Source organism: Cimex lectularius, unplaced genomic scaffold, assembly GCF_000648675.2.
Source record: "Cimex lectularius strain Harlan isolate CLEC.00 unplaced genomic scaffold, Clec_2.1 scaffold404, whole genome shotgun sequence".
Classification (NCBI taxonomy): Eukaryota; Metazoa; Arthropoda; class Insecta; order Hemiptera; family Cimicidae; genus Cimex; species Cimex lectularius.
In genome coordinates this window covers 312,621-384,709 of record NW_019392941.1, presented here as the reverse complement: position 1 = coordinate 384,709, position 72,089 = coordinate 312,621, and the positions used below count along the sequence as shown (strand labels likewise).

The 72,089-nt window shown below is 34.2% G+C and overlaps 1 protein-coding gene across 2 annotated transcripts; it reads right to left on the bottom strand.

Annotated features, from left to right (window-relative positions):
- Window positions 1-25,525: 25,525 nt before the first annotated feature.
- LOC106666833 (extensin-like) lies at window positions 25,526-41,651 on the bottom strand. Of its 2 annotated transcripts, none has more exons than XM_014394313.1 (4): window positions 41,580-41,651; window positions 27,621-27,896; window positions 27,097-27,390; window positions 25,526-26,303 (listed from the first exon to the last, which is right to left on the bottom strand). In XM_014394313.1, exons 1-4 carry the CDS (start codon window positions 41,592-41,594, stop codon window positions 25,971-25,973), a joined length of 918 nt encoding a protein of 305 aa, XP_014249799.1. In that variant the 5' UTR covers window positions 41,595-41,651; the 3' UTR covers window positions 25,526-25,970. The 2 variants fall into 2 exon arrangements, with proteins under 2 accessions (XP_014249799.1, XP_014249800.1); XM_014394314.1 differs by having other exon boundaries at window positions 25,526-26,300.
- Between the last annotated feature and the right edge of the window lie 30,438 nt (window positions 41,652-72,089).

Sequence of the window (72,089 nt, the reverse complement as noted above, 5' to 3'; positions counted from 1 at the left end):
AAGGATGAGTTATGGAGAGTATTATTGCCCTACCCATTTTGTTTTTCAATTTACCGGTCGAAATATTAATTACCACGATTGTTTTTAGATGATATACTTCAGATGTGTACCCTTAAATTTAGATTTCGAAGGACCCTTAACTGATCTTCATTATTTCTGCCCGGCAATTTAAAGGGAGGAAAGTCCCTTCGAAGGTAAAATTAAGCTACGGTGTTGTATGTACGTAAAGTATTCCTAGCAATTAGCTAAAACAAGCTCATAAACTCAAACTTAAATGTTGAGTCGTCAACATCTTTTATAACTATACCTCCTTTATGTTTGCAGGGTAGGGTACACAATTATCATTCGTATTGTAGGGAAATTGACATTCATCAATGCTCAATTCTCATTTATTTTTATCATTAAGGAATAAGCAAAGTGGTTAGGGCGTCCGACTGGTATCTGTAATACAAGCGTATCTCGTATATTTATTTCAGATACATTTGGAAAAAGTATTGTGGTTGTGACCCCCTTATCCGCAACATCTAGCTATCTGGTATGGTAGGAATTACTATACTTTATTTATTATGTTGAAACGGCACACGGGCACTACTGGGTCTCTTCACTCGCGGGTTTTTTTGTTTTAGTGATTGAAACGCGTTTCGGCATTACGCCATCTTCAGTGAAAAACTGTCTGTCATTTAGTCTGAGAGGGGTTTATATAGTATTGCATCCGTCGCTTGTCGCTGGGAGCGTTGCCTTAGGGGGCGTGGTCTCCGTGCTCGTTGGTCGGTCTTGGTGGCGGTTATTTCCATTGCCAGTTATTATTTGTGCGTTTTGGTTTTTTGTTTTTTCCTGGTGTTGGTTGCGATGTTTTGTTCTTCTGAACGTTTTCGTTTTTTGTTATGGAGTGTTTTTAATGGTGTGAAGGTGGTGTGTGATTGTGAGCTTGTTTGTGTGTTTATAAGTTTTCCGTCTTTAAGTGTTATTTGTTTGTATATCTCGAGGTTCTCCAGTATGTTTAGTTTTCGTGTATCCGCATTGACATGTGATGCTATAAACACCGTTGCTGTCTAGCGGGTTAGTTGTGTCTGTGTTTCTTTTTAGTAGTTTACCTGTGTTATTGTGTGGTAGTGCTGTTTTCAGTCCGAGTTTGTTGAACAGATTTGTTAGTTTGTAGGTTTCTTTTCCTGTGTATGTGAATGTTATCCATTTGTTGTTGATTTGTGTTTCGTTGTTTTGTTTTGGTTTTTAGAAGTTTCTGTATGGTGTTTGGTTTGTAACCGTTTTTTATTGCAATGTTTGTTATTGTTTGCAGTTCTTTGTTGTAGTTTTCGGTGTTGAGTGGGATTGTTTTTAGTCAAATAATAACTGGCAATGGAAATAACCGCCACCAAGACCGACCAACGAGCACGGAGACCACGTCCCCGAAGGCAACGCCCCCAGCGACAAGCGACGGACGCAATATTATATAAACCCCACTCAGACTAAAAGACAAACAGTTTTTCACTGAAGATGGCGTAATGCCGAAACGCGTTTGAATAACTCAAACAAAAAAACCCGCGAGTGAAGACAGACCCAGTAGTGCCCGTGTGCCGGTTCAACATGAGTTCGCCAACTCGCAGACCAAACCCCATCATCTACTTTATTTATTATGTTACATCATTAAGTCAAAAACTGGTTAAAAAATAATAACAAAATAAAAATAAAAGTAAACTCATAAATTGTTTTCGTCATGAATGTTTGAAGAAAGATTTTTGGTTTCTTGCGCTGTTGATTTTGAAATCCACATTCAAAACTTGGGGTTGAAATTAGACTATGTCCTAGAAAGGATTTTTTGTTTTTACAAATGCAGTATGTTTTTTTGCCTTATCCTCTGATATCCAGCCACAGTGATTTTACAGGGGTGACGGACGCCCCGGCCACCAGAAACCTAGACCCTGGCAGCGAAGGCCCGCAGCCGGAGGGGTCACCCTCAATGATCATTCCTACCTTAGTTTTTGTGATCCCTTCTAGATGTGGATAAAAATCTTACATCAAGATAGCATGGAAAAGTCCACAGCCCCAAAGTCACAGGAGCTAACATGCCCATGTCCCTCACCCGTCCGACGCGAACCACCCCCCAACGGGACCCAGGACCCAACGACGACGGCTACCCGTCCCCACCTGCAAACTGACTCACACCTCCAGTTGAACATGAGCAGATATGCTGATAAACAATTGAGTTAAAATTGAAAGGTTTGACTATCTCGTGACATTTCATAAAATATTAGAAAAGCCTTTGGTCGTCATGTTCCATACATAGAAAGAATATATGTTCCATGCTTTCGCACGTGTCGCATGTGCTGTAGTTAGGGGTTGGTCTCCAGCCGATTCTATTCAAATATTCCCCGCAAATGCCATGCCCAGTTCTCAAACGGTGAAAAATGCTTTACTGTGTCCTCCTGCTACCGCAAACCATGGCCTATTCAACAATTTAGGAAATATCAATTTGTAATACTTCCCCGCCACCGCCGAATCATAAGCTTCTTGCCATTATAATTTTAATCGTCCTGTACTTTCAGATCGGAAGTCGCCTCACGTGATTGCCGTTTCTAAGTTTGCACCGGTCCGTGTGGCCTCCTTAGCCAATCTATAAACTTCCTCATTAAAATTAACTCCTGAGTGTCCCTTGACCCAGCAGAGTGATATTATATTGTCTTTCTGAGTGAGGCTATATATTTTTTGCACAATGTCCAACAGGTTTTGTTCGTCATTACCGCACTCTATTCTGAAGTTCTGCAGCTGACAGAAAGTGCTTCTACTGTCTTCTTCTAAGGATGCAGATCTTCGAGCAGTTCAAACCTGCGACATATTCTAAAGCCTTTGATATTACTAACGCTTCAGCAGTGTATACACTGTAAAGACTTGGAAGTCAGTATTGTTGACTGAACTTTCTTTGTGGGTCATAAAAAGCAAATGCAGTAAGTTCGTGCGCAGTATAATACGGTCTTTTGTATCTTATCACGTTCCTCAATTTAAAAAAACATCTGAAATACAAATTCTATTTTGGTCTTTCCAGTAGGTATGTGTATGTCGTAAGTTTTGGTTTTAATGGTGATTTTGATTGTCGGTTAAGTAGGTAATAAAGCATTTCAAATCGTTTGTTGAGTGTCTGTTTTTGTGGGTATGGATTCCAAGTAAGTCTTCTATCAAATTTAAGTCTTAATAGTTAACTTTGTAGTATTGAGGAACAGGTTCATTGTATCAGTGTATGCCAGGACAAGTCTCACGACGGAGGGCAAAGGTGATATATTGTGACTTTGAGAGGTTAAATTTTACTTTCCAAAGATTGCTCCATTTTTCATTGCTTGATATGTGGTTTTGTAACATAAGTGAAGCTTGGGCAGTCAATTTTTTAAAACATTTCTTTGGTTTCAATCAAAAGGGGGTAAACTTGAAAATCATCAGTTGGGAAATCGCGTTTAAAGCTGTATATATTTTTCTTATTAGTTATGTGTAATTATATGATATATGCCCATTTAATTGTTGATATTCAATGGACTGCAAGATCTTTTTGAATACTGAATTCACCATATTCATTACTAGATTTATACTACGTTTGGCTTCTATGTTTTAAAGGTTTGCTAAGTCCTTCTTTATGACGATGGACGAACAGCTTTGTGCTTTGGGCTAAACTGTGGGACGAGGAGGGTTAATGTATGTTTTGCTTCTAATTGTTTAGTTTATAATATTGACATAGAAGATGAAACAAAATCAGTAAAGTCTTTTCATTCCTTTCTAAACTTATTCCTCAGTTTATCATTTCTCACAGATTTCCGGGGGCTGCTACATTTTTTCTTTCAGTCTGTTTTTCGTTTGTTCGTGTTCTTCTGTTATGACAGTGCATTCTTTTGCCCTAAGGGGTCAAATAAATCCTAAATGTTAATTATCTGCCGTATACTTTGTTTTAATATGTATATATTGTATTGAATGGCGGCAATTCCTGAATTTTAATAAAAGCTAAATGCTAAATAAATGCGAAAAAATAACCATACGAATTAGAAAAAGTATGCTAGCTCCACAGGAAATTTTGATTAAAAAAAGAAATATGCAACTATCACCTTTCACAACCTTTCCGTCGTAATTTAATGTGTATGTAAATGAGACATTGATTCCGGTAATAACCAAAAACAAAATCCTGTGAGTGTATGTGTATGTGTGGGCGCGTGTGCGTTTGCGTGAGCTGGTATATGTTAAAAACTCCATGACCATTGAGTTTAATAACCATTGAATAATATGAGTTTGTAAGCTTTTTTTAAAATGTATTATTTATCTAATGTCTATTTTAGTAATTCAATAAAGACTTTTAATACAGACTGTGTAAAATATCCGTACTCATGACATAATCCAATTAGTCTAAAAGGCCAAATTTAATATATTTTGCTGCTTTTAAATTTTTTAAACATTTTTTTTGGGTGGAAATCCCAGAAAATTGTACTCGATTCTCAAATGGATCCTCCAGATGTCAAGGTCAGGGAAAACGATAGTATTCTAGTTTCAAGAACTATTCCGTCACCTCGCCCAAATCTTCACCTTGAACCGAAACCGGCAATCAGTGGGAACGGATCATATCCGTAACCGAAGACGAAATATGTCACGGCGTTCCGTGAAATCATAACTGTGCAATATCTATATTTAGTCCTAGGTGATAAAAAATCAGCCTTGCTGATCAGTATATTTAGACATCAACTTGATCTAATGCCATGTAGACGACTTGTTTAACCAATTATGTGTACCAACTGTTAGCTTGTATGTATGTTTACTATACATGAAGTTTATGAAGTTAAGTTAGAAACTTCATGTATGTTATTCGGAGATCGCGACCTTTATACAATACTTGCTGCAGGAATATTGTAGATTAAAAAAATATATATATAATGCTAGAAAATTTTAGATTAAAAAAATTGTGTTTATTCAATGGGAGAAAATTTTAGATATAAAAAAATTAATTTATACAACGATAGAAAATTTTAGATGAAAAAATGGATTTATACAATGCTAGAAAATTTTTTTCATCTAAAATTTTCTAGAATTGTATAAATTCATTTTTTTAATCTAAAATTTTCTCGCATTGTATAAATTTATTTTTTTTTATCAAAAATTTTCTATCATTGTATAAATTCACTTTTTCACATCCTTTGTGGATCACATCCTTTCATATCATTTGTAAGATTTAAACGATGTTTATAAATTCCAGGCACTGAAGATGATCTCAATAAAGATCGAAACGTTGGCACGATAAAGGAAATGTTTTTCTAAAACCTACGTCACACCGGATCGCATCTCACGATGTCCAAATAATCATTAACTAACGGGCACTAAACTCCACACAATTTTATTACATTTTTTCACACAGGCTTGAAGTAGGACCATTAAGCTAGTAAACCTGAACCACCGCGATATCTCAACACTATATTAATTAATTTTCATTAATTTTTTTTAGTAAAGACCATATTTTCTATTGATAACTTCCATCTAAAAAAAGTTTCTCATAACGTCAGAAGTGACACAGAGTTCATAGGAAAGGATACTGTTGCACTCGTTATGCAAATTGGGCGTTCACTCTTAAATTACAGTTCGCATGCATGAGATCGACTGCAAAGCTGCCGATTACCGACTGTACTGGAATAAACAGTTTTAAGCCGATTATGTCAGACGGAACATGTCAGTTACTAATGAGAGGATCGTGCCATGAGACGGGCGCATCTCTGGCTAGTTACTCAATTTCAGACCCAATTGCGATTTGACCTGAAATGAGTTTAGCTGTACCGAATTTTGCCCACATGTCCGCCTCGATTTCAAGAGGATTGGCATAAATCATTGGCGGAAACTCAAGCAAAACTTGTCCAATGAGGAATTCTTAGAATTTAATACCCTTTTCCTTTTTGAAGAAAAACTTATTCAATTCATATTTTCTGCTTGTTAAATATAACAAAAACATAACATAAAGGCATCTATATGTAAATGAAAAAAATACTTGATATCATGCCGTTAATTAAAGGTATAATGTATAATAAAAAAATAAACACATACATATTTGAAAAAAATCTCGAAAATTCTAATGGCGAATTTATAAATGGTCTAACACAGAGGAGGCTATTAAAAAAAATAATGTTTTGCGTCCTGTCATTTCGCGTGTCTTTGTGATATAGCAGAATAAAATAACGCCCAAATTAAAAGTTCATTAACCCTACTACATGGAACAACTCACGATATAACGCTGGTTTTAGTTTTAGAAAAAATTAAATAAGGGCGGCCAGCTCCTCACCATAGTTCCATTATGCGAATCCACTAGCCATTATAAAGCAACGTCGGGCTGACTATTCCCAAAAGACCAACGTGTATTCCAATAACAAGTCTAAAAAGCAGGAACTGAGAATACGATAAAAAATTCTGTCAGGACTTATAGACAAACGATCAAAACTGACGCTTTACAACAATCTACTGATATACAAGAATTCTTCATACAACATCGAACTGTGGTGTTCGACCAAATATTCCAATTATAATCTATATAGCTCGATCCGAACCCACGACCTGGCCGAGAATTGAATCCTGATTACTCGACATTTGAAAAATGGCAAAAAGGAGGGAAAATTAGAAAGATTGCTGGTTGAGATGGGGAGTTGGTGTCCGAGTGGATCGAAGTCAGGATATCTCAAGTGGTAGAGCAGCGGCGTATTTAGCCGAAGGTCGTGGGTTCGAATCCCGCACGTGGCACTAGCTTTTCATTTCTACCAAAACCTCACATAAAAAGATTAAGTAATTGAAAGAAGTAATTTGGTCAATAGGCCACTAAATATAATGGATTATGCACAATTGCTGGGATTCGAACCTAGAACCGCTTGCGTGGCAAATAAGAGTCAGACGATACTAATCATACGGCCAGCGCGGTCCTTATTATTTTAACAATGTACGTACACCTATGTATTAGGCTACTTAATGTTCAACTTCTTCCTTTATATTCATTAAGTACTATAAAAATTCTATTTCTTTTAAGTTGTAAAAAGTGCATGCTTACGATATCTTTGAATGAATTGGGGTTTCTTCGTTAGATGGAAAATGGGTTTATGTTTTGTTTCTTTGACTTTTGTTTACTTATTTAAAATTAAAAATACGGCGTAAAACCAAAATTTTAAAGCGGCACGGTTATAGGACTAGCCCATACAGCATTCTAAGTGATGACCCATTTTATACAGCCTTCGGATGGGGGAATTACCAATTAATCGCTCTTCAGTATGTATATTCTTTCGGATGCCAATGACATTCGGTCCGAGGTGAACGTTCGTCATTGTCAATACCTCAAAAAAGTAGATTATGCCGACGATGAGCCGGCCTTGATCCTTCCGTTTCGTAATCGGCGAGAAAGGCGTGGGACGAAATAACACTCATGACGGCGAATGATGATCGCATTGTTATATTTATTAACACGTCCCAGCCCACTTCAACTAATCATTTCGGGAGCCACTCAAATCTCTCATTTACGTTATAGAAATCGGTTGACGTTAAAAACCTTTCCCGTGTTAGGAAACTGAACCATTTTTCACAATTAGTCCTATAACGCGGATTGTTTTTTAAACGACAACCTTGTAAATTGGAGGACTATTACGGAAATTATACGGATTATTTTCACTCCCACGCGACCTGTGCACTTGGAATAAGATTATTCGGAGATCGTGAGATGTTGTCTGGTGTGACGTAGGTGTTAGAAAAACATTTTCTTTATCGTGCCAACGTTTCGATCTTTATTGACATCATCTCCAGTGCTCAAAGTATTTGTTTTCCGTGTAGATGTGTCATTCTTGTCTGCCGAGTTGAGAGCTAGCTTAAGATGATACAAGAATGACACATCTACACGGAACACAAACACTTTGAGCCCTGGAGATGATGTCAATAAAGATCGAAACGTTGGCACGATAAAGAAAATGTTTTTCTAAAACCTAAGTCACACCAGACAACATCTCACGATCTCCAAATAATCGTTAAGTAACGGTCACTAAACACCACACATTTGGAATAAGCTTTTATGGTTTTGGAAAAAAATTAATGAACTCTTGGTAATCTATGCGAGTAAAATCCAAATCGCCCCATCCCGCCTTCACTGTAACCATATACCCCGTGGATTTCATAACATATTATTTATGTCGATACTTTCATAAAAAAAATCATATAAAATTTATTTCCATAAAACTAACATTTATGCATAAATTCTATTTACAATATGTATTTCGTTTTTATTGTCGTTCAAGTCATTGAGAATTGATGAATTGATGTTTATAACATCCACATAATATTTGTACTGAAAACTTAATTAATACAAAAATCATCTTCGTCTGATAATTGTAGACGATGAGTCGATTGTTGCAGACGATAGGTTAGTAAATGGTTTGATTAAAATAACTAATGTAATGAAGTTAGTTCTTCTCCTTTTTAGACGGGATTTGTACACTATTCTGATGAAATTTATCCCAGATATTTTTCTTTCATGCTTGTAAGATCTCCATGCTTGGTTTTTTACTTCGTTGGCTAACCAATTTGCAGGTTCTTGTCAAAAAACATGGACAAATATCAAATAGTTTTTGTATAAAATGGAATATAAAAAATCAATCATGACCAAATTGTTCAATCAATCTATCTCTCAAACATTATTTATCTTTTACTTCGTTATTTTCTTACTCCTACCAACTATTACCTTTTCCTTTCATCTGGCGATCTATTTCGGTATATATAGAAATGAAAAAACCCACCCTTAATACTTTTAGTTATCCCTTAGACATCCTCCCTTCATTATCTTACCACAATATTTGGCCCTTTTTAAAGGATTGAACAAAAAACAGATAAAATCTCCCATTCGTGTTTACAAGTAGATTTTGTAAATAAATCTTTGAATAGTCGATCTCTTCTTTGTTGGTATTTCTGTACAACTTCTTTCTAATCTTCTGGAGTTTTGGATTTTTAAGTTTAAAATTTGTTTGAGATTTGGCTAGAATCAGCTTTGTTGGATGATACTAAGAAATCAAGCGTATGATGCTAAGGCTGCTTAACATTCCCTGAACCACTGTCACAAGGATCCCGTCCACAGCTCTTTAGATTCTGGAGGAAACTCAAGAAAGCATAGGACCGGTCTTCAACGTATCACATCTCACAGATGTGATCGTTTTATTTTTTATATATTTTTTTAAACGAGGGTTTGCAACAGCAGAGGTCATATAGATCTTCAGGGTGCTGGTGTGTTTGAAAAAAACGCATTTGTAGGTATGTCGGGTTTGAATGCAGGGCCTCTGGATTCGAACCCAGGACCTTTACCTTACAGTGATGAGCGCCGTGTCAATGCTTAAATCGTTGCCGCCACCGACGCCCCGTTCCTTTTATTGTTTCGAATGTAGTACGTAACCGACATACTACTGCTGTTACGATCAAGCAACGAGTTCATCAATTTAGAAAATGTCAGTTTTAGCACGGTAAGATTTTCAGAAGCTGGCTTACGTGCGAGACGGCGTATCACTGGTCCAGAATGGTTAATTTTCGCATGAAATCATATCAATTGGTCTGAGCAAGAGTGTACTAAAATCTTATTTTCGGATGAGTCAAGATTTTATTACACCTCTTCTAACGGCCGAGAGAGGGTTTGGAGAAGGACAGTAGAGCGATATATCCCCGCAACATTTTCACTCCCGAGATGCTATTTGGTGTTATTGGTTTGGTTTGCCATTTCTGTGGAAGGTTGCAGAAACCTGATCTTCATCGGGGGTTCCCTCACAGCTGCGAGATAGATTGAAGAAGTGTTATCAGAAGTTGTTCTTATATGCCACTAATTGGCGACCGTTTTACTTTTATACGACAATGCAAGGCTCCAGCTAGCATCGTTGGTACTACTTGGAACGCTTTAATTCCATGTTTGTAGTGGGGAGCATGTAGTCGTATATTGTATTTTTCGAAAAAAAAATCCAATAAACAAAAAAATAAGGATTGCTAATATTTACTTAAAAAACGAGGATGGCCACTTTTTTTGCTTCTCAGTGTATATTTATTTATTAATATAATCATAGTGGTGCATGTAACATGTATTTATTTTCATACTCAAGAGTGAAACATAGATAATGAAAAACTCTTTATTCTAAATAATTTTCACTTTTTATAAATTACGATGACGGATGTGATTCCGTAGATACTTTTGTAAATGTGATTCATTTTCAAAATTTTGTAATTAAAGTATTCTCTACCTATCTATTTTATCTTTAAATATTTATTATTTATCAAAATTATTTTATTCAACGTCAATTAATTGTTCGATAACACTTTTTCTTTATTTCGCATTTTATTTTTGATACACTCCATCAATAATAATGTATCTCATGCTCTCTCCATATTATTATCTAACTCATTTTTCTTTTTCACCCTCGCAATCTCTCCCTATCCTTTTTTATCTATCTGTTCTATTCGGGTTTATTCTGTTTATATATGTTTACCTGTATCTTTTGGTCTGCATTTTTTTTAAGTTTCCTATTAGCTATTTTTAAAATATACTCTCTCTCTCTCTCTCGCTTTCTCTTTCTACCTCGCTCTCGCCTCCTCTCGGTTTGTTTTATTTTATCTGTCCGTTGTGTGTGTGTGTGTGTGTGTGTGTGTGTGTGTGTGTGTGTGACATGAATGCATTTATGAACGTGAATAGGGAATATATTGTGATGGCGAAATATTGTACACCTCATCTAACCTCAATTAGATAATAGGTGTAAAGGCACCCTAAATGAATGAATAGGATATAAATAGGAGAGAATGTATAAATGAATGAGTGAAAGCATGAATGGGTTTGGTTCTAGGAAGTGATTGGTGTTGGCCGCTGAAATGACCTAGCTGTTGATAGCCCTGGGCAACCCTGGGTCCCTGGGGACAGATAAGGCAGATATTTAATCATTGATTGGTAATTTTTAACGAAAAATATTCATTCATTTTTATATAAAAATGTAAATCTTTCAATTTTATTACAAGTCAAATTGTTTTACCAACGATTTGATTACACAAACGGTTCAATGGGATGACAAGGTTTTATTGAATTGACTGTTAATCGGGTCATTAAACCAATGTTTTATCATGCTTGTATGGCTTTCTCTTAGCCATCTCATTGTGAGACGGAGTTTTACAATCCGACGTTTACCGAGGCAGTCACGACGTCTGAAAGAATGCAGGGGAAATTTTAAAGAGCTTCTTCGGATGTAAGACTGCGTTATGCAAAAATGTGGCTGAGGTACATTTATTCTAAAAACAGTGATGACCTTGCCTAACATCATTGATACGTATTGTGTCTGTGAGGTGGATATACAGGGTGAATTGCTACTCGTGCTACAAACTTCTCCAGTAGATTCTTCACCCTAAAATGAACAAAAAAGTTCATATTGTCCATGGTCCGATTCTCAACCATTTCAGAGTAATTTCGCTTTTTATCGATTTTGAAAGATATCACGTCCTGGCGTCGGAAAATCGTGATATCTTTTAATCTAAACATTTCTCTTAAAATCTATAAGCACCGTTGAAATCCCCGTTAATTTTTAGAGAGAATCAAAATCATAATTCCATTGAAATTTTTTAATTTAATTTAATGCCCATTTAGTATGTAATGCTTAAGAAGTTTACAAACAGCTAGAAGGTCAAGGAAGAAAGACCCAAACGTTTTGCCACCTTCATCTTCTTATTGAAAAATTAACGGGGATTTCAACGGTGCTTATAGATTTTAAGAGAAATGTTTAGATTAAAAGATATCACGATTTTCCGACGCCAGGACGTGATATCTTTCAAAATCGATAAAAAGCGAAATTACTCTGAAATGGTTGAGAATCGGACCATGGTCAATATGAACTTTTTTGTTCATTTTAGGGTCAAGAATCTACTGGTGAAGTTTGTAGCACGAGTAGCAAGTCACTCTCAAACATTAGCAATCCTTGAACCACCATTTTTTCTCTTTTTGTCATCAACATCTTGGTCTCACAACCACTAAATAAGAAAATGACGAGTGCGTTGGAAGCGTTATTAAATCAGGTAGTTTTCCTCAAATTTGCTGCCTTCTGAGACTAAAATTAGAAACTCTGGATTACTTTATACACTTTCCGATTTACACAATTTTCCACTCTTTTTGTAGTTCTGGCTGAAATAAAACACAAAAAATTAGCCCAAACATTTTGCCACCGTCATCTTCTTATTGAAAAATTAACGGGAATTTCAACGGTGCTATTAGATTTTCAGAGAAATGTTTAGATTAAAAGATATCACGATTTTCCGACGCCAGGACGTGATATCTTTCAAAATCGATAAAAAGCGAAATTACTCTGAAATGGTTGAGAATCGGACCATGGACAATATGAACTTTTTTGTTCATTTTAGGGTGAAGAATCTACTGGAGAAGTTTGTAGCACGAGTAGCAATTCACCCTGTATAGTTAGGGAGTTAGCGAAATAAAGAGAGAAAGAAAGAAAAGAGAGAGAGAGAGAGAGAGAGAGAGAGAGAGAGAGAGAGAGAGAGAGAGAAATAAATAAAAGCAATTTAACGACGTATTAGATTAGCGATTAGATATTAGTCGAGGTGTATTGAATATTGCGCTCTTTAAGAGCTACTGTACTCCCCGTTTTGTGCTCGGTCGGTTGAATTCTTTCTATGGTTAAATTGTACATCCCAAAACACTTCCGGACAAGTCTAGCACCACTGTTTGTTGTGTTCGTGTTTCCTCTGCTTCTTTGCAGAATCTGCACGTGCCATGTTGGATTATACCAATCTTTTTTAAGAATCCTGTTAGAATGGCAGTTTTTCCTGATTCCTTTTATACATTCTGATTTTTCTTTCCTTCCACAATTTGCTAGAAGGTTCTTGGATTGTTTGTGTCCAATGAGTGAATTCCACTGTTTACTCATATTCATTTTGTCCTTTTGTCTAAGGTACTCATTTATAGTGAGAATTCTTATGCCACAAAAGTTTTTAGGTCCCATTAGTGGTATACCGCATATAGCAGCCCCTTTCCATGCAGGGGCGTCTGTTCTCTCGTTGCCCTCTACTCTTTTGACCCAGCATATGTAGGCTTTGTTTTGCATACCTAATCTGTTTAGTTTAGTTTTGCAATTCAGCACCATCTTTTAGATTATGATGTTTGAACTTCTATAACTTCTATAGATATACTATTATTATTATCCTATTTTCTCTGCATCGGCTTGACAAGTGCTTTGATGGCTACTTGGTTATCTGATATGATAGCTATATTCTTGTTTTTGTACCCTTTGGTCAGATTGAACTGGGTACATCTCTCAATTGTGCGGACGATATTGGTTTATTTTCCCATGGGATCTAAGTATTTCGGCCCGAATATTCCTGCCCCCCCCACCACATACATATGGTGAAAAAGTTTGATAGCAGAGAGAGACTGTATGAGAGATAGGTAGGTAGATAGACATATAGGATAGATAGATATATAGCTAGGTAGGTAGGGTGGGAGGGATGGAGGGTGGGAGGGAGAGGGTGGGAGAGAGAGAGAGGGAGATAGGGAGAGAGGGTGAGAGGGAGACAGGGAGAGAGGGTGATGGAGAGGGAGAGGCAGAGGGGGAGAGGGAGAGAGGGAAAGAGGGATAGAGGGAGAGAGTGAGAGAGGGCGAGAGGGCGAGAGGGCGAGAGGGAGAGAGGGAGAGAGGGAGAGAGAGAGAGAGAGAGAGAGAGAGAGAGAGAGAGAGAGAGAGAGAGAGAGAGAGAGAGTGAGTGGGAGAGCGTAGTTTTTTTTCGATTATTCTAAATTATTGTAAACACCTTTATGTGAGGCACAGTGTTGATGGACAGTTTGAAACATGGGTAAGTACGATAGAACAAACACAGAAAAAACGACCAACTTTGCCTTTGAACAGCGCTCTCTTGCATTTTCGTTGAACTTGTCCGCCCGTTCAATTCAACCTAATCTCACGAGATGGCGCGTAATGTTTCATCAGTTTAGTTAGCTGTACAAATCTGCTGTGTTTTTGTCTGAAATATTAAATGACGAAGTAGATGAAGTCAGTTTTCAGAAGTCGGTGTTGTATATAAAAAGTAAAAATTGATTGGGGTGCCGCGGAAAACATCTGTTTCCCTGGGATGTCAACCAAATCAAAAACACCCTATTCAGTTAGACATGTATTGTAAAACACCGAAAAATGTAACAAGAGATTTCTTGAAAAAAAAATTTAATAAACCGATTTAGTTATATAAATGCGACTGATTAAACATGAAAGGATATCGAGACTAGATTCATCTCATTCAACCAAATTTTATATGTAAGAAGGAGTATAAAAATACGACACTGTAATATTGCATAATTGAGCAACAATCCAAATCGATGGTGGCTTATAAAACCAGGCTTTCAATTTTTAAAAAAAATATTTAAGTCGTTATCTTTGGAGGAATAAAACAGAAGTGGATGTTTGTCCATTGATTAGGAAAAGCTTCATTAAAGAGCTTAACATGGCTTGAAAGTCCAGTTAAACAATGTATCGTTGGATTTAAATAGCTTCTTAATTAATCTGGTGATTGTTAAAACTGACTTTTGATTTTTGTAGTAAGTTTTAAGAAGAACCCTTTGAAAGTTTTCAGGGTCAGGGAATTTATTGTTTTTACGGGAATAAAATTTAGTACTATTTTTTACGTGTGGTGCTTAGTGACCGTTAGTTAATGGTTAATTGGAGTTCGTGAGATACGGTCTGGTGTGACGGAGGTTTTAGAAAAATATTTTCTTCATCGTGCCAACGTTTCGATCTTTATTGACATCATCTTCAGGCCTTGGGATTTATAAACATTGTTTAAATTTTACAAATACATATAGGATGTGAAAAAAATGAACTTATACAATGCTAAAATTTTTAGATTCAATCAAAGTGTTTGTACTCACTCAAAGCGTTTGTTTTCTGTGTTGATGTGTCATTCACAATATCTCACTGGCACACACGACACGTAAGAATGGCACAATTACACAGAAGGCAAACACTTTCAGTGAGTAGAAATACTGTGATTGAATATAAAAAATATATTTTGCATTGTATAAATTCACTTTTTTCCCACATCCTATATGTATTTGTAAAATTTAAACAATGATTATAAATCCCATGCTCTGAAAATGATCTCAATAAAGATCGAAATGTTGGCGCGATAAAGAAAAGGTTTTGCTAAAACCTACTTCACACCAGACCGCATCTCACGATCTCTAAATAATCACTATTTTTTTATTATTTAACGCTAGGAAAAATCTACCTCAGGTTACTTAGGTTATATTCTAATAAACTTATATTGAAAATGACAGATGTAGGGTTGATCTATTGTTTTTCAATGCAAGAGGGTGCACGTAAACAGTGATTTTGATAGTAGAAAATAGAAAATAGTTTAGACAATTGAAAGATGAATTTGTTTAAATATGTGCAGCAGTGTTGTTGTGAACTATTGGAATACTTTTGGCAGAGTAAGTCTGAGAGGATTTTTATGTATTTTTTATTTTTTTATTGTCTAGTATTCAATTATTCTCCTTTCTTCCTCTTCCGAAGATCCTCTGAAAAGACTTCTTGTCATGATTTGCTTTGTAAATTCAATATAAATATAATATATGTGAAAAAAAGACAATGTATTTTAGTGGCTGTAACTAAACACAAGAATTATTGTGAATTTCATTCTAATTACATATTTATTATGTGATGCTGAAACTGAAATTGAGGGAAGATAATAAACTATTGTATTTGAATCATTTTCTCCGACGGTAGAGAAATGACCCTCCAATAAGGTTTGATTTAAATACTGCGTTTTAGAGCCTCCTAATAGATTTTTACGATTGCAAAATAGGAGTTTATAATTGTGCAATCACTATAACAATTTTCAGATTTTTTTGCTATATCTAGGGAGACGGCCAATTTGAAATTCGTACAGTTCTTACCCTCTATTTACAAAAAAAAAGTGTCATCGGAAAAGATTGTAGTCAGAACAGGCAGAAATCAACCCTATTATTTAATCTTGACCGAAAATTTTTTAATGTTTAGATAGTTTATATTGTGCAATACGTCCCGATTAGTCAAGATGACGGCAGGGATAAACTATAGGTGCTACGTATATTTATTTTGAGTTACGAGATCCAACAAATTTCTTTAGACGACCGAGCCGGAGATATCAGCCAACCCTAGGAAGCATGCGGAACGGACATAAAAATCGCATTCATGCTTCAGGTTGATTTACGAGAGTTTTATGGTAACTGGGGTCATAGCCGAACATAAATTAAACCGTAATCGGTCAAGATGTTCGTAATAAAACGAAAAAAAACTTCAAATGTGAACGTAACAAAAATAACAAAATTACATCTTCATTTCACTTTTCACTTTCGAGTATATTAACGCATAGTATCTTTTTTTCTTAGTTGGCAGCATAATTGTTGTAAATATTAAAATATTATTGGCAGAGAAGTCCTGTGAGACTTCATTGTTTTTAATCCATTATAGTTAGTGGTCTATTGACCAAATTACTTCTTTCAATTAATTAATCATTTTATGTAAGGTTTTTGTTGAAATGAAAAAGTTAATATCACGAGCGGGTTTCGAACCCATGACCTTCGGCTCAATACGCCGGTGCTCTAACCACTTGATCTATCGTGACTTCGATCCACTCAGACACTAAAAATGCCATTGTAAAATGGCAAAAAAGATGGAAAATTCGAAAAGGTTGTAGGTTGAGATGGGGAGTTGGCGTCCGAGTGGATTGAAGTGACGATAGCTCATGTGGTAGAGCAGCTGCGTATTTAGCCGAGGGTCGTGGGTTCGAAGCCCCTCGTGACATTGACTTTTTCATTTCAACCAAGACCTTACATAAAAAGATTATTTAATTTTTTTTAATGTTGCCATCATCGATGGTTCCAGTTTGTCAAACCTTGATTTGATCTGTAAATACAATAAAAGCATATATTTAAAAAATGTACTTTATATGCTATACATTAAACAACAAACAATTGTGAAGTTCATCCATATATCTTTTGATATATCATAAAAAATAGTTTTCAGCGAAACTCCGTCATTCTTAAATTTAACTAATATTTGATTTATTTCTGTTGGTGCGTTTGTACATTAAGCGACATATTTGTACATTATATCTTTTTATACATCAAGTAAAGGATGAGAAAATTGAAGAAAATTTATTGGAAGACAAGCGACAGTTATTGTATTTGTATTTGTTTGTGCGTGTGTTTTCGTTTAAGTGTATGCATTTAGAAAAGCTCGTTAACAATAAACGCAATTGTAAATGTATAATTTTTGTTGTGTAAACATATCCGCATTGTTTCTATTACTCGTTACAAAGATTAAATAAAATTGATAAAGAATGAAGGACAGAGACACATTTAAGACTGCGAAATGACAAAAGCATCTGAAATATGAACCCACCTAAGACAAGCATATCAAAATGGTCAGTACAGACCAAATTATTGAAAGCGTCAACTTACGTCTAAATACATATTACACACGTTCGGCCAGTTCATTTTTACTGTTTGTACTTATTTAGAAGTGTTTCTTTTTCCTGGATCAAACAGTGGGTGTCCGTGGGTGTTGTCACGTTTCGTATTTATAAGGATAATGACAGGATAGTGTGGGAACTTTGTTTAATGAATTTCGCCTGGTGTCTTTTTATTTTCATTAATACAAATCTAACGTTAAGTCAATTGGCTTTGTAATTAGCATTTAATACACGTAACATACATTGATGTTTTAATAATTTCCTCCAAGTTGTTTATCGGAAATATTTTCAAACCAACGAAAGTTTCTCCTGGCATGGTCATTATGTATGACGAACAGCAATAGATCAAGAATGTTTGAGTAAAAAACTCAAATCGATTGAGTTATCAAGATATGAATTACGTTAAAATAAATCATTTTTAATAGGCTGTTAACTCACCGTTTTACACATTCTTTCTCTTTTAACTACACGCGACCGGCTATAAAAGCTACGTACTCCGCTCCCGTTTCTTCTGAATGTTGAGGAAGCCAGGTATTTTTATCTCTCGTTCTCTATTAATTTATGTTTCAACCTGAGTGATAAGAAAATGAACGATCAACCCGTTCTGCCGCAAAATATTCTTGCTATAATCGTTTTCATAAAAATCTCAAATTTATTATGCAATATTTAAATGAGACGAGTTTAAACATGCTAAAACTTATAAAATTATACAGGAAACTATACGTAACTATATAGCAACGTTCTATGTTTTCATTGAAGGAATGGACATAATTTTATAGCACTGCTTGCAGAAAAAGAAAGTAAAAACATGATTAAACGGTAATAAACATAAAAATTACATAAACATAATAAAAGATGAAATAAAATGCCTCCTAATTTAGGGCAGTGGTTGATAAATAATAAAACTAAGCTAGCGCTATAATCACAGTATAAAGAAATAAAATACAGAAGAATAAAAAAGAAAAGAAAGAGGAATTAGCAAGCCTCAAATAGAAGTCCTGATGCAATAATCAACAGCGTACAAAACACGAAATAAAGTGTACATACCTGAATAGGCTAATGAAAACTAATACTTAGCCTTATTAGTAACAGTAGACCATAGTCTACCGAATATTACACTTATCTAATTCTATCTTAAAATGTTAAAACCTCTCTGGGTTTTATTCTAAGTTCACAGTATCACAACTAAAAAAGTTTAATTTCTCTTCGCCCAGTGTATGTAAACTTGGTTAAGATTTATTGAGTTTATCAGTGAGACAATAAGGATGACATCATCAGGTAATCGTATTATTATTGTTAATAAAAAATCATGGATAAGGCGAATTTGTAAGAAAAAAGACAAACATTTCCTTCGTCAAGCTTTTACGGAATGTATATTCTTCTTCAGGGAATCACCATATTAATCAGTTTAGGATATTAAGCATCCCTTGCTAAAATAATATTCGTTGTACGTACAGTCAGGGTGCAGTTTAAAATTTGAATTGTTTTCGAAACTTTGAACAGAAAAATACCAATGGTATACTCTCGAAGTTTCGCTCAAATATAGGTGATGTTCCCTGCCCACACTTTTAATAACGTCAAATCCATTTATGGCCGTATGTCGAGTCGATTGGATACAATTGAATGGCAAATCATATTTTATTGAGCAGTATAAATACGATAGCCAATATAGAAAAGAAAAATGTCGTTCTGCTCGGAAACCGTACTTCGTGATATAGATTCATTGATAAGTTGGATTAACAACAATCTTACAGTCATATTTCTAGGAGAAACAAAGATCTTTTTTGACATTTTGCTTTGCAATTACATTGTATAACTAGATAAAAAAAGTATACAGTTAAAAAGTCTCAATTAGGTAATTATAATCAAAGTACCAACAATAATAATTTTATTTTTAACATGTCAAACAACCAAGAAGAGGTAAAACTGTGTTAAATGTAAAAACTTATAGTTCTTATGGAATTTATAACATTCAAACATACACCGTAGAATAGATTACAAATTGTAAATGTTGGTATCAGGAGAGTGTAACCAAAACCAAATGACTCATTGAGATCAGATGCCATCCTACGAATTGGTGTAAACACATTGAAACAAAATGCTGAAATAAACAACGATATGTTAGTAAGAATCAACGAAGCAAAGTTCATAAGGGATCATGATGAATTAATAATCGCAAAAGCGATTTAAAAAAATGTTCTGATGAAGGGAAATCGGAAGCTTGACGATGAATCTGAGTTTTGTTTCCCTCTCAAATTCACTTTAGCCCAGATTTTTTTAATACACAATTACAAACATTAAAACTGATATCTGCAGATGAATGAAGCTGAAAAGTTACAGCTAAGATTCTTAAAAACCTCATTTCATTTACTCCCCCCCCCCAAAAAAAAAATTGCTGCAGTTCCTGTGTTCCAACAGAATCTAGTTTCCTACATTTGAATGCCACTATTTTTGACCAAATGCTAACGTTCGGAGTAAAACTGCTCTTCTTGCCTAATGAATGTCCCCAGAAAGATTGTAATAATAATCTGGTTCGATATGTGGAAAACAAAGATCTTCAAGATTATTGGAGTCTAACATATATGTGATTAATAAAGTGGGCCTACAATTCATAAAATTATATAGATTTAATTATGAAATTTGAAAATACCTCATAGTATAGACGTAGATCTGGCAATTATTCCTTTTTTTTCCAAAAAATTTTGCCTAAACCGTTTGAAATAACGCCCTCACTGAAACTGAATAAAAGATATTAGGTTTTTGATTATTTATCTGAAGAGTTTCATATTTCTTATGCAGTATCAATCTCATGTTATTTTGTACACATTTCTCTCACTTTCAACTTGGCAGACACATTATCATTATTATACAAACTTTGCTTTCTTCTTGAACAGTAAAGTAAAACAAAATAATGATTTATTTCAATGACAAACAGAAAGATAATTTGTATATTGTAAACGCTTTATCAATGTTTATACGAACTATGTACCCAATTCCATTTTATACAAAGATCAAATGCGTAAAAAATAAAGATTATTATTATTGCTGTTAAAAGTAAAGATGATTATTATTGTTATTATTAAAATTTATACGAATAAAAAATATTAATGCTGATATCAATTACATCAAGGTAACTTTTTATTTATATATCTGGTTGTATTTTCTTTACGAAGTCCAAATTTGTGCAATTTGCAAACAACAAAGTTGGTATGTATTTTTTAAACTCGGATAAACTCCCTCCTATGTAAAACATGTATATATGTATAAAACATATATAAAATATAAGTTTTGGTGGAAAATCAAAATTTTTTTTTCTTTCAAATTTTTCTCCTTTTGTTTAAATTTTTTTTTAAAAACAAAAATCACGAAAATGTTAATATATAATATTAACAGTGGAAGTTAAGAATAGAAACAGTGATTTATTTAATTCTTTATTTTATTGTCATAATATGTGGAAGGATATAACTTTATAAGGTTACACTTAAGCAGGAACGAAACGTTCGTACGCCCAGTTAAGAAAATAAAGGAAAAAATTTTGTTTAAATTGAAACTGTAAATGAAATTCCTTTGTAGGAGAAAAAAAATTGACTAATAGAACGGGCTTTCACTGAGCACTTATGAGTTCTGTGTTGAGCGGGATGGTAAGTAGTAAGTTAATATTTAAACTTCTGCACTGGAAACCGTCTGTACTTATATGTAACACTCAAGAGGATGATTAAAACAAGCCAAATGATGATATGTTCAACAGAGGCACAAAGCCATATAGAAAATATTTAAATTACATAAAATGTGTTTTCATTTTTTTTAAAGATAGGTCCTACTAACAGTAAGTTGTTTTGAACGATCTGGATTTCGATCCTACAGCTCATCATCAGAATCAAGGAGTTCTACTACTTGATGATGAGCTGTAGGCTCGGAATCCGGATTGTTGTAAACAACTTACTGTGAGTAGGAACTATCGTTTAAAAAGATTGGACAACACACTCACTCCATCATTTATCTTTTCAATGTTTTTTCATTGGCTACCAAGCCCTATGGGTATGAACACTCGGACACGTGTCTAACATTTTTCAACTTACTAATATATTACCAAAAAAGTTTCATTAAAATCATCGATCCCTTGTAGACTTTACTATTGGCACATAAACTTTTATTTGATAGACAACAAATCGTAACAGCGAGCAAAGTAAATAGACGCTGGAGAAAGGTACCTAACGATTATTGCGACCGGTTCTTATGGCTTGTCACATAAATTCTTTATTTTTTTCCTTATAGGTTCACGTAAATAAGACCGTTCCTGAAGAGGGAAAACACAGTTGCTGGTATGGCAATATTAGCACTTGTAAGAGTTGTTTCCTTAATTGATTAAGGATAGGATCTTAGGACCTTAAATGATTAAGGTCATAAGAATAGATAAATTTATATATTAAACTCTTGGTTTTTAAGTATTTCTAATCTTTCTTTTTGCATGAACACGATGTTTACAAAAAAACTTTCGGCGAAATTTAGTCGATGTATAACTTACAGCTGAGAAATGAACAAGATTATATTAGTAAAATAATTATTTTAGAAAGTATATAGTTAATCAGTAACAAATGTATTTTTCTATTATATTAACTGAAATTTACCTTATGCGTCTAGATACTTGCTGCCACTTTAATCATGATGTATCAAGAATTATTGCAAGATAGGTATTTAATTTTTTGTTGTGGAAAAATTGTTTGAAATTTATTCTGAAACTATCATTAATTAGAACGATTGTATGCGGTTTGCATGTTATATTTGTATATAAAACTTGATTCATCTCGACTTCTGTCTGAGATGGTGCTTCCCTTGCACTTTCTGCAATCTTGCAAAATTTCGAAACCGGTCCGCCCTTAATGTACGGAAAGGATAGACCTTCCTTCCTTCCTGGCACAAACTTTCAGTAGGCAAACATCCAATATATTAAGTCCTAACGACCACGTCCCGGCATAATTTTACGATCAAAAAAATAGCCTGTCTAAACGGCGTGTTAAAAGTAATCTTCTCCGGCACTAAATCCTACCGCAATGGGGTTCATTTGAAAAGTTTTGATTTGGTTAATATGAATGCTTTTGGGTATTTACAATTAGATTCACTCGTCGTGCTAGCTTTAGACTCCAATTAATTATTCACATTAAAACTAATTATAATGATCCATATGTTCTTTAGTTGGTGCTTAACCGAAGTACTGACTTAAATTGATTTATAATTTTTATATGAAGTGTGGTTGAGATTAAAAATTATTGTCACCAGCGGGACTCGAACCTACAACCTCTCGGCTTTATATCCCGGTGCTCTAACCACTCGAGATATCGTGACTACGCTCCCTCGAGACACCAGCTTATTAACATCTGAACCTACGACCTTTTCAAGTTTTCCCTCTTTTTTGGCATATATTGAAATTTCTTGTAATCATATTCGATTATCGGTGACTCGGGGAAACGGAAGTGCAGATACTTCAGAATTGAAAAAATGAATGAAAAATGTACTTTAGTAAATAAATAAATGGAAATAATCTTTTACAGCTTAACTATGCACAGAATAATACAAAGCACATTACAACCGTCTGCCGGAGGTCGGAATCTAAGTTTCAAAAGCTAACAGAACATAAAATTGGTTATTATAAAACTAAGTTTAAAAAAAATAAATTAAAATTATATTAATTATTAAAAATAATTAATAATTATTATATTTATCCATGTGTTTTTCAGTTGGTCCTAATCGACCAAAGCAATGATTTAATTGATGTATTATTTTATGCAAAGTGTGGTTGAAAAATTAGTTAATTAAAACCAATTTTGAAACCATTAGCCAAAAAATGAGAGATAATAAAATTATTTTAGAAAAAATAATAAAAATAAAATAAAGTAACGATAGTTTCAAATATATAATACCAAAAAACCAATAGCAACTAACAATATTCTAACTATACCATAAGCTATATGATACCAAAAAATCAAGTTAATTATTTGATAATATGTACATACTTAAAACATCACTACGGAAAAAAGTCTTTATACTCATTGGGTGTAAACTTGGTGATTTAATGAGATATTTTTTTTGATATCAGTTTTTCAAATTATTTTTTAATAATATAACTTTATTATCAAAATATTAATTTTTTTTACAAACATATATAAATATATTTATACAATAAATTGTTTAAATTGACTATACACTTGTGTTGACAGAAAAGGATTTTTTGGTGTTAGGTAGGAGGACAATAAACACCGTATTAGGTAGCTTCTCTTCGAAGGAAGATGTTTATTCTTCTATTAGATAATCTCAAGCCTGCGAAGTCGTATTATCAAAAAGGCCATGGGAATTTATAATGTTTTTGTATTTATGTGACTATATGACTGACCTGTAATGACATGAATTTATATATCGTTAATATTTCAAATTTTTCCTCATTCTTTTCTTTCTATTTAGCATTGGGATTCTCGTTCTTTTCTGGATCGTAGTCAGTCGTTCTATTGTTGTTTCGTGATTTATATCGACATCAATTTTAACGAACATTTAGATATGTACAATAAATGTTACTAACTTTCATAGATCTATTGAAACTTCACTTCAATTTACCTGAATAATTAAACTTACACTCCGTAGTAAAAACCGAGAATTTTCCGATATTCCCGTGTCAATATAATTTTGGTAGATGTCACTATGGAAAAAAGGGAAAAATGAGAATAGCGGGCGATAACAAATCCCTCATGCACCCATTTATGTTTATTAGAACCAAAAAAAATTTCATGCATTAATACTTATGATAAAATTATAATAATTTTCGCGACAAGGTTCAAGTTTATTTAAGACTCATTTTTGTTTTTTAACCAAGTTATAAGTAAAAAACAAAACGAGACAACACGCGTACAGTAACAGTTGAACAGGAAACAGTCAACTGAGATGTACACACGTTTCAACTTGAAAGGTCATCACTTAACAAGTCGGGAATGAATGACAAGACTTTTGATTAAATAAAAGTCACTAGTTTTCGTGGTTCGCTTGACCAATTAATATCTTTTAATTAATTGAAAAATGGCAAAAAGGTGGGGGAGATGGGAAGTTACTGTCCAAGTGGATCGCAGTCACGTTAGCTCATGTAGTAGATTAGCGGCGTATCTAGAATAAGTTGGTGGGTTCGAATCCCGCTCCTGACACTGACTTTTTTATCTCAACTAAAAACCTTAATTAATTAAATAAAACTTTAGTCGAGAAGCTAAAATGTAGACAAACTCTCTCTCTCTCTCTTTCTCTCTCTCTCTCTTTCTGTCACTCTCTCTCATTCTCTCTCTCTATCGCTATCTCTTTCTCTCACTCTCACTCTCTGTGAGCGTGCGCGCACATTTCTGTTTATTTCTGTTCTCTTTGTTTTAACAAAATTTCAAATATTACGTCAATTAATAATATACTTTAACGCACTGGACTAAATACATTATTTAATTCGTAATAATAATACAATAATAATAAGTACGCATTATTTTCATCTCGAACGAGTATAGATTCAGAATTTGTTTAAATTTTCTGTTTGAAAAGTGTATTTTTGGACTTTTACATTTTTTTATATTGTTGCAAAAGAGTGTTTTTTCTGAAATTTTTTAAATGGTATTTGGACCACGTATCATTATACAAAAGTACAAATTTTTAAAATGCAATGTAGTTTATCATTGTTCCATAATTTTTGTGTGCAAATTTTATTTATTTAAATAATTTTTATATTGGAGAAATATTTATTTTGTTTCATTTCGACGAATAGTTTTATAATTCATATACTTTGCAGCTTAGCACGACAGACCTAACAATAGGTAGATTAATGTAGCAAGCTTTTTTGTTGACAGAATTACTAGCAATACAATCTTCAGAATAAATAAAAATAAAATATTTGTTTCCCAAGTTCCCCTTTTTTTATCTGATTCCAATATATAGAAAATTTCGATGCTGCATTTTTTTAAACATAATTTACGGTTTCTGTTTTAAACTATGTATGGAAATAAAAAGCAAAAAATATAAAATAATGCTTTATTGTAGCGTATTTAAACAAAAAGAAGGGTATAAAAGTTATCACAAAATAATGGACAAATGTCCACCCGTGATTTTGAGGCCACATTTTTTTAATACTATGTACAATGCATGCCATGTTTCAGGCATAAATATAAATAAAAAAATCTTACATCTGTACTGTTCTTAAAAAAACAAAAGGGATTGGCACAAGAGGGAAAGGGAGTCGGGATTGGTTGAAGTGTTTTTGGTACCTTGAGCTTTCCGATCATGTCATTATGCATAATCCGCTTAAAATGTTTTATTTGGTTGAAATTATTCTTGTTTAATCGGAACATCTTTTGACCATTCCTTTGAAGAATGGTGTAAGAGGTTTCCAAAAGATCAGAATATGCAAAATCATTTTCAGCGGAAAGTCAAATAAATAAATAAAGGTAAGTGCGAGGCCCAGGTTAGTAAGGCCCGCTTCCTCCTTGTTGGGGTGATGCGAATGTGCGCCCAGGGCTGGAGCCGGCTTGCTGCGGGTACTGCGGTTCTCCTTGGTACTTGACGTCTGCGTTGTAGCCGTTTTTCCAGTCGGCGACGTAAGAAACGATCTGCAGCCGGCCGTCGGGAAGCAGCACCTTGTACTCTCCCTTGACGACATCACCGTCGGAAACAGCGTTGTGGCTGTAATCAGTGCCGTAATAGTCGTCTTTAACAGCGTAGTTAAAGTCAAAAGGCATGCCAGGTTCGTGGTGGTGGTGGTCGTGGTGATCGTGTCCGCCTCCATCGTGGCTTCCCTGCTAAATCGCAAAACAACCAATTTCATTAAAAAGAACAATAGATCATCAATACCAGAAAATAAGTTTCTTTTTCGACCTATGACCTAATATCTAGGTGAATTGGTTGTCCAATTTTTATTTTCTTAATTTGACTTTTTAAGTTATCCAATATTCGTTTAATATGATTAGTAAGTTTGATTGATTCCTTATAAGCTGAACTAGTCATTTGCCATCATTATTGACCATCTACCTATTCAATTAATTACCAGATCATAACATCAATGAATTCAAATGAATAACCATTTTTAAAATAACAACGTTGCAACTGATTTTGCAATTTTTTTGGAGGTTAAGATTATCTAATTAATCTTTTAAGTAATAGTTTGCACAACAATTAAGTTCTTCGGCAACACTTATGAGAAAAGAGGGTGAGATTCTGTGAAGCAATCCGCCTGAAAATCATGAGAAAACTAGTCCGACTGTATAATTATCTCATTAAACTATCCAACTTGCTACAAGAAACATCCACGATTGCTTACGGGAATTCTTATTCCTTATGGGGATACACTTTTTCGAGGTCAAGTACACGCGGATCTCAAAAAACGTAATTATAATTTTTCAATATTTGGTAGAAAAGTTAGTCAATTTCTCACAACTTTAAGGCAACGTACGAATAAATGTACCAGGTTATAAGATGCAATTGACTCTTCAGGTATTTGTAAGAATAGTTATTCTGAGTAGTATACTTCGTACTTAGTATGGTAGAGATACCGGTTGTACAGTAAGGCAAAGCTAGTTTTCTGTTATAACTTACGCCTGGGAATGGAGAATGTTGAGGTCCTTGCGGTGATTGAGATGAAGGTCGGTAACCGCTGCCTTCGGTAGGAGGTCCTGAAGGACCAGGAGGGCTGAATTGTGGTGGTCTAGGCGCAGGGGGTGCTGGTGGACGGACTGCGGGAGGACCGTATGAAGGTTGAGGAGGGCGGGGAGCTGGTGGACCGTATGAGGGTTGTGGTGGTCTAGGAGCAGGGGGTTTATAGGTGGGCTGTTGAGGACGAGGAGCTGGTGGGCTGAAAGTGGGCTGTGGAGGACGAGGAGCCGGGGGACCGTAAGTAGGCTGTGGAGGACGAGGAGCTGGTGGACCGTAAGAGGGTTGCGGTGGTCTAGGAGCAGGAGGATTATAGGTGGGCTGTTGAGGACGAGGAGCTGGTGGACCGTATGAGGGTTGTGGTGGTCGAGGAGCAGGAGGATTGTAGGTGGGCTGTTGAGGACGAGGAGCGGGAGGACCGTAAGTCGGCTGTGGTGGTCGAGGAGCAGGTGGGCTAAAACTGGGCTGCCATAAGTCGGCTGTGGTGGTCGAGGAGCAGGTGGGCTAAAACTGGGCTGTGGAGGACGAGGAGCCGGGGGACCGTAAGTCGGCTGTGGTGGTCGAGGAGCAGGTGGGCTGAACGTCGGCTGTTGTGGTCGAGGCGCCGGTGGTGCTGGCCTAGGTGGAGATGGGAAAGGCTGAGAAGGCTTTGGATAATTGTACCCTCCAGTGGCCGGTGGAAGGTATTGATTGTTGACTGGTGGCTCTGCTAAAACTGCTCCTAAACATAGCACAGCCACACTTATCTGTAACATACAACGAAGTGTTTAAATGGTGTAAATAAATTTAATTTATTTAGAAATAGTTCTTCTTGACCAACAATTACATCTAAATAGGTCGTAGTGAATCGTATAACGTGACAATTGAAATTTACCATATCATGCAAGTGAGTATTTTACAATGCAAAGGTCAGACCTTCATTTTCACCTCAATATCGCGACCTTTACCTTTTGCATCATTTTTAAAAATTTTGTAACGCCTTTGGAAAAACAAAATGACGAGTTTAGGACGGTTTCGGCCGAAGGCCCAAATCGGATATAACGTGGCTGCTAAAACGACAAAGGGCCGTTTAGCCAGTGGAAAATGAGCTACTGCGTCTTCCAACAGATGTTAAAGGGCAGATGAAGCAACCTCGTAAAACTGTTGCTGGGATTGCAACTCTTCTGACCTATTCGCGCCATCGCACGTCAACCGCGGTAACAACCTCTCGTTAATACTGTTGGATAATCCGGTTGTAAGTGCTATCATGAACACGTCCTCATGTACCGGAACCCATGCCTTCGTTCAATTGAAATTTACGCATTATGAAATCCCTTGACCCTTGAAAATATGTATTTTGACACAATTTCTAAATTACGCTGGAATTAATTTCTGAAAGCTAAATAATGAATATGCCGGAATAGTAAAAAGTGATTGATTACAGTAAGTTTAAATTATGTTGCAAAAATAAAAATTCATCACAGGATACAAAATATTCTAAAACATAAAAACAGATATTTTCGTTGGTTTTTGTACTTGTAGTCGTGTAATTATGCTTAAAATGATCTCTTTTTGCTTAAAGAACATAAAAAAGCGTTGATGTACATGTATAAAAGACTTTTATCAATAACTCAAATTATGAAAAGTTATAGTTCTACTTACATAAAATTAAAAAGAAGCAAAATAATTGGTAATCTTTTTAATGTGACACAATTGATAATGAAATTAAATTTAACGAAATAGAGGCAGTATGTCACAAACATTTCAACTTTAATAGTTTTTTAAAATATGTTGCGGTAATAAAAACGTAAAGATCAATAATGTAGTGCAATTTTTTCCCCTAGATAAGACGGTTTTATATTTTGTCAAGCCAAAATTTATTTAATATATTTATGTCTCAGTGATGTATAACTTTACAATTTTGCAAAACACGTGTTGAACTATCTCTGTGGCAACGTGGGCAGGGAGCCTCCATTATGAATTAATAATAAGTAAAACTAATGTTCAAGTCTATTATTTCGAATTAGTATGTAATGAAAGATTTTAAAAGTTATGATTTATGTTTTAGAAATAGCATTACGGCGAAAAATCTGCAGACTGTGAAAAATTAATAACAATATAAAAACGTTATTAAAAAATAAAATCGGATAATGATTTCGATATAATAAACTGCCCCGGCTCCAGGGCAAAGTGGGTCAGATTCGATAGCAAAGCAGGGTTCAACAAGAACTCCTCAACCCTGCTGAATTATTTAATATTACCTGAAAATGGGATCCATGAAGCAATGGTATTAAAGGAAATACCAAACCGGTGGACACAATAGATCCACTCCGGTCCATGGTATATAGGATTTTCGCATCCAATTTATCAATAATTAATCTTAGAAAAGGCGTATTTACGGTTTTGTGAAGTAGCAAAATGTTTAATAAGTTGAAATATTTAATAAATAATTAGAACTGAGCGTGGCCTATGATTTTTGCATCACCGAATTCAAAAACGTTACGGAAGCCGTCTTCTTCAGAAGGTTCAACGTCCTTCGAAAGGCATTGAACGTCATCAAGGCTACGAGTCAAATAATTAATTAACCGAAGAGAAAGTTAACTTAAAACGATGATTTCATTAGTCAACTTCGACGCCTGTTCAGGCGTAAAAAGCTAGCGGGCCGCCGATTTTCAGGTCTCTACCCCCGGGCCTAAACTTCTGACTTTTATTTATTTGACCTCCGACGAGGTCGAAAAGTGATTTGTGGCCTCGGAGAATAACAGTATTGAAAATCGCAAAGCTCGAGAGTTCGGATAATTGCACACACGTACGTGAGTGAGAGTGAATACTAATATTGCTGTTCTATGTGTACTCTTCAAACAGAAGCGGTGATTGTTTCTATTATTTTCACTTGTAGAGATTTGGATACGTCAATAGAGAGAAAATTGGCTGTATATGTTTTTATAATCGGATCAAACCCCTCGAGCACCCTATACACCAATGTACGATTTGTTAGAAGTTGGTCACGGTCGTGACCCCATTGCATCCTCTTTCAAAACAAAAAAAAGAATAATAACGAACTACAAAAATAATACGGCATTGATTTTTTTTCAAATATATCATTAAAAATGTAAATCATTACTAATACCCTAAGATTTGCACAATAATACGGTCGCGGTGCGCAAGGTCTTAGAAGTGCCGGTTCCATTTAACCTTTACGTTTTAATACCCTAAGATCAAACCGACTTGTATCAATTGTTATTATTTTATCATTTAAATAATAATATCTGTATGAAAAAAATGACAGAATTTTGGTACCAAAGGAACATATTTAAATCCACTGATTAACTGAAAACAACCATTTTTTAATGACTGTTCGGAACAGCAGAGGTTATATCAACCCTCGGGGTGCCGGTGTTTTTGAAAAAACCCATTTGTAAGTATGTCGGGTTCGAATACTGGGCCGCTGGATTCGAACCCGGGACTTTTACCTTACAGTGATGAGCGTTGTGGCAATGCCTAAACCGCTGCGACCACCGACGCCCCACTAAGCTGACAATTATTTTGCCAAATATGTATTTGGATGTAATGATTCCCTTCTTTTTTGTCACACTCGTTCAACAGCTATCGATCGCGTAATTCTTGGGACAATTATGCAAAAATGATCTCAGTTCTCTGCCCGGTTCGTGACTCGGTTTCGTCTTCTTTTCAAGTGTAATTTAAACTTGGAAATTCTTAAACTCTCCTTACAAGGCAAAAAGGAGATGGTTTCAAAACGGTTTTTCGTAATCCCAAGGCCCGACCGTGGGGAACAGTTCCAAGCGTACGCGCTATCGTGAACCTTATGATGGATTTTGCATCCGACCACCAAAATTGCCCCGTTCCACAGCCCAAGCACGGTCATAAATAAAAGCCCACCGTCTACCCATTTCGACCAGTTATTTCTACTTTCCTTCATCTGAATAAGTCACCGAAGCCTAATAAAAAACACGTATAAATTATGTAATTATAAATATTATTGACAAGGAAGTGAATACTACCAATATTGCTAGAATGTTGTTAGTATTATTGGGATATATCACTAATGGAAATGTCTGATAACCCAAAACAAAGAGGATGGGCAGACTAAAATTCACTGAAAAAAATGTTTTTGTCTGATACATGTTTTGAAACATTTTATGTCTGAAACAATAACAAAATATACATACATTTTGATATATTATTCATATAATAATTAATTAAAATTATTTCACCAAATTGTCTATACCTGCAGAAAATATTGATTAATGGCTTTGATTACATACAAACGAATGATTGGTGGTTGTTGCAGCAAAAAAAGTACTTCTCCAGATTTAAAAAAAATGTTATAGTCTTTAAAAATTGTAATTTCCAACATTTTGTACAAATTACAATTTTTTGAATATTTAAAATTATTTTATTGGCTGCAACAATCACCAACCACTCGTTTGGATTAATTTTATTTATATAAAATATAAATGACTGTTCATGGCTATCCCTCCACACAGAGTACGCCATATTGAGAGATGGCCCAAATTGCGAAATAAATAAATAAAAATCAATATTTCTTTAAAAGATGAGAAACGTCGCACTTGCTAAAATATTATAATGATTGTAAAATCGATCTAGGAAATTTAAACGTTAACATTTGGCAATCGTTTATATACGTTAAAACTATGAGTAAAAAAAGGTCCAATTACATATTTATTAATTACGTTATTAACAATTTGTTTAGCGACATATTGCTTATTTCAGGTCTATCCGATGGGGTACAGTAGTTGTAGTATAACTTTCTAAAATCAGTTGTTTTAGCTTAAATGTATATTGATTAAAATTAATGAGTTTATCAGACAAATATTTAATAGTAGAAAATAATAACATTATTATGTTTACTTAATTTCTTTAGATGGGAAAAGAATAAAAAATTGTAGGATTTAAATAACCACAAAGGTTGATAGCCAAAAAATTTAAAAAAAATCATTACTGATCAAGAATCATAAAATTTTAAACAATCTGGTTTTGGCCTTGTCTGTATTATATAATGATAAATTTAAAAATGAGTGTGTAATGATAAATTACATAAAACATATTTCAAAAATTGGACAATAAAATTTTATTTATTCTTTACAATAATTTTAATGATTTCAGATCAACTAAACAAATCTATATTTGGCTTATAAAAGGAAGTACAAATAATTGTATAAGCAGGAAATCGCCGAGGAAAAATTATATATAGATATGCTTTGATGCTACCTTACTCCCTTTCTTATGAATAAAACATAAAAGGGAATTATAGTTTCTATCTATAATTTGAAAGCATTACGCGATAAACTTGTACATGGTCGTTTGATTTCTACCATTAAAGAAAAATAAGACTTTTGTTAAAAAAATTGTTTGAAATTGTTAATGAGAAGGACAATTATAAAAAGATTGATTGAGATTTTACATAAAAATGTTTCCAAAACAATTCGAAGAAATAAAGTTCGTTTACATTTTAATGAGGTGTGTATGTGTCCAAAAGTTTCATACTCGTCTCAAAAGGTCATGAAACTGAATTCAATAAAGTTACACATAATCAATCGTAGGTAAAGTTAAAATTTGTATAAAAAATAAATATTTAACATAAAACAGAATGCGTTTGAGATGCACTCTGATGCTGTAACGCTGAACCCAGTCCAGCCTTTTATGTTGTTAGTCCGGCGATGTAACATTATTCCATGTGGTGAACGTGCACAGTAACGCAATTCATATCGCGTACGACACGGTACATGTTTCTTTTAAAGAAAACCGCGGTGCGCTGAAGTTCGCTCATTCCTTTTAATCTTATGCTCCGTATATGACCATAATTTGACGTACGTTGTGTTGGAGGTCAATAGCCGGGATAATCAATATTTATTCATGATTTTTGTCTTTTTCTTTTCTTTAAAGCATATGATTAAATTTATTATATTAATCCATAAGCTGGCCTTTGTTAATCAAAGTTTTTCATTTCACTTTTCATAAAAATTATAAATCTATTAAATTTATTTTTAATAACTAATCAAAAAAACTTCGTGTAAAAGTTGTCAAACCATGAACCAAATGACACGACTAAATACTTCTTTTGTATTATTAAAATATTTATGAGAATCTATAATCTAATAGTTGAACGTATAATGAAACTGAAAAATTATTTAATCTATTAAAATATATAGCATCACTTTTATTATCATTCATATTAAAATTATGTTTGTTCCATTTGATTTGTTAATTAGTGAGAGGTATGAAATTACATATACATTACAAAGAGAGGAACAATCGTTAAGGGGCGTCAGTGGCCGCAACGGTTTAGGCGTTGACACGGCGCTCATCAATGTAAGGGAAAGGTCCCGGGTTCGAATCCAACGGCTCTGCATTCGAATCCGACATACTTACAAATGGGATTTTTTTTCAAAAAGACCGGCACTCCGAGGGTTGATATGACCTCTGCTGTCCCAAATCCTCGTAAATGAAAGTTGTTCTAATTTTATAACATTTGGTAGTCGACATATTTACGTTTCTTTTATATAAATTGTTTCCGTTTAATCTTCTTCAGAAATAGGTTCATAATAAAGGATTAAATGAACGTTCAATAATTCTCTTTTCTACATTAACAGATTTAGACAGGTTGAAAGTCTCCTGCCTGCAGATATATCAAAAGTTAATTATCTTCAGATACGCCTTGTTTCAAAATGTTAACGATGGGTTTAAGACAAACTATGAGATCACCACTTATTAAACTGCATGTACATAGTGTAAATCCAGAAGTGGTAGAATTTTTCACTCACGGCCAACAGGGTTGCGTCACAATTCAGAAAAAGTTAGCTCTTTTCGGTGCGGCGATGCCGGCGGGGAGCTGAGAAACGTATTAAGCCCGCGCTTAATTTGTTTTCTATCGGCACAATCGAATTAAGTTGAAAAGTTCTGTATGCGATTTGAACGGTTCCATCGATTGAAGGTTTGTAATTTTGTAACCGTTGCGTAAATGGCACGACCATTCGTTTTTTCTCTTTTTCTTTCATTTTTAAAAGCGCGTATTTGATTTGTTAATTTATCGTTCCTTCAATAACGTAGATGACGAAATTGAAATTGCCATGAACTAACTCTATGGGCGTGAACCGTTCCAGACGTTCTGGAACAAAACTGGCATTTGCTTAGTGAAGTTTTTGCAATGATTTATTCATCCAAAGTTAAATAACATCACTGTTCAATGTTATCTCTTAACCTAAGAATATCAATTTTTGTAAGAGGGTTGAATAAGAGAAACAGAAAGAATACTCGTAGATGTAAAGAAAAATATAATACAATGACGACAAAAGATAAATGAATTACGACAAAAATAAAGAGAATGTTGTGTGAGCATGTCATGAGAGAGAGAGGGAGAGAGAGAGGAGAGAGAGAGAGAGAGAGAGAGAGAGAGAGAGAGAGAAGATGAATAAATGAAAGAAAGTTGTCGAGAAAGAGGGCGATAGTCGGAGGGAAAAACATAGATAGGGAGTGGGTGAGTTTGAGAGTAACACACTAGAGAAACCAAAAACCAAAGTTATAGTGACATAGGTAGAAATAGGTAGATAGAGGGAGCGAGGGAGGAGAAAATGAAAGACAGTGAGAAAGAGAGTTGAATCGGAGAAGAAAAGAAATATAATTATGTATGGTATGAGTGCGCGTAAAAGAGGAAGAAAAGAAAAAAAAGACTGAGAGATAGTGTGAAGAAGAGAGGATGCGAGATAGAGGAGAGAGAGCAAGTGAGAGTCCGAAAGAAACTGAAAGAGAGAAATCGAGAGAGAGCTAAATAGAGAAGAAAAATGAAGGCAGACAGTGAGAAAGAAAGCGAGAGAGGGAGAAGAATATGGTAGGTAGATGAAGAGTTACAGAAATAGATTGAGTGAGTATAAAAGAGAAAGAGATCAAAAAGAAAAAAAAAACGCTAGTGAAATAAGAGGATTGGCTGATTGCAAATAAAATAAAATAATAATTGTAGAAAGAAGATGTATGTATAAACAGAACAACAGAAAAAGAAACGAAAGAAAGTAAAAACGTAAAAATGAAAATGTGTGGGAAATAGATGAAGGAAATTAAAAAATGCATACAAAAGAGAATGAAAGATAAACGTCTAGGTATATGTGTGTATAAGTGAGAGAGAGGAGACAGACAGACAGACCGACAAACTGAGAGACAGATTGAACAGGCGCGCAGAGACAGGCAGACCATACACCCGAGAATTTTATTACATATATGTTCATAGATGTGTGTAGAAATGTATATATGTAACTTGCATTCCTATAGAAAAATTAAGTAACTTCCATTCGACTGAATTGTAAATAACGCACCGCTAAGATAGAAACAGTTTGACCCCATCACCTAGCAGGTCGTTTTGCCCGGAAGGAAGAGTTATTGCCATTTCATGTTTTGATATTACATAAAAATTATTTTTCCAACCAACTTTATGTAATAATTCGCAAAAGCGTTTACTTAGTAGTGGTTGAGTTAGAAAACGTGCGAGATGACGATTCGGATAGAACCGTGACCAACGACCACTGAAAAAAGGCGATTTTCCATCCACGAGGAAAATGGAAAATTGTTGATAAAACGTAATTTCAGCGTGGTGAAATTGTGTTATTGAAAACAAGGCGTCGTAATTGCCGGAGTTAAACGCAGCCGTCGTATCCCGGAGGTCAACCATCCAGGTACAGTTGCGTCAACTGCTGCAGCATACGACTCAATGATTTATCCTCTTTTCTGCCGTGGGGGATTGAGAGGGACTTTCACCTTTTTCGTGACCGATCCATACGAATCCCGACATAGAAGAGGAAAAATTCCCAAGAGTTGAAAACCGGGAAGGATCACGATCAGTACTCGATTGATGGCCGTCCTCCTCCCAGCGGTGTCCCTTTGAGACAATTTAAATTACGTTCTTAAAAGCATTGCTCAAAACGGATTCGTGCCGAGATGGTTTTGTTTTTATTTTTTTATTTTCGGTATCATAGGTCTAGATCGTGATCGGACCATCCTCTTCGGTCATATTATTCCAAATAATTGCGTCATGAATGGTAAATCCAAATAACAGTTTCGCATTTCGAATGAACAACCGTTATGATATAATAACTGTACCCTTTGAACTATACTTCATGTGTTTGTATTTTCCTTCTATAAATTACCTTCTGTTTATCATCAACAGCTTTAGTACCACAAAAAAACAATTCTTAAAATTAACCAAAGGCATCAAAACAATTATTAGAACTTGTCAAGTATCGCCCAAATTAAAACAAAATTGGGATTAATTTCAAATTTAACATAAATAAATATTTGCATGTAAAAATATACATTATACATAAGAATGTGTTTTTGCAAAGGATATGAGTAAACGATTTGTAATTAATTTACAAAACTTTACGGAGTATGAATACATATAGAAAATAATAAAAAAGTTTAGATAGACGACAAATTTCATAAATTTGGGACATAAAAATCGTCTGGCTGAAAAAAGATACAACAAAACAACCCAAAAATACATGAGAAACTATATTTCATGAAAAGGGACTATAAGGAAAGTGTAAAATGAACTCACACTAGTACTTCAAACGTAATTCAATAGAAATGCGACGGAAATACAGAGGATCACCAACAAGCATACAGAAAGAGAAGAAAATTGTATAAATAAATAAATTATAAAAAGAGCATAAGGAAGAAAGCAGAAAGAGACTGGAAAGAATGTATGACAAATAAATGAAAGAAATTAAGAAATTAAATAAATGTAGGTAAACAGAAAAACAGTCAAATTGTATCATAAAAAGCCTAAGTATATGTGTGTATGAGGACAGAGAGGAGGTAAGAGAGGGGGGGGAGAGAGAGAGAGAGAGAGAGAGAGAGAGAGAGAGAGAGAGAGAGAGAGAGATCGAAAGAGGAGACAGAGAGAGAGGTAGAGGTAGAAAGAAAGAAAGAGAGAGAGAGAGAGAGAATGAGAGTGAGATCGGGGGTGTTATTACAATAAATTATTAACAAAAAGTAAAAACAGAAAAACAATAATCTGATAATATAATATATCGACGTACATATCCATACAAGGAGGATAGAGGGAGACTACAATTTGAATTGGCAATTAATTTTGTAAAACTGTATAAAAGGTATAAAAGAAAGATAGATAGATAGATGGATGGATAGATAGATAGATAGAAAGAGAGAGAGAGAGAGAGAGAGAGGGAGAGAGAGAGACAGAGAGAAAGAGAGAGAAGGGGTTTTATGACAATAAATTTTTAACAAACCATAAAAATAGAAAAACAATGATCTCATATCGACGTACATATCCAAACAAGGAGGATAGAAGGACAATGACATTTGAATTGGCAAAAACTATGAAATGTGTGCTATTCCCATTCGTAATTTACTAGTTTTATCGCAGTGTTGAAGAGAGATATTGCTATGCTTTAATTATAAATACAACAATTTAACTCCAAAAATTTGTGCTTTACAATGAAAAGTTTTATTTCTATTCCATTTTTTGAGGATGTGTGTTTCATCATTCACTTGAACGGCAAACGAGCCAAAATAGGCGGATCCCGACTTGTTCGCCAATACGTCAAATTTCAAAAACGCGCCCCTGGACACGATTGAAAAGTTCGCTTGGCCTGCACGGATCCTGTCGAAACGGTGCGACATAAGCCTGACTGCAAGCATAAAAAGTTTATGCAACATCGTCCGCCATAAGGCGTGAGAGAGGATGGCCAGAAGAAGCGAGGAATGCTCGTCCGCGAAGGTTAGAGAATGTACAAGGACGATAAAAATGATAGTGAGACAAGAGTAGGTGGTGGCTCGACTGCCACTTACGACACCCCTGACCAAGGGTGAATGGATTAATCGCAATGCTTTCGCTGACATTAACATTAAATGCAACAGTTAAATGGACCGAACGAACTCTTAAATTTATGTCCGTATATGTAATAAGAACATGAGCAATCTTGCTACATTAAACGAAAAAAATATGTATTTGACTTATATTTTTTTGGTACAGGGGAGAAAAAACTTATATTAAAAATAAAAATAATTGTACACATTGCATTAGAACACGTTTTGTTTTGAAGATCATTAAGTTTGTTTTTCTCAATTAGTTTAAATTGTTTCAAACTAATTTAACCTAAGGATTTAACCAAATAAATTGAAGATTATAAATTTAGATTTGATTAATGTGTGAATGAATGGAAACCAATAAATTAAAAACCAATTAATTGGAAACTGTGAAAACGGGGTATTTCTTAATGAGAATTAGATTAATAGTAATAAAAGGTTAATTATTTTTAACAAATCATTCTCTATTCTTAAGACAATCATTAAACTTAAGGATTTTCCTTCTCTACTTTCCTGTAATTAACAATAGCGTTAAGTCGATAACGAATATTCAATCGCATTGTATTCTGGATTTTCCATGTCATTAATTCAGTTTGTTTAATTAGAAGAGAAAAGGAAAAAATCAGAAAAAAATCAGTCTAGTTTCAGTTCAGAGAATGAACTGAAACTAGGCCGTAAAAATTCAAAAGGACATTAAAAATAGAACCCCCAGCAAAATTTCGTCGTTGCTCTCTGTAATTGTAGATTACAATGCAAAATAATTATCAGATTTGATTATAAAATGGAAAATGTGAAAGATGCTTCTGTTTTCACAAGTAAGTTTTGCCAATTACAAAATTTAGTCAGACTAGGCCAAAAAAGGATGTTTTTTTACATTAAATTGGATTTTAAAATAAAATTTACACTAGTAAATTGGTAAATCGTAAACAAATATATATTGAAATGAGTTAATTTGGGTAGGAATATTATTAAAATTTTAAATTAGGCCTGCTCGTAAATTTTCCCATTTAATATTGTTTTTTTTAGTTGATTTATGAGAAAATAAATTTAAATTTTAATTTAAAATTCCGTTTATACACAGGCATCTCAAAATAATACACAAGAAGTCAAAAAATATATAGATCCCATTTTCACATTTTTGTCGTGCTAATTTTTTTTGGTAATTGATAGTACACTATGATTTTATTTTAGATTCTTCATTTTTCTAACAAAGCCAAAATCGCTGTTTTATAAAATTTTTTGTCCTCCAGCTTCTCTGTTAGTTCATATACTCAAGACAGTCGCTAGATAAAAAAAAAATATGTAGGGAAAACCGATCTATCTTACAAAGAAATAAATTGTGAAACAGATATGTGCGTATAATAAAATCCCAAAAAATTATTAACAGGTCTGATAAGATAAAAAAGAAATCCTAAGTACAAACTGAAAAACAGCTAACTGAACCATTGAACTCAAACGCAAAAGTAAAGAAAATTTAATAAAATCTTCTTTTTGTTTTGCTTTTGTAAAACTAGAATATACGATTCCTTGCCAGTGATGGTTGCAGTTTCGTGGAAATTTTATAAAAAGGTTATTTTGGCCTAATTGTAGTCTCGTATCTGAGGGCGTTAAATTCTCTCCAGCCATAAACCTACAAACCCGACCCGACCTTTATCCTCTTGCCCATAGCTAAAGAAGGCATGCGCTGGTTAGATTTACGTCCTTCGTTCAAAGTGAAAGAAGACTTCATCAATTTTATTTCAAGGTCGGACATCTGAAGATTTTCCTGATCCTTTTCATAAATTTCAGAGGAAAAAGAAGACCTTTAGTTTGTGCAATTTGACGAACAGATTTTTTTTTTCTGCTAACTTTCAGCTGTTTCAAATGTGGCAATTTACAATTTTTATTAGAAAGCTTGATGAAACTTACAAGGACGCAGAAGCGTAGATTATCGTGTTCCCGCGGCGCGTTTTTGGATATTTTAATTATGAGAATTCTTACTTAACAGAGAAATATATAAGAGAAACCTAAAACCCGAAATTTCATCAATGCAAGTAGGAGAACAAGATGGATTCATAAGCACAGAATATAGTGTGAACAATTCCTTGTTTAAAAATATCTGAATATGGGTCATGTGCTAATTGTTCAGTCGTATTGATAATGAAATATAATTATTTATGAATAAAGTTAGTCCAATGTAAATCTAAATTAAAATATATTCTAATTTTTTTATATTGGCCTTAGGGTTTTCTAAATTTGTAAAAAACAAGTTGATCTGAATGTAATACGAAAAAGTACATTGAACTCCTAATTTGAAATTTGTCCAAAAAAGTGCACTGCTCATTTCTGAAGGTCGCTTGGTCAAAGATTGTTTTTAGGATTTTAGTTGCAAGAAGATCACAACAAAATCGGTTGTTTTAAATTGCGATTTCTGTGGATAATTGGTTAGTTAATTCAAATTACGAATTGGGCAAGTAAATTGGTCTATTAAATTATGGAAAATTACAAAATTTAGATCGCCGATACTGATAGTGTTTGCAATTTAGAAAAAATAAAAATTGTTTCCTGATGTTTAATGAATATGAAAAAATTCTTAACTTGTTTTTTAAACTTTGGAAGTATTTTATTGAACAGCTATTATCTATCTGCATGTATATATTTATATATTTATTACTGTTAAGTAAAGATGTAAAATTTTTAGTGCTCTCATTTTAGAAAATAATGTTATAATTATAATGAAGTAACATTAATAAACACTTTGAGAGAGTAGAAATACTTTGATTGAATATAACAAATATTTTTTTGCATTGTATAAATTCACTTTTTTCCACTCCTACATGTATTTGTTTAATTTAAACAATGTTCGTAAATCCCAGGCCCTGAAGATGATCTCAATATAGCTAGAAACGTTGGCACGATAAAGACAATGTTTTTCGGAAACCTACATCACACCAAACCGCATCTCACGATTTTCGAATAAAGGTTAATAAATTCAACAATGACACTGTCATAATGGTCTATGCATTTCTTTAGAAATTAAATAAAAACTAAATTTAAAGTTTGGTTCTTTTAAAGGACTATCTTGTAATTTATTCAAACCGTTTTGTAAATATACGCATCGTCAGTACGTTTGAAAATTACTGTTTGAAAGAAAAGAAGAAACCGCCGAAGAGTTCTGGGATCAGTATGTCGGATGCGCTGAAGGGGGTTATCACGCTTACCCTTTGGGCTCGAGTCTGAAATGAGGGGTTTTCGCTTTTTTTATGCAACTGAATTGACCAATTGAAGGGCCACTTAGCTCGACGAGTCTCGCGGGTTGTAAATCTTTAAAATTTGCACGACTGTTTATCGATTTACCAACGATCGAGCTGTAGGCGTGAAAATTAAAAACAAATCCCTCGTACTCCGATTAAGCCGAATTCCATCAGTACGGCACTTTTGATTATGTTGCGGAAACATATTATCACTAGTCCATCCCGTCGCAGTCCGGTAGAGTTGAAAACGAAAGTAATCCAACTGCGATGTCCGACGGGATCCAAGCCGCTTCCCGGTGGGTTACGTTCGGTATTTTTTCTTTTGTTTTTTATATTGACAACTATTTTGTACTTTACCTTTAAGAACATCATCCTTGCAAGAATCACGGGTCAAGACTGTACGGCCAAGTTCCTCCTTTGCTCTTATATATGATGCTGATGCAAGAGGGTTGGGAATCTGCCGTTTCTTTGAAGGAGGGGGTCGTCCCCACTCACACAATGCAATACCGTCCCTCAACTTTTCCCTCAGGGAAAACTAACCCTTTTTGTAATTAGTCAGATTATACGTTTATTAAAAAGATATATTAAGGGTAAAATAAAATATTTCGTTATGTTGTTTCCTTGGTTTGCTTATATTCAGAACGAATCAACTTGGTGGCATTAAAAAATCACAAACAATCATTGGTTTACAACATATTTCATAAATTGCAAGAATATATCTCACTAAAAATCCTTCTTTTTGGTGGGTGATAAAAAGGAACCATTTCTAGTGGCTAACATTTTTGACGTCTGGGATATTAAGAAATTTAATCTAAAATTTGCAAACATTTGTTATTCACCATTTTCTAGCATTTGTTCTCTTTTACCTCTATACTGAAAACTTCAACAATCTCATCACAGAATTTTATTACACCCTTAATCACTCATTATTTCAACATATTTAACATATCATTATTTTCAATACATGATTGCAAGCTTATCTATTACCTTTTAATACAATATAATAAAAAAAGTTCGACAACGACCAAACTGCATAAAATTAACTTTGAGAATATAGTATTGTAAAATTTTTTTTTCACATCCTCCACGTATTTGTAAAATTTAAACCATGCCATATCCCAAGCTCTGAAGATGATCTCAATAAAGATCGAAACGTTGACACGATAAAGAAAATGTTTTTTCTAAAATACGTCACACCAGGCCGCATCTCACTATCTTCATCGATTTTATGTATTTCTACTGTAAAAAAATAAATCATATAGTTAGCTGGTTTTTTGAAAATTTGATTAATTCAACGACCCATATAAATCTTTTCTTTTTTTGTTGAGTTTGTATTATACTTTTTTAAACATCTCGCCTTATTTCTTTGAAAACGATCTACCCCGAAGATTGCAAATATAGAATATTAGATAAATGTCATACTCTTTCGAAAAATTTTTAGAATGTACCACATGATTTGATTTGATTCTGAGGTAGATCTTTTATCCTAAAGTGAAAGTGATTGTTCTCTTGTGTTCAACATTAGGCAATCGTTAGTTAAAATAAAAAATCGATTTGATTTTCTATGGAAGAGTAATTTTAAGTTAAACTCAAAATGAGATATTTCTATAAACTAAGATCATGGAACATGAGGGCATATTTAGTGATGACCTTCATCGCGAACTTCATAACGATTATCTATGATATCTGGAAAAAACCGTTTCTCGGCTTAGGAAAAGGGAAAATGTCTATTCGCGAGACCTTTCGTTGGATGGAGTGGAAAGTTTAGGAAAAAACTGCATGCACTGTGTATCGACATAACATCGACATATGCAAAGTGGATTATTGACGATTTCGTGACACAATCACGAAAATGATAATTTCTAAGAAAACCCTCAATTAACTTTCTTGTAAGAAACATTACCGCTAATCCGTTAATACATTTATGAGTTATAATTTTAAAACTTTTAGTTCTATGCATGGTCATGTCTAATTTCTGCTCGAATCAGTTTTGTAACGTATGTTCTTAGGATTATCTCTTTTCTGCAGCCATAAAAATAATCAATCATAATTTCAGCACAATGTTTCTATTTTCCAATGTACATCCAAAATTTTACAGATACTATTTTGTAATGGATATCCCATTGTTATAACTATCTTACAAGATTAATCACTAAAGAACTCGAAAAAGTAATTGCAATGTTCAAAAATATTTATAATATTTAGTACTGATTTTATAAAACAAAACCATTTTTTGTTTAACATATTTGCACCTCTTTTTTTTAGATATTAATTTTTGTTGAAATTGAAATTTACGACCAGCTTGTCTAAAAATCTGAATCTTTTAAACGATTTTTATTATACATATCTATTTTTAGTAAGCACTAACGTTTTTAAGCGTATTTTCAGACAAAGATACTCCTTTTAAATCAATTTTTGTATTAATAAAACAATGAAATATTATTTGTAAAACTATATTTTTGTAATTGTAATTTTTGAACCCTATGTATAAAAATTAAAATTGTGTCTAACCAAGCACATAAAAAATTAATTAGTACGTAATCTTAAAGCAATGTTGTCTTTAACAATCCTATGCCTAAATTTAGTAGATAATAACGTTTTACAGTGTATTATTTATTTCATCCTCCTTACTTATACACTCAATGAACTAATACCAAACAAAGTTTATTGATAATACACTAACACTCTTTTCTATTCTATCGATTATTCTAACCCAATTATCATTGTCACCCAAAAACAAAAAACTCTTAAGGCGTCGACACGGCGGTCATCTCTCTATGATGTAGGAGTAAGGGTCCCGTGTTCGAAACTAGCGGCACTGCATTCGAACCCGACTATTTACAATTTTTTATTTTTTCAAATACGCCACCGAGGGTTGATATAACCTCCGCTGTTGCGAACCCTTGTACAAAAAAAGGGAAGGTCCTTAAGCCCCCTAGGTATCGAGTAATAAGGGATTGGATTTATTCGTGTGAAACCGAATACCTTTCTTCAACGTTCTTCAAGAAGAGCGGTTTCAAGCTGTTCAACGTTTTTTAGAGGCGGCAAACGATGTCTAACCCGTTCTTTTTCTGTCCCATAGGACATTCATGCCGGCCAATTCATTTTGTTGCACTGCATCCTCCAAGTAATGGGTGACAACTCGAGCTAAATGCAGTCGAGCATTATCATGCCACACGACGTTCTTCCAGAAGAACTTCTCAATGTACTTTTTGAGTCAAAGATCAATTCTGTATCATAATTACTTCGGTACGAGCGTGGATGTTGATTACACCCCGAAACCTAGCTGACTTGTGTTTAAAATGGCTATAACTCCATAGCGCGTGGCACATGAAGCAAAGCGTCCTCCATGAATTCTCCACATCATCTGATTTCCAAAAACCGAACCGGTACTCGCCTGTGAAGAGAACAGCTACCCATTGTTCAAGTGTCCTCGTGGTCGACAATACCATCTCTTCAATTGAGATTTCCGGCTTCCCTAAACCGCGGTAGACTATCTTGGATGGTAGTGAACAGCACTCCCAAGACTTGAGCTATTTAAGTATCCATCGTTGGGCAAAGAGTCTGCCCGGGCACGACCTTCTCATATTAAAACCATCCTTTTGAGAAAAATTTTTTAGACTTAAATTTATTGTTTTATTAATGAATAATAGATAACCAAGACGCGTCTAGCGAAGAGGAATATTAAGATTTATTAATAACTTAAGCTCCGATGTATGTCTTGTACTGTCATAGTATTGACTTTTCTTGAAGCTAACTTGCATATTTTCAAAGTAAGGAGTGCTTATGCTTATAAATATACAAAATATCACGTCCGATTCTTTCTTTGTTTTTGATAATTTTACATTTAGTATTATACTGATATAATTGAATAGTATAAAAAAAGGAAACCTTAATTGTATTATTATTCACAAATCGTGAGATGCGGTCTGGTGTGATGTAGGTTTCAGAAAAACATTTTCTTTATCGTGCCAACGTTTCGATCTTTATTGAGATCGTCTTCATAGCCTGGGATTTACAAACATTGTTTACATTTAACAAATACATTTAGGATGTGGAAAAGTGAATTTATACANGCATTTTATAAATTCACTTTTTTCAACATCTATAGGAGATTTTTAAAAAATCTAATTTTATTTATTGATTATTCGGAGATCGTGAAATGCGGTTGGTGTGATGTAGGTTTCAGAAAAACATTTTCTTTATCGTGCCAACGTTTCGATCTTTATTGAGATCATCTTCAGGGCCTGGGATTTACATACATTGTTTACATTTAACAAATACATTTAGGATGTGGAAAAGAGAATTTATACAATGTAAAATATATTTTTTATATTCAATCAAAGTATTTCTACTCACTCAAAGTGTTTGTCTTCTGAGTAATTGTGCCATTCTTGCATGATTTCAATTGTAAATTCTAATAAGACTCTTAAACTTATAATTTTAACTTTATTAACTATATTTTAACTATATACATAATTTTTAACTATATATATATAGCTATATATTTTAACTTTATATCTCATTGCATTATTAATCTCAGCCTTACTCATATTTAATGTAATAATCATGTATATGAGAATCGCAAGCAGTCTTACAAATGTCTGTGTGAAACTTCATAGCTTTCGAAATTTCCGGTAACCGATACTTCACATTGTGCTGGGAAAATTTAGGGTGACTTCAAAGCATTGCTAAAATGCGTAAACTTAACTCTGTACAAAAATGGATTGACGTTTAAAAAAATGATGTTATACATTATATTAATTAAATATTCTATTATCCTTAGACTGGAATAGAGAATCTTTAATATATTTGGAATGATTTGATGAAATAAAAAAACAATTACAGGATTCATCCGATATATTGAGCAGACATTCTCTCTTCTTCGTGAAATATGTAAAGAAAATTTACTACGTAAATATCGTTGTTACTGACTTTTAATACTTAAATCCGGTTCGCTGTTGATGAATAACTGAGTACGGAATAGAAATATTCTAATTTTTATAACTTAGTCGTTACAGTTTGTTTCCTTATGCATATATTAACAAAAACGGCCCTAATTTGAATAATATAGTGGTTATTCCATTTATATAATTTATTTGTAGCATGCCTGCTCTTCCACGGATCAAACTCTATCTTACGAAATGATCAAGATGAGTCGATCTGGATTGAAATGATAAGACATCATCATTAAAGTGAAAAGATGAGCTTAGAGTAGACGTTGGTCTAATAAGATTTATGGATTAAATAGTTGATCCCATACTACCAAATCCTTCAAACGTAACTATCAATTTGGAACAGACAGAACTTACGATTTAAAATATACTAACTATTATTTGGTGTCAAATAGACAATTGTTGGAAAAAAGAGTTTACAAATCAACTTTTTGTCAATTTTTAATCAGCATTCAAACCTTTAAAAAAATTGTGCATTATCATGTATTTCAATGAATGTATTTAGTGCTTTTTCATCAGGCAACATTTTGGTAAATAAAAAAATACAATAAACACTGTGGGTAACTATTTACCCAAGAAGCCCACTATTTTTAGCACATGAAAACAGTTATTCTATTGATTGATGGTAATTTTTAAAAAATCAGAAAGTGAGTGGATTGCAATATAACAAATAAAAACGCAAATCAAAAGTTCACATTTTAACTTTTCCTCGTTTCATGGTGTAAAATCACTGGTTCTTCATTTGTATATTTAAAATAAATGAAATTCATTCATGAAATTTTCATGTTAATACAATGTTTTTTGCGTACTGGTTGTATGTTTTACGTTCTAATTATTGAAAATAATTCCACACACGAAATAATGTTACATTTATATAAACACACATTCGTATGAAATGTATTGAAGTCAAATGTCAATTAGAGAACGTTTGATAAGTGTCAAATATCTTAAGAATTCTCTCTCTCTCTCTCTCTCTCTCTCTCTCCCTCTCTCCTACTTACCTTCTCTATCTAGCTACCTATTTAACGAACTGTCTATTTTTTCTAACAAATCTATGTACTTTTCAGTTGTAAATTGTCAACAGTTTTGTTTTTCTGAATTCTGCAGAAATAGGTTATTTATATGGTTTCAGCCCACTATTTTTAGCACATGAAAACAGTTACACTGTTTTTCCTGGGACGAGAAGACCTATTGACCTACCGTAAATGGTAGGAACTTAATGAGCTTGCAATATAATTCAGTTGTAATCTGGGCTATCAAAAATATTGGAAGTTCGGCATCATTCCTTCTTCTACTGTGATCAATTTACAATCATTGCAGCCAATTATGTGGTACACTAAAAATATTCTAAGATTCTCAAGATTACAACACTTCCACACATATTTGTTGATTAGAAAACGAGGTTTGTTGATCGATGATTAGCTGTACTTCACATCTGGGATGGTTTTGTCACATGATTTTTTTAATTGTATTATAGTTGGAAAAAGGCCAATTCCAGGCTACAATAATTAAGGTTCCAAAACATTTTACTCCAGACATTTTTAATAAACCTTATAATATCTTTTGCAGTTCACTCTCACACTATAATGTTTTCAACAGTATGTGTATCAATGTGTGTGTGTGTAAAACTGTTTTGAGGAAGAGAGAAAGAGAGAGCGAGAGGGAAAGAGAAAGAGGGAGAGAGAGAGAGAGAGAGAGAAAAAAGCGTTTGTGAAAGAGAGAGGGAATGATAGAATGAGGAGAGAGCGATAGAAAGATTGAGATAGATAGATAGACAGGGATAGATAGATAGATTGATATATATATATATATATATATATATATATGTATGTATATATATATATATATATATATATATATATATATATAGAGAGAGAGAGAGAGAGAGAGAGAGAGAGTGAGAGAGTGATTGAGGGGGAGTGATTGGAAAGTGGATCTCCATCTGCAGGATGAGAAAAAGAAATTTTTTTTAGCCTTAATACAAAAAATAAACATAGTCGGAAAAATGCAAAACTCACAAATAGATTGAATGAAATTTTATACTACAGCAAACTCAATTATTATTTCTTATCATTGTTAATTTCTCAATAACGGCAAACGCAAATTAAAATGAAATAAATGTGTAAGAAAGAAGTATAAGTAATAAAAAAGTTATAAAGTTAAAAATAGAAGAATAAATGTGGTGGTATATAATATGTTCGCTTAACGATTAATTGATTTGGCTTAATTTGGATTCAGCTTAAATCCTGCAATTAAAATCGTCGTTGTTTTTTATAAGCATAATTATATAATAATGTGTAGGTGGACTTTTTATGGGAAAACACATTTTTTTTAGTACGTCTCGGTGATATGTTGATTGAAATTTTTACGCGTTTTTCGTAATGTTTTTAGAAAATTCTTCTTCTTTCTATTGTTTCCAAACATCATTGGGTTTTGACTTTCCTAAGTTGAAAATGTGATATATTAGTTTTTAGTTATTAATAATTTAATTTTTATTATAAAAACAAAATATTGGCAGGAACGTTTGTATTTACAACCCAAAACGGTTGCATCACTCGATCGGTAGATTATCCATAATAGCACACTTTCTAGGTATAACGTCTGTGATAGCGCGGAAGCTTTCATCGGCGTCAACAGATGCGCTCCTTAACCTCCAGTGACAAATACATTTACGTAATTTTCCCCTTAGGTTGATTTTTTTGTGTTTTTGTTTTGTTCTGCTAATTCTTCTATGGTTTATCAGGGTACGTGATGTATGATGCAACTCTGTCTTCCTGTGATGGACGCGATGGATGACGTGGGTCGGTTAATAGAACAGCCGGGCCTTGACCTTGCACGCTCACCATCGACGACTTTCCTACCCGTCGCTGTTAGGTCACAGACGCCGGCCGGGGAACCCGGTGCCCGTTATGCAACTTCTTCCCATTTTTTCCGTCTTCTGAACACTAGTCTGTCAAAATCGTATTAGCCCCGTGAAGGGTTAATTTACCTCCCGATCCTTACAAATTTTCGATGAAAGAGAAATGATGCAAGAGAACGTTTCTATTAGAAATAAAATGTAATCAATATTCATATCAGTCGGCGGTAGGTTTTTTTCTACACAGAACAACATGGGCCCATGGAACGTTGATGGCCCTAGAAAGGTTTTATACCAAAAACGCTTACTACGGAAATTACCTGTTTAGCGTATTCTGAAAGAAAAATAACGTAGTGAGAGTAAAAACCGAATTTCTGTCATTTGTCTTGTTCCTCTTCTCAATTTCTTATTTTTGATATGTTTATTTGATTTCTTTGTGTGCCTATGATTATTATTTTTTATTTCTCTCTCTCTCCCTCTCTTATTTCTCTGTCTCTTTTTCTCTCTCTTTCTCTTTGTCTCTATCTATCTATCTACCTATCTATCTATCTATGTCCCTTGCGCTCACTCTTTTTTTATCACTCTGTGTTATGCTGACCTTTTCTTCAATTTTTTCTTCCTTTATCTTAATTTGTATCTCACGTTAATTTTTTCTGTCTATCTCATTCATTATCTTTCCCTCTTCTCACACTTTTTACATTCTTTTCGCTTAGACAGTCCCTCTCCCTCTTTTTTCTTCCTTTTTCCCTTCCCCTGCCTTCTAAACTTTATCCGGCTGTATTGTTATCCGACTCGCAGTAAACTTGTTTTACACTCTTACTTTCTTTTCCGATTTATTTTAGTATTTTTTGTGTCGCTTTTTCAGCTTGATCTCGTTTTTTTCTCTTTCTAACCATTCTTTCACTCTTTTTCTCACTTTTCTTATTATCTCGTCCACTTTATCTCAAATTCTTTCTCGTAATATTTTCACGTGCTACCTTGCCAATTCTCACGTGGTTTATCGACTTCTCGTTACTCACATTTATCACTATCTATCTCTCCCCTTTCTAACTCTCAACCTTTCTTTCTCCCTTTTGCCTCTTCTTTTTCATTTTTCCTCGCATTTTTTAACCTCTTCATCCTGTATTTTCTTTTAAACTCTAATCTTGCTCTATTTCACCTGCACCCTGCCAACTACTCACCTTGGTTTGTCTGTCTGTCTGTCTGTCTGTCTCGCTCTGTCTCTCTCTCTCTCTCTCTCTCTCTCTCTCTCTATATCTNTATATGTATATGTATATATATTCCTCTGCCTGCCTATCTCTTTCTCTCTCTCTATCTATCTAGCTATCTAGGTATCTATCTATGTATCTATCTTTCACTCTTTCTATCTTACTTTCTTTATTAATTTTTCTCTTACATTGTCCTTTATCTGTCTTTCTATCTGTATTTCCTTCATCCTCTCTTTATCACTCGGTTAATCCTATTATTTTTATTTCATACCCACTTCTTTCTCACGCACATCCTCATGATTGCGCGCGTGCAAAAGCACCGAATACTTTTTTTGTTTGTTTCTACAAGTTAATTTATTTTAATTACATGTTATCCTGGATGCTTATTAAATGTCCAGAGTACTAACAAGAATTTGGCAAATCTAGAAAATAAAACTTTTAGTAGTTTGAAAATATAAATGGTCCTTGTGGCAGGTATATGTACAGCGGGGAGGTGAATAAGCAACAAAAAGAAAAGAAAGAATTTCTTGTGGCAAAGATTTGGAATATACATACAATATAGAAAAGTAAAAGGGAAAACTTTACTTCTCAATGACAATCAAACTGTTTATCATTGTCGATTGCTAACAATTAGTTTGTTTGAATTTAGGTCAATCAAGTTCACGTTAGGGCCTGTAGTGAGTTTGGTAATTAAATCAAAATTCCATTCGTATGTGTTATTCTATTCTTTGGAAGATCCGTTTCCGGTTATAGTTGCCGTTGCAGAAGGAAAAGGTTCGGATTCCCACACGTTTTCGCGTTACACAAAGTGGGTCAAGGTGAGGAGAAAAGAAAAACAGGCGATTATAATAAATAACAATAGCGTTTGGGATCTGTTTGCGCAATTTGGGCGAAAACGGGTCTCGCGCCACGGAGGGAATTCTCATAAAAATAATAATCGTTTACCGTTTTATTGAATAACACGTTGAAGATAACCGTCAAGTCTCAGCCTGAAATACGATGTTTATTCAATCGTAGACGTTGTAATTTCCTAAGCCGGTAATAACAGCGGCCGGGAGGCGTACGTTGCTCCCCATCTCGGTACTTGCTCCGGCGAGGCGTACATCGGTACGACTTTTCGCTTCTCCGGTTGACGGATTTCTTGCAAATCCTATCGGTTTGAATGAGAAAGGCGTGAAGATGGCCGTCCGGTGATAAGCGGCCTCCAACTGGGCCCGTGCCGGGCAGATGGGAAAGAAAATAACACTTTGACCCACCTATTATAGAGACCCGGCTCTCTGAAGCAACGCCGTTTTCTGTCCGAATCGCTGGCCATTAACTCTAATAGCCCGTGACATGCAAAAGTCACCATTTAACTGATTTTTTTTTTGCAAACGTTTAAGGCAAATAAACGTTTATGGGTATTCTGGAATAACTTTTAATCATGAATGGAAACGACATTCCCTAGGTAATGCGTGGAAACAATTATACTGATATTGCACACATATAATAAAAATAAAATTCTCTGATATATAATTTGCGGTTTAATTGTATAGGTATTTTCTGTGCAATGCGGTAGGGTTTAATCCTCTTTAATTATCTGGTAAGTAGGCGCCTTGCAAAATTTGCAATTACATCTGAGATCTTTGAACTATGCGATGTAATTTTTGGCACTCTCCTAAAGTAGTATATCGTTAATCGGGCTAACAGAGATTGATTGATCACACTATTTATTAGCGCAAAGTTAGATCTCTTGGATATCTCTACTACGTATCGTGAAGGGAGGGAAAGAAAGATAGTGCAGAAGGGAGAGAGAAAGAGAGAGAGAGAGTGTGAAAGAGAAGTAAGAGAGAGAGAGAGAGAAGAGGGAGAGCAACATAGAGTGAGAAATAAGAAGAAAAGAGAAAGAGTCAAAGAGCTAGAGAAAGTTGGAATGAGGAATGGAAGGAGGAATGGATAATGGGAGGATTGAGAAAAAGGTGTGACAGATTTAAGAAGAAAAAAGGAGAGAGAGAGACGTATAAAAGAAGCAAAATCGGTGAAGAAGAGAGAGAGTAAGAGAGAGAGAGAGAGTGAGAGAAAGAGAGAGAGAAGAGGAAGACTAACAGAGAGTGAAAAATAAGAACACAGAAAGAGTTAAAAAGCTACAAAAAGTGAGAGAGGAGGGATGGATAATGAGAGGATTGAAAAAAAGGAGTGTGAGATTTAAGAAGAAAAAAGGAGAGAGAGAGAGTCATAGAAAAGAAGCAAAATCGGTCAAGAAGAGAAAGACGCGAGAGAGAAAGAGAGAGAGAAAGGGAGAGTGAGAGAGAGCGCGTTAAAAAGCTACAAAAAGTGAGAGAGGAGGGATGGATAATGAGAGGATTGAGAAAAAGGAGTGTGAGATTTAAGAAGAAAAAAAGAGAGACACACAGAAAAGGAGGAGAGTGTGTGAGGGAGAGAGAGAGAGAGAGAGAGAGAGATAGGGAGGGGAGAGGGAGAGCGAGAGCGAATGAAAAATAAGAAGACAGAGATAAAGGGTTAAAGAGGATAGAGGGATAATGAGAGGATAGGAAAAAGGAGCGCGAGATTTAAGGGGCAAAAAAAGAGCCATAGATAAGGAGCAAACTTTGTCAAGGAAGAGAGTGAGAGGGAGAGGGTTAGGAGAGAGAAACAACCTAGGAAAGTACATGCGTGCATTTTTGTATCGAATGTATGTTTTTCCAAGGAAACTACCCTACTAGATAATAAACATCACCTCCAAATTACGAAATAATTGATTTAACTTTCAAAAATTAATGCAACAAGTCAACAGATAGAGAGTGAATGACAATAGTTCAATTTAGGTTAAAACATCCTTTGTTCTTTTATAATTCCCTGTTTGTAATTTTTACCAACTGAGAAACGCAACTTTACGCTGATTTCGGCAAAATAATGTAAGCTGCGTGAGTTATCGTAAAAATCCCTTTGTTGTATTCACAAAAGGGTGATGCAACAAGTCGCTGTCTGGATTAAAATAATAAAAAACTATGCTCAACTCGTATTTTACCATTTTCTTTTCTTTTCAAGTAAACGTCTAGATCTGACAGAGCCCAACGAACATTAATAAATTATATAAGAACGGGATTACGAATATAATCATTTCTGAGGAAGGGGAGCTATCTCTACTGGATTCAACGTTGGTGAATTATTTAAAAAAATCATATTTCAAATTTATATTTGCCTCTCCTTGTACTACGTAAAATAATCAATGATAAAACTGAATCATCAATGATAGAAGTATATATGCAGAACAGAGTTCAATAAGAGCGGATGGTGATCCATCCCACCGGAAGGAATTTATTGCTCTCTCTAATATTTAACCCCTCCATAAGTACCTACAGTTCACAGCCTAACACAATTACGTAAATAATTACATTTATTCATTATGCTAATAAAAAAGATACCATAATCTACGTTTGGTAGGTTTCAGAGTCCTAAAAATACCACTGAGGATCAAAAATTAAAGTTCGTACAAACTAAACCTACGTTGGGAGGTCAGAGGAATGTTCGTACTTTGACGTCCAAACATTCACGGTAATAAATACATCCATACACGTTAGAATCTTTCAAACCATATCCTCGTGGTTTTAACAGTACTCATTGTTTCCAATTTTTATGTAAATACGGTTGAGAAGAAAAATTAATGTCACGAGCAGGATTCGAACCCACGAAGCCGAAGGTTAATAAGTGATTTGATATTACGCCAGTGCATCTCCTCTTCCTAACATTTTAAAATGGCAATAGAAATTAATCTATCCTAGGCTTTGTACTTCGGCAGGTCTGTGAGGAATTCGATATTCCGATAATATCACTGATGGTCAAAACCGATGGCAAATCCAGTGTGATATATGGGTCCGCTGAGCTCCGGTATTGGTCGGATTTTGCATGGATTTCGCAGTCAGCGTAAATATTTATCAAACGCTTATAGTAACATCTACCATCAGCAGGTGTAAATAGGACCATGTAAGGTGATATCTTCCACCAACAACACCGAACATTTTCCTAGATGAATAGGTGTGACACCGATTTAGACAGGGGTGAGTTCTTCAACGCTCGTCATCTTCTGCAGGACAAAACATTTATGACATTCTGAACGTACCCCTGCAATTGGTGGCTCTTTCTCTACAAATTACTCTAAAATTCTCCATGGCCCACGACTTCACCAATCGTTTCATTCTTTTCATTTTTAGATCTTGGTCATTCAGTATGTTTTCCGATGATGTACTAGATAATTTGATAACGAAGAGCTGTTCTTTAATGGTACTGGTAAGATGGTAAGTAAAAAGATAGTAAATGAGTAAAATGATAGAAAAATTTGTGCTCAAAAAATTCATTTATTTATTAATGTATTCACTTTACTGAAGGGTACAAGAAGTGTACGTTTGAAAACCTTAAATGATTCATTTTCTAACATTATCCATTCGCTACGTCATATCAACACCCAACATAATTAGTTCATAAATCCAAACTCTCACTCACTCTTAAAATCCTTTATTTTCCTATTTTATTTCCTATTTTCATACCATTCACTCAGTTAGGATTGTGGAGTACTCGATATTCCTCACCTTTTACACCTACTTTATAAGAAATCTAGTTGGGGGCCGTGGATACTCAATATTCCAACATCGATCCTTTCACACTTCACTTTCAGGCTAATAAATTCATTCCTTATCAATACACGCTAGGGGAACCAAGCTATCATTACAATATAGAATAAAACAACCCTTTTCCTCCAAGAATTGGAACATAGGACCGGCACACTCGCTGTAGTGCTCAAGCACAATTCTTACATCGGGTGGCATTCATACGGCATTGTTAACAATTGGCCATATCGAGCCCAGAAATTGCACCATTCATCAGATGAAACACACCGGGCAGCCTTCTCTGCATGCCAGACACGCGGGCTTTAGCATGTCGTATTACGTATATTAAAGAATGTTAGGGGCGTCGGTTGGCCGGAAAGGTTTAAGCGTTGACACGGCGCTCACCACTTTACGGTAAAGGTCCCGTATTCGAATGCAAGGCCGCTGGATTCGATCCCGACATACTAACAAATTGGCTTTTTTCCGAAAATATGTTTTGCAATTTACTTGTGAACGGCTACTCCTAGGGTAATTAAAAGCAGTCTGCACTGTTGTTTCAGTGTGAAAACGCTTTTCAAAAAATACACATTAATGAGGATGTTGCCGATTGAAATAGTTAAGCCGCTATTCGTATCCCGCTATTCTGACGATTTGGAACAGACCTTTTGGGTTAAAAAAACCGATGATACCAATTACTTAAAAGGCTACTAGACGATGGATATAAACTCGATAATACAATACTCATATACAACTCACTAGTGAAAGTCTATAATGAAATTAATATGATAATCATACGGAATAGTAGTGTGTGTTTCAACCGAAACTTACCTTCAGCAGAATCCAAATCCTACTATTACAAATCTTTACAACCATCGTCAATGCCCAGTTCTATATTTCCAATCTCACCGTCCATAACGACGTGTGTGTACCCAGTATAAAAGAAGAAGATCGTGATGTTTTACAAGTCATTTTATTGATGCCTACAGTAATAAGAAAAAAATGCTAGACAACTCTTTCATATTTTACGGAAGAGTAAGAATCCCTTTCTCCTCTTTTTATGATACTACCATTAATGAATTGAACAGTTGAATTGGATTAAATTAATTGGAAAAATAATAAAATAGCCATGTCGATTTTCATTGCAATTTTCACAATTTTATTTACTGAAAAAGAGACAAGGTTTCGCAATAACGTCTAAGCTTCACAATTACCAGATAATTGGGCAATGATATTTCATTTTCTCATTTTTTATAATTGGTTTTTCTTCATTTGAAAACCTTTTTATTTGTGATTGAATCGATAATCATTAACGAGTATCAATTACTTTGATATTGGTTGTACTTCCAGCGGCATTTATCAATGACAATATTTTCTACTTTGTAATAAAAAAACCTTCTATCAAACTGTTTTGTAACATTAGAAACTTGTATTAAATTTGATATTTTTTTTATAAATAATATTAAATATTTTTACACGGTGAAAGATTTTATATAAAAAATAACCTTAATTTAAGGAAACCCAAATGGCAATCAACTTAACGATATGAATTTAATCAATTCCTTGTACTTTTCACAAAATATTAAATGGACCTAGCAATTCCCTCATAATATCAAAAATATGAAAATTCTTAAAACAGTTTCTACATACGAGGAAAGGTCTCTCATAAGTACTGTAAAAGTGTCCTATTTATAGCTCTACCGTTATTACAAACAATGGGGTATTTTTATTAGATTATATCGACGAAATATTATACTTGAACACAAAGGAAAGAAATATCTGTTCGTTATACTTTCTACAGTAATATTTCTTTGTTGTGTTAATTTGTTATTCTATGTGACAAGTTTTATTTATATCAATTTGATTTGTAACTGGCAAGAACCTAACGTTCAACACCATTTCCTTGGCATTTGAGCGATTATTAATAAATATATTGTTTATTAACTCAAGTAGGCAGGTACTTGCATCAAAGCAAGTAAGAGAATTAAATTATTTATAAATCCATTATGTTTCGTGGTCCGATTGACCAAATAACTCCTTTCAATTAATTAATCTTCATGCAAGGTATTGGTTGAAATGAAAAAGTTACTGTCACGAGCGGGGTTCGAACCCACGACCTTTGGCTCAATACGCCGCTGCTCTACCACTTGAGCTATCGTGATTTCGATCCACTCGGACTCAAACTTCCCATCTCAACCTAACCCTCGAATTTTCCTTCCTTTTTGCCAATTTTCAAATGTCGTGTAATCAGGATTCAACCAATACCTTACATAAAGATTAATATATTGTTTATATTTTTATTAGTTGAAATGTTGCCATTAATTGTAATTATGCTCATAGTTGTTTCATCCTTTATTTTTTTTAACTCTTTCCTGACGGATAAGCATGGTAGTAATCAGTTGCTGCTTTTCCCTCAATTCCATTAACGCCGGTGTCCCCCCAGGGCACTTCCTTGGCCTGTCCAATTTACAATATATACTCCCTTCTACCTTAGCTTACAACAAAGGTCCTATCCGAACGTGATCCGTCCAAGACGTCTAATCTGTCTTATTCAAATAGAGAATACAAATAAATAAAACGAAATGTAATCATATCACCTTAATCTTTCTTACATTAATTTTTACTATAATTTATTTTATACGAAACAACTCGTTCTTACCTCCGACATTGACGTGACGTGGAACTGTACATTGGAAGCTGCTATCACGCTCTGCTATCGACTAATAAGAATGGAACCTACAATATTATTTTCTACAAAAAACTAAATTACGCCTATGTAATATTCGTCATGCTAAAGTGACCGGCTCTGGATCAGTCACGTTTTGGCTTACGCTCCACTGTTGCACACTGACAACCAACAACCAAGACACACCTGGAGGCGAACTAGACCTACGGAATTGCGGCTTATCGACGGAAAAGTGATACTTTTACGGATTCCATACAAATTCGATCCATTCAACGTCTCTCACCATTTGATTCACAATGATTTCCATTTCGCATTTTTTACGACCCTACATTCTAATCTCTTCGACAAGCTAAATCATCAGGTATGAATGCCATCATGAGACGAATTGCGTTAAATAACAACGGCAATGGAATTGTAGATGTTTGAGCATAAACATAGTAAACAATTTGTACTATAACTTACTTCTGTGTAATAAAACTATTAGTGAGCTAAAAATCGAGTATGACGATTTCTAACATTTACTCATGTTAAAATAACATGAGCAAGGTTGTCATGAACGTTGTGATGAACTAACTATAAAATTATAAATTTACTCATGTTAAAATCTCTCAACAGCTACCACAAAACAACATCGTTTCATATGTAGCAGAAAGTTAATGCTAAAATTGATATAATTAACAACACCTTTTTTTTAGATTAATATGTTTTAATGCAGCTCAATAATAATTTTATTACACTAGCTTTGATAGAAGGTTGTTTCTCAAATTGTTTATTATGTTTATGCTGAAACTTCTAAAATACGATTATGTCGTTGTTATTTAACGCAATTCCTCTCATGCTAGCATTCATTCCTAGTTGGGTCTAAAAGTTGTTACAAGGTGTGTGAAGTAGTTTTGGCCTTTGTTGGATTGCTCTTCCAAGGGAAGTTGGGGCCTCATGAGATGCGAGCGAGTTCCAACTGTTATGCACACAGGAGACGTAACGAATGAACCAACTAGTGCGAAAGTAGCAATTCATCAGACGGCCCTTCAGAGTGAAATAATTGAAATTTAAGAGCACCCAATTCAAATCAACTCGTTGTTGTTAATTTAAGACTGATTTTTCTTGGGAAAATTTCGGCAGGTCGAGCTGCAAATTTTCCAGATTGATTCTGAACGATCACAGTTTATATAATATTTACCCAACCACAATGCCGTTTATTGTCATATTTCAAACTATGATCAATATGGCAGTATTCTTCTATCTTACATCATTAAATTTTTTCTAAACAGAAATGTTTTGGTTTTGTGCGTTCTCCCGGTGACCGTTTTCGCATTCCCACAGTAATCAGTGGATTGACTGTTGTATAACCAGTAAGGATAACATCCTTTCTCCTAATCTTTCAGAAAAATACGAACCTCTGGCAATCACAAGAATAGCCGACGATAAGGCCGGACATGATCAATGATGATCAAACAGGCCATAAAAAAGATAGTCCTCCACACTTTCAGATGTTACGTCTTAATATTTGACATGAGTTAGATATGAAAATAGAAACACCAACAAAAGAAATTGAATCAACAATAAAACATAATGACAAATAAATCGACAAAAGGCTAAGCCGTTAAATATTGAATGTTACACCTATTTTGACTGGTTTTTTACAATACTTTTGTTTTCACATTACTAAAGATGAGAGACAGAAAAAGCCGAAGTTATTACTAGTCACCATGCCGAAATTGTCAAATCAAATGAAAGCATCATTAGCAGCTTACTTGAAGAGACAACTATTTGAAAATAAGAAAAAAAAACTTCTAAAAAGACTCCAGTATACAAAAACCGGGAAATCACCAGATGATGGAAACCAAATCCATAGTCGACAAGCCAGGTTAAAGAAAATTAACCCAGACCACCAAGTTGAATTTCAATCTAAACATTCAACATTGCACCAAATTCACCGATTAACGGATTAAATAGAGAAATCACTCAAAGGGAAACTGATTTGTTCTGCTATTTTCCTTGATGTCTAGGCTTTTGTCAAGGTCTGGCATGAAGGGCTTATCAGTAAATTATGTGGTATGCTACTAAAGATGTATGTAGATATTTTCACTTGCAACATAACTGATTTTAGTGTAAAAAAAAGATGATTCGCATTCAAAACTAGGAATAATAAATGCAAAAATGCCATGCCAGTGCATAAGGGAGCATACTAGGTCCAATACTTTACTTGCTATTTAGCAATGATTTTATGAAAACGGTTGGCGTCGAGAGAGAGAGAGAGAGAGAGAGAGAGAGAGAGAGAGAGAGAGAGAGAGAGAGAGAGAGAGAGAGAGAGAGAATCCGACTCAATTAGCTTAAATTTGTACATAGAACTTTTAAAAACCAAAAATTGGAGACAACTATTATTTACGAATGTCCCTAGATGCCAAGTTGGGACAAAAAGAGCACGTTTTAATAAAGGACAGGAAGTTAAGTTTAAGGTTCAAAAAACTATTCTGATTGGCAGAACGTGGGTTCAGTCAATATCAATAAAAAATAAAATATTCTCATACAGGCGTCTTAAAGCCCATGTGGAAAAATGGTATTTAATTATGGGGTTGTACCAAACATATCAATATCAAAATTATACAAACATTCAAACATAAAATTATAACACGGTCAATGAACCTTGGGACGTATGGACTTGTACTTACAAGGAATTACATAGAATCCTAAAATCCCTGAGGTCATGGAAACAAAAAGATTTACCACCAAAAACCAGTCTCACCTCAGCCTACGCTAGAATGTGGAAGCGACAAAACCCTACACAACCGAACGATCGTTAGAAGATTCAAAGTATTGGTTGAGATAAAATACCTTACATAAAGATTAATTAATTTAAAGACATTTGAAAAATGGCAAAAAGGAGGGAAAATTCGAAAGGTGGGGTTGAGATGGGAAGTTGGTGTCCGGGTGGATCCAAGACACGATAGCTTAGGTGGTAGTGTAGCGGCGGCGTATCTAGCCGAGGGTCGTGAGTCCGAATCCCGCTCGTGACACTGACTTTTTTATCTCAACCAATACCTTACATAAAGATTAATTAATTGAACATCGTTATAAGGTTGAAGAGGACAACAAAGACCATTTGAACAAGGATGACTTAATATTTTTTTAAATATTGACGTGCAAATTTGATTAAACCGTGGGGTTTATAAGAATATGCAAATATTTCATGATTATATAGATACTTCAACGTCACATATGTTGGTATATTATGACCAGTTTTAATAAAAATATGAATTAAAAAAATCAAAACATAATTAAATAAATAATGTAATTTAATCCGTTAATTCATTAAATTGGCTATTTTCTTGATCGCTCTCTTCCTCTGCATTTAACAAGATATTCAGCTTTATCTTAGCTTTTATTATTTTTCCCAATATCGGTTTATCAATCAATTTATAGCGGGGTCGTAATGCCTCACAGATTACCTGGATTTATTAAAATTTAAACAAAAGCATGTTATATTATTCAAAAGACGGGATTCCAACAATAAGTGAATACGCCTGGGGGTGTGATCCCCCGGTTGGAATATCAAAAACCGAATTTAGTTAATTAAAAGTTCACCATTGTTCCGGTTACATCACATTTGATTATTCATAAATTAATTTTCTTGTAATTAATCTCGAGTCTGTGCTGGCCTTTTAGGTTAAAGTTTTAAAGCTTAATAAAAGTACAGCGGGATAACAACTGGGAATAAAGTACACGGCGTAAAGTACATCTGAATTTATTAAACTTAAAAAAGTTCCAAGGGGTTTTTGGGTGAGATGGGTTCCCCTTACTTTCCTTCACTGAAAATTACAGTTTTAGAAGTCAGCAAAGGTTCACTTGCTGAATACTGACATAGAATACGCAATTAGCCTCTTTATTTTATTTTAAGGTGTGAAGTTTCTGGATTAAAAATCATATTTTCATGTTTCGTACATATTTACAATATACTGTAAAATATTGCTCTTTCTGGAAGCAAACAACCATATAAATGGAAAATCCAGAAAATGGATTTCGTGGATAAAATGTCTGATAAAATTTGAATAGCATAGACGATAACTTATTTACGATACTGTCGCTCTTTACATTTAATTTCTTTCAATTAATTAATCTTTATGTAGGTATTGGTTGAAATGAAAAAGTTAGTGTTACGAGCGGATTCGAACCCACGACCTTCGGCTAAATACGCCGCTATTCTATCACTTGAGCTATTGTGACTTCGATTCACTCGGATACCAATTTCGCATCTCAACCTACACTTCGAATTTTCCCTCCTTTATGCCATTTTTCAAATGTCGATTTTCGGTGACAAAAGAAATTGCCACAGTGAGTTTCAATGAAGATATACTTCGTTTTACTTATTAAATCCATTATGTTTTGTGGTCCGATTGACCGAATAACGTTTTTCGATTAATTAATTTATGTAAGGTATTGGTTGAATCCTGATTACACGACGTTTGAAAAATGGCAAATAGGAAGGAAAATTCGAGGGAAAGTTTGAGATGAGAAGTTGGTGTCTGAGTGGATCGAAGTCACGATAGCTCAAGTGGTAGAGCAGCGGCGTATTTAGCCGAAGGTCGTGGGTTCGAATCCGCTCGTAACACTAACTTTTTCATTTCAACCAATACCTACATAAAGATTAATTAGGTGAAAGAAGTTATTTGGTCAATCGGACCACGAAACATAATGGATTTATAAATAATTTAATTCCCTTACTTGCCATTACTTTATATGTTTGAAAGAAAACTCTGATCCAAAACCGCACAGTGACTATTTTTGTTCCATTATTTGTAAGGAATAAATAACAAAAACAGAATATTAACTATGCCTATAATTTTTCATTCGGGTTTGCAAAAATATATGAATTTTTAATATATTTGTGCATGAGTTTTGTTTGACAGTTTTTTGCATTTCTTGATAGCTCATGTAGTCGTTCAACAAGTGCATCCGATAAAATAGAAACAAACTATTGATACATAGAATAAATTACCTTAATTCGTTACTTAATCATTTTATTGTTAGACTCGATAAAATTTCACAAGCTCAAGCTGCATTTCTTTGAACAGGTTGAGTATATTTGTCCATGTTATCTGTAGAGTTTGTTATACAAAGTACCAGTTGATACGTTTAATTATAAATCCTGCTAACATTATAAATTATTACTAACAATATGGCAATAATTATAAATCAGTAGCCTTATTTTTTTCATTGTAATTAAGGAAATATAACAATTATATTTTTTGGTTTGTATTTTTTAAGTCAAATTTTCCTCTTTGTTTGTTATTGAATTAGTATTGTTTATTGTTGAAATCGATTTATTTCCCCTTTAGCCTAAATATCTTCTAATTTCCTTTTTCTTCACATAGACTTCCCATCCGCTAATCTTTATAGAATGACCGCGTCGACAACAAATCATAAAGATAAATGCGTTCTCCTAAATGCCCGGCGCTTGACGAGCCCGGCACTTAAGTATCGGAAAGATTTAACTTAACAAGTTTGGGGAACTACATTTTATCGTTCGATTTACACACATGCGGGTCTACAAATTTCTTCCTGGTCTTTCAGTGACGCCTATTTAACCTGTAGGTAATTATTTTTAATGTGTGGTAATTTTATGCAATTAATTTATGTGTATTATTTAACAATAATATTGTAATTTAAATTGAGGAGAATGTTGCAAATAATGAATATTAAAAACACACACCGCACACACACACACACACACAGACCGACAGAGAGAGAGAGAGAGATAGAGAGAGAGAGAGAGAGTGAGGGAGAGAAAGGGAGTGTGAGGGAGAGAGAGGGAGAGAGGAATAAGCGACCGTGAGTGAGAGTTACACACACACACACACAAACCCACACACAACACAACTATATCTTACAAAGTCGCGTATACTACATACAGGTGGTATCAACCAAATTGTGTTTAGTATTGTCAGATCTGGCCAATATCTCAGAGCTGGAAAAGTTGTTCTTGTCATACATTGTACTTCTTGTTCGTATCGGTATGCTTAAAAAGTGAGCACAACCAATAGGTTTCCCAAATTTGATAACAGAAGATAATGGTTAGTTTACATTGAAATATTCACGGATGGAAGCAAAGAGAAGGAGAATGTTGGAAAATTGTGGTACTTACATCAGAAGGAAGATGGATAACGGAATAACGACTGCATTATTTGCTCGAACACTCAAGCTGAACAGTGGGCAATTGTCTTGTTGCCTGGTTCGAATAAATGGCATCTATAAATACAAGTTTGGATTGCCAACGACAGTCGCATCAGATTGAATTAGGAATGAGAAAATTCACATTCTTCTCATTGGGAATGTTAGTTTTCTATGTCGAAGTTTCCGCGTTTTCGTTTCAGGTGGTTATTGTGTGCAGTAAGTTCGCTGACCATATAGTAAATATGTATAGAAAAGTGGCAAGTGTTATAAAAGTTAACAATTTTTTCAATCTGTCAAGGGTCGGCAATCTATGAATCATATATTTAAATTAAAAAATTACAGAAATTATTTCATGGCAAGAAAACATGACCTCTAGAAGGATTCAACATTCACTCCAATTCACTAATTTCGTGGTTCGCTTGACCAATTAATATATTACAGTTAATTAAGGTATTTAATTGAGATAAAAACTCAATGGCGCGAACGGGATTTGAGTTTTGAAAAATGGCAAAAAGGAGGGAAAACTCCAAAGGTGGGGTTGAGATGGGAAGTTGGTGTCCGAGTGGATCGAGGTTACGATCGCTCAAGTGGTTAGAACAGCGGCGTGTTTAGCCGAAGGTCGTGGGTTCGAATCCCGCTCGTGACGCTGACTTTTTTTTTATCTCAACCAATGCCTTACATAAAGATTAATTAATTGAAAGAGGTTATTTGGTCAATCGGACCACGAAATCTAATGGATTATATGAAAAATCTTTTGCATTAATTGATAAGTAATAAGGAAAAAGATCACATATCTTTTTGCCTGAGCTTGTTTATACCGGGCGATTATTTATAAACTGCCCCCTCCATTTTATTTATTTACATGATTTTTTACGTAGAATTTGATTCAAATTTTTATTCATACCTTGATTACTCTTAAACGACACACTCAACAACAAAAGTACCCGAAGTAAAATCTTCTTAAAAAGATCGTAGAATTTAAATCAGCATTCAAAATGATGCCTCCCTATTTGAAAGTAAAGTTGCTTAGCCCTGGGGACGTACTGTAGTTGACAAAGAATTTGACTTCAGATTCTGATTCTACGTAAAAATTATGCAAAGACAATCATATATTTTTAATTATTTAAAAGTTAATTTGTCTTTAAAAGAAATAAAACGGGGTAGTTCAAAATAACACCCGGTATAACCATCATTAATAAATTAGAAAATAATTTTTACGCTTATTTTTTTAATGTATGCATTACACACGAAGGCACGCAAACAGATGTATTTCCTTATTTTCTCACGTTACAATTTAATATAGGGCGTATTCACGCGTCATTTACGTTAGGGGATAGATTTCCGCTAGTTGCACATCGAAGTGATTCAGTCCTCGGAGTAAACCGCGAGGGGCACGGTCGGATGACATCTTCATTGAATGCAAAACAGCTTTGAACTGGAATCGCCCACAGGCCTTGACACACATCTCTGAAAATCAATTTCCGAAGAATGATTGCAGTGCGTGTGTAATTTAGCGGGCGACTTATTATTATTTCTTCCCCCGTTTATTTGACTCTCACACGTTCTTGATAATTAAAAAGGTTCCCCGACATGCGGCAATTAGCCGAAGGTATTTCTGAGCCCTGGCGTGCCAATATCATTGCTATTACCGCTCATGATATACAACCTGAACATTCTGTATATTTCATACATGTTGGAATTTTTTTTATTAATATGTACATTTAGAGAAACAATCGTATGTTGCAAATTCAATAATTATTTCAATAGTAATTTTTTATTTGATCAACCTTCGTGAAAACGCAAAAAAATGCATTGCATTCCTTTGTTGATAGAGAATTGCGATTTCACTGATTTTCTGAGATTTTTCTAAAATTTAATGTTTTAGACACATGATATTTCCATGCTTGGTAATGACTAATGAGAATGTCTCTGAACTCCAGCCTAAGCCGTCAACTCTGACCTAACACTAATTTTAACAGCTATCCCTACCTAATCTAATCCGACCCAACTTAACCTAACCTACCTTGACCTGACCTAACTTAACCGAACCCAACCCATGACCACTCCCCGATCAATGTCACCAAAATGGTGACGTAAATTATTTGTGCTCTCATCTCAAAAACGTATCCATCGCAGATTTGGCAAAAGTATAGTCACTGTTTAGTATTATCACCTCTTATCACCTGTGTATCTCTCTTCTCGCTGTATGTTTTGTAGGCGTTATAGAATAGATAAAGTAATAAGGTAAGATAAATAAAATCAACAGTTTATATAAAAAATTAAATTAGTTTTATGGGAAAAAGTAATGAAATTATTTATTTAGAAATCGTGAGATGCGGTCTGGTGTGAAGTAGGTTTCAGAAAAACATTTTCTTTATCGTGCCAACGTTTCGATCTTTATTGAGATCATCTTCAGGGCCTGGGATTTACAAACATTGTTTACATATAACAATTACATTTTGGATGTGGAAAAGTGAATGTATACAATGCACAATATATTTTTTATATATTCAATCAAAGTATTTCTACTCACTCAAAGTGTTTTCTTCTGTGTAATTGTGCCATTCTTGCGTGTCGTGTCAACAGGGCCAGTGAGATTTTGCTATTTTGTGTTTCTATACGTTGGATTTTGAAGGGGTGGGGAAGGATGTCGGTATAGAAGACAATTTTGTATAAGGCGTCGGCTTCTTTGAGGTGAAAAGGGCCGACGAAGGGAAAAAATGTTTCGGCCAGATTATCCTTTCAGGATTACATAGAAAGTGATGTATAGGAAAAGGAAAGCTAAATTGTTGGGAAATTATACTATATGAAAAATATTTGATGTGTGAAATGTAATGTGATGATATAGGTATGTTATCTGTATTGAATTTGATTAATGATATTGGCGTAGCTGCGACTGAGTTTACATGTATCTGTTCTGTAATTGATGCTGTGTTTATCTCTGTTGATATAAACCATTTCTAAGAAATTATGTTTATGTTTGTTTTGTTCTGTATGTAATATTTTTGGATTTTTGAAGTCGAAATTGTGTTGGTGTTCAAAATGGTGGGTAGCCAGTGCTATAAGATTTTGTTTGGGTTTTTTGCAATCATAGTTATGTTGCTTTACTCTCTTGTCCAGATATTGGGATGTAAGACCGATGTAGGTTGCCGGACAGTTTAAACAGTTGATGTTGTAGATTACATCAGATTTATTTGTTATTGGTGTGGGATCTTTAATTTTGGACAAAAGTGTTTGGATTGTATTATAATTTTTGAAAGCTATTTTGAAGTTATCATATTATATTGTAATGAAATTATAATCAAACCAAAGGAAATCGTTCAAGTACCTAACGTTTGGTGATAATATGTACCTACTTTTTTCACTTTGAAAGACTAATAACCACAAATTCTCATCCGATTCTGATCTAATTTTAAAATGTTAAAGTGTGTAGTACAGACCTGTTATTGAGAATAATGTAACATTAGGTATGAATCAAAAATAAATTACTATGTAAAAATGTGTGGTGTTTAGTGACCGTTAGCCAATGATTATTTAGAGATCGTGAGATCCGGTCTGGTGTGACGTAGGCTTTAGAAACACAATTTCTTTATCGTGCCAACGTTTCGATCTTTATTGAAATCGTCTCCAGGGCCTGGGATTGATTCTTGTGTGTCATTGGTATTCTCAACACGACACATAAGAACGAAAACAAACACTTTGCGTAAGTAGAAATACTTTGATTGGATTTAAAAATTCTAGCATTGTATAAAATCATTTTCTTTACATCCTACATGTATTTGTAAAATTTAATCATTGTTTATAAATCCCAGGCCGTGAAGATGATCTCGAAACGTTGGAATGATAAAGAAAATGTTTTTCTAAAACCTATGTCGCACCAGACCGCATCTCACGACCTCCAAATAACTCAAGTAACGTTCCCTGAACACCACACACTTAATACATATATTTCTAGCCTCATAATTGACCATATTAATTATTTTAGGAATTGGTGTCCGAGTGGATCGAAGTTACGATACCTCAAGTGGTAGGAGCAGCGGCGTATTGCGCTGAAGATCATGGGTTATCTCACAATCTCCCAATAACTATGTGAAATATTAACATGCTTCATTTATGATATTATATGAATTTTCTGGTACAATGTTTAAATTGCCAAGTACTCTACACTACATGTATGATTTACGAATGCTTTGGTAGTATTATTTATGTAAAAAATGTACCAGCGCAACGGATAGCTGTTCGAATAAGAAATCAAGAAAGAACGCTGAACCTTGTGTCCAGTGTTTGTTCAATTTTGGGAGTTATCTTAGTATGTAAAACTATTGTAGTCGTTTATAAGATTATGTTGATTTATATTTCCTGTACGTGTTTTATGAATTATTCCTTGAACTTGACTAGTTAGAAGTCAATCCACATGAAACTTTTTGCAAGGGCGGGTAGTTCTGGTGATTTATGCATGAACGTTTTGTTTGATTTGTACACGGATCGTGTTTTCATAATTTATTCTTGCTGCATGTTTATGTTTACAGTTGCTAACAAAGTGGCCATGGTTTCAACAAAATTTAAGATAACAGTATTTTGTTGTTCAGACTGGTTGACTTATTGCCTTGAATATGACGTTTTGAACGTACCTTTCTCTTTCAATCTTTGGTTGAATTTATATTTAAAATTAAGTTTTGTTTGTAAAATTTAGTACCTGTTACTGCTAATCACGTCGCAATTCATCATTCGGTTTTTCTTCATTTCCGTTAATCTATTAAAGGGAAACTGGTTTATTTCGTTCGTAATATATGTTCAATAATGACTAATTGCTTTGATGAGAAAAAAAACCAGATTTAAATTACCTACTAACATTAATTTAGAATCGTTATGGCTTGGCAAAAAATTTGTTAAGAAAGGTAGATAAAATGATATAAGGAAGCCGATTTATCGATGTATTCTTACATTTTTAGATAGATGCTTAAAACCGCTTATGTTGCGCAGTTATGTTTTGATTGACGTATTTTGCCCTTTGTAGGGGAGGGCGCTTAGGGGGCTTTGTTGGCAGCCTATTTTTGACTGTTCCCACCTTGCCTGTTATCACAGTAGAAATTTTCATTTCTTACATCTCTGTACCATTTTTAAACGAGGGTAGAAATTCACGGTTGTTTCTACTGCACCTATGCCTAATTGTGATGTATGACAAATAGTACAGAGAATTAAGTACACCTCGCTAAATTAGAAATTATAGAAGAGGAAAAAAGAAGTTCTGACGCCAATACCAAATTAGTATCTTTGATAATATTTCTCTGCTGACCTTTCTTCGGAAGGATTGAGTGCGTTGGATGTGTGTCTGTCCACATTAGTCGTAGTCAAGTTTTGTACAAATTTAGGTTGTTACTAGTGAAATCTCTTGCTGTAGGATTGCCCTGGTGAGTTGTTCTTTTTCGGAAAGTGTCATCTATAAAGAGATTTTTGATATCTGATAATATATAGCAATCATGTGGAATGTAGATTTAGGTGTACAATTTCTATGATTTTTCGATGTTTGGTCTGCCAAACATTTTGAAAGAATAATACTTAATAATAATAATAATAATAATAATAATAATAATAATAATAATAATAATAATTATTGCACACAAGAAGAAAAAAGAAAAATTACATATAATTCAAACAAGAAAATAAACTTAATACGGCAAGGTAACCGTCTGCCGGGGCTTGGATTAATTATTGACTAATCCTGTAAAATAAACGTACAAATGCATTAAACTAAGTCTATGCTAAGTGTAACATCTATAACAAAATACCAAATCAAAAGGACACAAAACTGAGAATTAAAAATCAATTAGCGGAGCTGAGACCGGAGAAACAGAAACACCAAATATCAAGGGAAAGAGCGGAGGCAAAGAAATTGGGAGTAAAAGAGAAGAAGAGAGAAGAATTACTAATTAAATTCGTTTAATATTAGCCTTCGATAGGCCCAGGCCGCTTTAGCATAATTCACCAAGTCTGTCCAATCTGGTCCGTTGAGCAATCTGATGCATCTGTCCATTGATACGGTTCTTTCGCCGAACGCAGATAAACGGTAGGGGGACAGAATGGGGCATTCCGCGACAAAGTGGTATATGTCTTCCTTCACCCGGTAATTACATAACTCACACTCCTGTTGGGTGAGGAGATCATACGGCTTATGTCGTAGGTTCAGCAATTCTCCCCTCAGTTTCAGGATCCAACGTATGTCTGTAATTTTCTTATTTGTCTTTTGGTCCCCAACCAAGCTGGCACATCTGACTCCGTGATCCAGCATCCTATATATACGGTATCGACGGGAAGCCTGCACTCTCTCTATGTTGCTCACCATAAAACTATCTTTCAGTCGACTAATAATTGACTGGAGTTGAAGAGAGAGACCCTTACTCTCGGGTTGCGAAAAGGACAAACCCACTCCCACCCTGTCCGCAGAATAATACTTTTTTTAATTAATCTTCGGCGGGACGATATCTAATGTTAACATTAAAAAATTTGAAATTAAACTGAAGTTGAATATCATCAAATGAAAACAATATCAGAAAGAAAATAAGTTTGAATGAGGGGGAGAAGAAAACTAATACACTGAATCAATAATTCAAAACATAATTAGCAGTTTTAACACACAGAGATCGTTTATTCTCCATTAAAAAAAAATTAAAAAAAATAAACAGGCCAGTCTCCTACTCCAAGACTTTCTGCAGTATTACAGGCTGTAACATGACACGACAATGTCCTTTTCCTTTATTTAGAGTGTTCCCTAAATGTTAAAAACGTAGAAAATAAATCTTCTATACAGGTGCATCTGTAACTGTCCTGTAAACTGAAGTGTCCGGTAACCAGAGGAATTTATTATCAGAGATTTCACTGTATATAATTATTGCGTTGGGGGTTTCAGGACATTTTTGGGTTTAGTAACAAAAACAACGATTTTCGTTGTTAAATTGTGTAGAAGGCCTGTTGTACACCATGTACATTTTTACTAATTCAGATTTTTCCCCAAAATTTTGCACCATTTTAAAATAAATGCCAGGATTAATCGCTTGGATACATTCGAGCTAGAAGATGAAATCACGGGTTCATCTGCATCGTGGTAATGATGGTATTGGGATTTAAAGGAAAGATCTATAAATCCTATAAAGGATGATACCAAAAATGCACCCTTGTGTGATGGTGGCATGTATTGATATTCTCATTCCACAGTGCCAGGTGTTAATGATTATGTGTAGTATTTAGTGATCGTTAATTAATGATTATTTATAGTTAGTGAGATGCGCTCTGGTAAGTATGTAGGTTAGAATGTTAGAAAATTTATTTTACCTTCCAATGTTTCTATCTTTATTGAGATATTTTGAGGGCCTGTGATTTATAAACATAGTTTAAATTATACAAATACATATTAGAGCTGAATGTGAATTTATACAATGATTAATTTTAGGTTTAATCAAAATATTTATACTTACTCAAAGTGTGTGTTTTCTGTGTAGATAAGCCACTCTTTTGTGTTGTATTGAGTGTTAGGGAGATTTTAATGTCTTTTGTTTATGTATGTTTGATATTTGAAGCTTTAATGTTTTATAAACCAACATCACACCAGACTGCATCTCTCTATCCCGAAATGATGGTTAATTATTATTAAATTCACCAGTTTTCGTGGTCCGCTGGACCAATTAATATCTTTCAATTAATAAAGGTTTTTAGTTGAGATAAAAAGTCACTGTCTTGAGCGGGATTCGAACCCACGATCTTCGGCGCTGCTCTACCATTACCTCGATCCACTCGGACACTAACATCCCATCTCAACCCCACCTTTTGAATCAATTTAATTATTATCTCTACACAAAATATAGAAATTAACCATGACAGTTTATAAAATAAATTTTGATTGCGAACAAATGAAGGCTCACTCAATCAGTCTTTTTGTTAAATTTCTAATCTCCAGTTTAAATGCACATATATAATTGTTCTTTTTTATATCTTCTTCAAAACTCCTTGCTGTTTCTAAATATAATAAAATCTACTAAAAATTTAAGTTTTTACATTTCCACATTCCTGCTAAATCTATCCGTCTTTAGGTACATATTTACTTAATGATTCAAATGATGAGTTAATTTTTTTGTTGTTTGGAAACCTACTAGTTTATGTAGGTTTTTTAATTCTTACTGCTAGTAAGAATTAAATAATAATAATAGCTGCTAATAAGCTGAATTCTAAGCTTTTGTTGTTTGGAAACCTACTTAAACTAGTAGGTTTCCAGAGCATCGTGACAGTTTTTTCCTTGGTTTCCCTTTTAAAATTTGTTGACGGACTCAGATATAAAGTTAAAATCGGGCTAATTTTTGTAAATTTTTTTGTAGAATTTGTTCGTTTTTTAACGTTTAAAAAATATAGCGACCATTAG

What these genes read in the sequence shown, in the direction of transcription:
- LOC106666833 (XM_014394313.1), bottom strand. An exon ending in GACCACCACAGCCGACTTAT is followed by an intron (nt 27,391 to 27,620) that starts GGCAGCCCAGTT and finishes CAGCCTACTTAC; the next exon opens with GGTCCCCCGGCTCCTCGTCC. An exon ending in AACATTCTCCATTCCCAGGC is followed by an intron (nt 26,304 to 27,096) that starts GTAAGTTATAAC and finishes TTTGCGATTTAG; the next exon opens with CAGGGAAGCCACGATGGAGG.